The sequence below is a fragment of the Pelobates fuscus genome, chromosome 1, assembly GCF_036172605.1.
Source record: "Pelobates fuscus isolate aPelFus1 chromosome 1, aPelFus1.pri, whole genome shotgun sequence".
Taxonomy (NCBI): Eukaryota; Metazoa; Chordata; class Amphibia; order Anura; family Pelobatidae; genus Pelobates; species Pelobates fuscus.
Window position 1 is genome coordinate 408,289,856 of NC_086317.1, and position 72,089 is coordinate 408,361,944.

At 41.5% G+C, this 72,089-nt stretch overlaps 1 protein-coding gene across 1 annotated transcript; it reads right to left on the reverse strand.

Moving 5' to 3' along the window:
• Nucleotides 1–2,862: 2,862 nt before the first annotated feature.
• TMEM106C (transmembrane protein 106C) lies at nucleotides 2,863–27,500 on the reverse strand. Its single transcript, XM_063428218.1, has 8 exons — nucleotides 27,379–27,500; nucleotides 23,060–23,274; nucleotides 21,626–21,689; nucleotides 14,368–14,527; nucleotides 11,674–11,814; nucleotides 5,636–5,685; nucleotides 4,075–4,128; nucleotides 2,863–3,289 (listed from the first exon to the last, which is right to left on the reverse strand). Exons 2-8 carry the CDS (start codon nucleotides 23,256–23,258, stop codon nucleotides 3,175–3,177), a joined length of 783 nt encoding a protein of 260 aa, XP_063284288.1. The 5' UTR covers nucleotides 23,259–23,274; nucleotides 27,379–27,500; the 3' UTR covers nucleotides 2,863–3,174.
• Between the last annotated feature and the right edge of the window lie 44,589 nt (nucleotides 27,501–72,089).

The following is a 72,089-nucleotide window of genomic DNA, read 5'->3' on the forward strand; positions in this document are numbered from 1 at the left end:
ATATGCTAAGAACACTGAGTGGATAGATTTATCATTATACATGGTCATTTTCTGTATTTTACTAGATCACAGGTAAAATTCAGAGTTTATAGAATATGGTGAAACAAAGTAAAATAAATGAAAGCAAAAGGTAAACTCATGAATCAATACTTTAATTTTTCATAGAACATAATGTGTAATCAAACGAGAAGAAACAGTTGAAGTTTATTTTTTATTTTATTAATCTTACTAAATTAATGTACACAAGTCAAATCATGTCGTTTTAAAAATAAAATACCAGTATAATGACAAAAAGATTTAAACAGTCAAATTCAAATTTTTAGCATTCAACAGTCAATGAAGTCCATGTATGTTTTTTTTACAGAACTCAAATTATCTAGATGGCATTTGCTTGACGACCCATTTTCTTTTGTAATATAATATACATTACATAAAATTTTGCACACCACCTTCGTTAAACCATTGCTAGTGATAAAGGGTACTTTCACTGCATTATTAACAGCAGTGATGGTACAGGACACTTAGTCCAGGCAGTTGCTTTGAGTCTGATAAATATGAAACTATTTTGCAATTTAGTGAGAATAAAAAAAAAAAGAATGATGTCTCAAATGAGTCCTAAACTGGGGTTTAACCCCTTAAGGACCAAACTTCTGGAATAAAATGGAATCATGACATGTCACACATGTCATGTGTCCTTAAGGGGTTAAGAGCGACTATTTTATGCCCTTTATTCACTCTTCTCTAACCAAATTAAAAAGCTTAGCATCTGTGTATAATGTAAAACAAAACAACCAGTCCTTCAAAAAGTACATGTAAACAAAAAACTTTCCCAGCAATATTAACCTAGCTCTTGCCGACAAAATAAAATAATGCGTGTGAAGCATCCTGATCATTAACAGGATACCCAGATATTGGCAAATGTTTGAAGAACTAAGCAGATGGAGATTCATTTTCAAGTGCCACAGCAAAATTATTTCCCTTTCAGAAACTAGGATTTTACATAATTTCAAGCTTGATTGGGTTTATCAAACCTTGGAATATCCACACTTTACTGAATATGATCAAAAAAGACAAACACTGTCAGGGTCATTTCTAAAGTGAGAATTCAAAGTTAAATTCAAATTTAAGCCCAGAATAGTTGAACTGAAAGCATTGTTGGTTTAGAGAATGTTTCCAGTTCAGCTACAATGACCCTTAAATTTGAAATTTACTTTAAATTCACAATTTGTTTTTAATATTGTTACTTAAAAAAAACTTTTTGCCTGCTGTCGAGCCAATGCTTTCATGATTCCCAACTAGCTTAGAATACAACTAAGAGGATAATGGGATTCTCAGATCTTTAGCAGCAAGTCAAACAAGCTCTTGCTATAGTAGAGCAATGGACCAACTTCTTACTACGATACTGAAGAATGTGCAAATAAATGTCCTCAAATGTACTCTGTACTATATATTATAGCAGTTGGAGAAAGTAGTAAGCCCATGGCCACAATAAGGAATATAATTAAAGCATATATTTTTCTAAGCTATTCCAACTGCTGTGGTCTGAAACAGAAAAGGAGGCAATATATACATTACAGTGCAGTAATTTAAATACACTCAAAGTATACAATCAGAAATTATGTGAATGCACAGCTTATATATCCTTCCCAAGCTGAATTATGCCAGATTGTTATACTGACAAATGCTCTATAATTCTAAATAAATACCTTCTACACAGAATTCAAACTGTGATCTATGATTCTGAAACAAATGCGTAACTTATTCAAAGATAAAACCTAATAGAATTTTTACATTACATAATTTAGGAATAGATTGAACTAGCTTCAAAGGCAATATAGTACCCAAAGTTGTATTTTTTGTCCTTGTATATTGTATCCGAAAACGGGAACATTCCACTTATTTAGCTTTGGCAGATCTATACAGCCCTACAGAAAGCAACGAGGGTGTAATTTTATTATGGAATAGGATTATTAAAGAGCAGATTACTCCGATTCATATATGGTCATTGGTCTTTAAAGGGTTAAAATAGAGTTTAGCAAAATGCATTCAGCAATGTATGTTCCAGTAACATTAAATAGGTTTATCTATGTTTGCAAAATCAATCTGTCATGCTCTCACTGCAAAGCTATTGTTTATTTTTGCATTTCATTTTGTAATGAACAGTACAAAATGAAATTTGAAAATGTTGTCTGATTAAAATTAGGAAAAATACTTCTTGAGACACCTAAGTACAGAAACCAATATTTTAAGCAATTCTAGATTACAATTGACTAAAACCCGCTTGTTTTTTTGAATTTGTTAAAAGGATAAAAAAAAAAAAAAAAAAAATAGCTCTACAGCAGAAAAGTATATTTAAATGCCACCTTTTTACTTTTAGATGTGCAGTGATTTTATTGTTTAATAACTAAACATAAAAAAACATCTTGTGCTTCGTATGTGCTATTGTATTAATGATAAAAACACAACTAATTGAAAAATCCTTGCTTAGGCTGTGAACAATGTGGGTGCTTAATATTTAATACTTGTCCTTCTTGTTCACAAACCAGAAGTAAATACTGGCATTTTAAACAAAATTCATCATTGTTTAAGAAATTCCAATATGAAAGACCATTCCAGGACCCCACTGTACAGATCAAGCACGCAAGAGTATCTTGAATTCAATATTCCACAATGCCAAATATGTGTTTTACTTTCATTAATTAATTAATTAATTAAAAAAAAAAAAAAACTATTCACACAAGTTAATAAAAGTAATCTGGCAGCTTTTTTAACTTGCAAGAGCAGCTTCACAAATATTTTTCATGAAAGAAACTACTCAATTCCATATCTGCAGATGGCTGTACAGATCATACCAGAGAGCTGGTATGATAAACTCCTCCTGAGCGATCACAGCCAATTCCGTGTCCAGGCAGCAGACCCAGAAGATTTGTTCTGAAATTAAATGTCCCTTTAAACATGTTTAAATACTACTGCTTCACTTGTACTCTTGGACAAAACTGCTCAAGCAAGTATGAAGCCCCCCAAAATGATTATAGAGAAAATGTCATAATTAGGGAAATTATTTAGATTTTTGTATATTTTTATGTAAACATGACTCGAGATTCCAGTGGTAACAAGAATATAATGCTTTCCATAGAAGTCTCACAGTGGAAACATCAGGTATTAGGTCTATTGTTAATTTATTGAGTGATCTCTAGGTATTGTTGAATTTGCTCCACAATCAATATATTGATAGGTTTCCAAGGAACTTTGAGACAAGTGCCCAATATAGGAAAATTTCAAAGATGTTCTGGAAGAGAAGAATACATTATAGGTCAGTAAAAGGAAAGGTAAGTCTGCATTATTGTTAGAATGCGTTTTGCTCCAGCACTAAAAGAATAACCTGGATTCTATTGATCACCCATAAACAAAAGGTTATGGTAGCATACAAAAATCATACATCCAAAAATGGTGAGATTATGTTTTAAAGGGACACTATAGTCACCAGAACAACTACAGCTTATGGTATTCCCTTCAGGCTTTTTGCAGTAAACACTGCCTTTTCAGAGAAAATGCAGTGTTTACATTACAGCCTAGTGATAACTCTACCCACTCCTCAGATGGCTACTAGAGGTGCCTCCTGTGACAGTGCTTCACACTGTGCAGTACTGCCATTCAGTGTCTCCACCCTCTGCATGCAGACAATTAACTTTCCTCAGAGATTGATTGATTCAACGCATTTCTATGAGGAGATTCTGATTGGCCAGGGCTGTGTTTGACGTGTGCTGGCTCTGCCCCTGATCTGCCTCCTTGACAGTCTCAGCCAATCCTATGGGAAAGCATTGTGATTGGCTCAGAGAATCACTTATGATGATGTCAGCCAAGCAGGCAGGTCAAGGGCAGAAGCTGCAGACTTGAATACAAGTAAAATGTTACTATATTTAACACTACAGGGTCAGGAAAGGGGTCACTGTATGTGAAAATCAAGATTGTCTATAAATAACCATAATATACTAATTGTTTCTAGAATGTAATTTTGTGGATGATGGACATTACAGTCTAAAAAGATCAAGCATTAAAATAAATTGTACATACCGCATAAAAACGACAATGTTGTGAACTTTCACAGTGGTCAAGGTGCAAAAGTCACTAAAGTGGGGGAAAAATGAAAGAAAAGATGGAACTCAAAATACTGACAATCCAGCTTTCAGAGTAAAACTTTAGCAATCTTAATAGTTATTTTCAAACCGTTTTTAAACATTTTTCATTTGTGTTTTGTTTTGTTTTAAAATCGTCATCTAATTTCATTTTTGTATGATATTAACCTAGAAACATGTGCAATGCTTTCCCAATATAAAGGGAGGTCCTTGAAAGAGTACTGTGAAACGTTTAAACTGCACAGTACACCTCTTACTCATTATTATGGGTAAATGGCACACATGTAAAGTAAAAAAGCAAAACTCAGTAAAACATTTGTGATAAAACAAATGCAATGCCTTGGATAGGGGGTTGAACAATATTATGTAAACTTTTAAACACTTAAAGGGACACAACAAGCACCGGAACAAATACAGCTAAATGTAATGGTTCTGGTGTCTCTGGAGTAAAATAATGGTTTACACTGCTGCCTAACGCCACTCCTACTGGCTGACACAGTCACTACCGGGCTTCTTGGAGGAAATTACATTATTTGTCTCCACTCTCTGCATAGAGACACCAAACATTATCTATAGAGATGCAATGGTGCAGGGCAGTGATAACGACTCATGCGTACCAGTCCCCAATTAATGCTTCCCCATGGGCAATCATTGGATTGGCTGAGAACATCAGAACTGATGATTTCAGTCAGAGGAGGAGTGGCACTCGTGTGAAGAACGAACTAAAGGCTAGGGGACGGGAAGGGGGTGGCATGGAATGTTCTATTCACTTGGTATAGGTCATTAAAACCTAGGTCCTTATCTATGGAGTATGATTATTACCAGTAGATCATATCTGCCTCAGTGTTTAAAGGGACACTAAAGTCACCAGAACAACTGCAGCTTAATGTAGTTGTTCTAGTAAGTATAATTATTATATGAAGGCATTTTCATGCAAACACTGCCATTTCAGAGAAAAGGCAGTGGTTAAATTGCCCCTAGGGACACCTCCAAGTGGCTACTCCTCAGATGGCCACTGGAGGTGCTGCCTGGCTCAGTGCTGCACAGTAGGCAGCAGTGCCGTTCAGCGTCTCCACGCTCTGCATGGGGACGATGAATTTTCCTCATAGAGAGGAGGAATGAGGAGGTGCTGATTGGCCAAAATGACATTTGGGCCCGCCCCCTTGACGATGGGAAAGCATTGGATTGGCTAAATATTGGCAATTCTGATGATGTCACCAAGTGGGCGGAGCCAGCACAGGCAGACCCACGCGGCGCTGAAAATGAGTTTTATTATCTTTTAAGGTGGCTAAGGGGGGACAAGCCACCTAAATGGTGGGTTTTGCACTATAGGGTCATGAATACATGTTTGTGTTCCTGACCCTATGGTGTTCCTTTAAGTTACTCAGAAGGAAAAGGTGAAGATGAAAAAGGAATACAGTTTTCGCTTGATCCATGATACAGAAATTACAAAAATTGTGTAATATTAAACACGCAGGTCTATAAGAACAAATACTTACTAAAAATAGGAGAGAGTCCCACCCAATTCCAACTTGACCGTGACATTAACCTAGGAAACACAAGAACCAGTAATGTATATGCAGCCCTTGATACAAAAATCTACCTGCATTTGTCAACAGTGTATTTGTCTGAACAACTGAATTATTGAAAAATATAAAATAAATATTTATTCATGTATACTACTTTATGTTAAATTATATCTTATCCAAGTTACGAAACTAAACATTTACATGAACTTAAAGCGGCACTGTCATGCCGAACTTACCTTTCCTCAATCTCTTCCTCTTCTCCCCCTCTCTCAGGATCTGTTATTCTTTTCTTCCTGTCTTCTTTAGTTTTCTTTAAAACCATAAGACAAAGTAGGGACTCTTTGTCTTATGGGATTCCTCCGCTTGACCAGCTCTGACCAGCGGAGGAGCAAAGTGTGCTTCATTTCCGCTGGTCAGAGCAATTTTCCCATGATCCCTAGCTTTCCTCCCAGTTCCCACAATACTTCCTGTCAGTATTGCCGAAAGTCCTGTCACTTAGACAGAACGCCGGCAAAACTGCCGAATTGCATCCTAACAGAATGAGCACTGTTTCTCCATTGGTGTTAGGATGCAATTCGGTACTTTGTTCGTATCGGAATTTCATTCTAATGAATGAAACTCCGATCCTATTCATTGCTGTGGCTGCATCTTGCAGCCGCTTAGTAGATAACTCCCTAATTCCCACGGTATCAGGGAGCTATCTACTAAAAGGCTGAAAGACCTGAATTGGTCTTACAGCCAAATTTACTAACACCAAGTAAAAATGACTTGGTATTAGTAAATAATATGCCCCTACTCGCTATACCGCGAGTAGGGGCATGTCTAGTAAGCAGTGAGCAGCCTGTGGCTGCTCACTGTAGAAAAAAAAATAAATAAATATTGCCCCCCACCCCTAAATGACGGGTGGGGGCCGTAAAGTAAAATAAGGGAGGGAGACCTATTGTCGTCCCCCCCCGGCCCCCACCCCTGAGCGGTGGGTGGGGGCCATAAAGATAATGAGGGGGGGGGGACCTACTGTCCTCCCCCCCGGCCCCCACCCCTGGGCGGCGGGTGGGGGCCATAATAGTAGTAGGGGGGGGGGACCTACTGTCCTCCCCCCCGGCCCCCACCCCTGGCCGGCGGGTGGGGGCCATAATAGTAATAAAGGGGGGGGGAGACCTACTGTCCTCCCCCCCGGCCCCCACCCCTGGGCGGCGGGTGGGGGCCATAATAGTAATAAGGGGGGGGGGACCTACTGTCCTCCACCCCCCGGCCCCCACCCCTGGGCGGCGGGTGGGGGCCATAATAGTAATAGGGGGGGGGGGGACCTACTGTCCTCCCCCCCCCGGCCCCCACCCCTGGGCGGCGGGTGGGGGCCATAATAGTAATAAGGGGGGGGGACCTACTGTCCTCCAGCCCCCGGCCCCCACCCCTGGGCGGCGGGTGGGGGCCCTAATGGAAAAAAGGGGGGGGGACCTACTGTCCTCCCCCCGGCCCCCACCCCTGGGCGGCGGGTGGGGGCCATAATAGTAATAAGGGGGGGGGGATCTACTGTCCTCCCCCCCCCCCGGCCCCCACCCCTGGGCGGCGGGTGGGGGCCATAACGATAATGGGGGGGGGGACCTACTGTCCTCCCCCCGCCCCCACCCCTGGGCGGCGGGTGGGGGCACTAAGTAAATTCCCCCCCCCCCCATCAAGGTGACTAGGGGTGCCCAAGTCCCTAGTCACCCACCCCCCACCCAAATAAAAAATGCCCCTACCTACCCCCCTCACCCTAAAAAATAGTGAGGGGGGAATAAAATTGCTAACCTGTAAAGTAAAATTAAACTTACCATTCGACGTCTTCTTTTTTCTAAAATCTTCATTTTTCAGCCCCAAAAAAGGCCAAATAAAAAACCATCATAGCCGTCGAACTAAAAATAAAATAAAAAACCCGAGCGCAAAAAAAAAAAACCCGACGAAAAAGAAAAAACCCGAGCGCACAAAAAAATAATCCATCTTCACCCATGGAGGGCTCCGCGCAGACTGAGCTCCGCAGGGCGGGGCAAGGCTTATAAAGCCTTGCCCCGCCCTGCAATTAGCCTAAGAACACTCTGATTGGTGGGTTTAAGCCAATCAGAGTGCTCTGTGTCATTTTACAAGCGTGGGAAAATTCCAAAGAACTTTCCCACGCTTGTAAAATGACACAGAGCACTGTGATTGGATGGATTTCAAGCCATCCAATCACAGTGCTCTGTGTCATTTTACAAGCGTGGGAAAATTCCAAAGAACTTTCCCACGCTTGTAAAATGACACAGAGCACTCTGATTGGCTTAAACCCACCAATCAGAGTGTTCTTAGGCTAATTGCAGGGCGGGGCAAGGCTTTATAAGCCTTGCCCCGCCCTGCGGAGCTCAGTCTGCGCGGAGCCCTCCATGGGTGAAGATGGATTATTTTTTTGTGCGCTCGGGTTTTTTCTTTTTCGTCGGGGTTTTTTTTTTGCGCTCGGGTTTTTTATTTTATTTTTAGTTCGACGGCTATGGTGGTTTTTTATTTGGCCTTTTTTGGGGCTGAAAAATGAAGATTTTAGAAAAAAGAAGACGTCGAATGGTAAGTTTAATTTTACTTTACAGGTTAGCAATTTTATTCCCCCCTCACTATTTTTTAGGGTGAGGGGGGTAGGTAGGGGCATTTTTTATTTGGGTGGGGGGTGGGTGACTAGGGGCTTGGGCACCCCTAGTCACCTTGATGGGGGGGGGGGGGAATTTACTTAGTGCCCCCACCCGCCGCCCAGGGGTGGGGGCGGGGGGAGGACAGTAGGTCCCCCCCCATTATCGTTATGGCCCCCACCCGCCGCCCAGGGGTGGGGGCCGGGGGGGGGGAAGGACAGTAGATCCCCCCCCCCCTTATTACTATTAGGTAGTAGGTCCCCCCCCCTTTTTTCCATTAGGGCCCCCACCCGCCGCCCAGGGGTGGGGGCCGGGGGCTGGAGGACAGTAGGTCCCCCCCCCTTATTACTATTATGGCCCCCACCCGCCGCCCAGGGGTGGGGGCCGGGGGGGAGGACAGTAGGTCCCCCCCCCCCTTTTTTCCATTAGGGCCCCCACCCGCCGCCCAGGGGTGGGGGCCGGGGGCTGGAGGACAGTAGGTCCCCCCCCCCTTATTACTATTATGGCCCCCACCCGCCGCCCAGGGGTGGGGGCCGGGGGGGAGGACAGTAGGTCCCCCCCCCTTTTTTTCCATTAGGGCCCCCACCCGCCGCCCAGGGGTGGGGGCCGGGGGCTGGAGGACAGTAGGTCCCCCCCCCTTATTACTATTATGGCCCCCACCCGCCGCCCAGGGGTGGGGGCCGGGGGGGGGACGACAGTAGGTCCCCCCCCCCCTATTACTATTATGGCCCCCACCCGCCGCCCAGGGGTGGGGGCCGGGGGGTGGAGGACAGTAGGTCCCCCCCCCCCTTATTACTATTATGGCCCCCACCCGCCGCCCAGGGGTGGGGGCCTGAGGGGAGGACAGTAGGTCCCCCCTCATTCCCATTATGGCCCCCACCCGCCGTCCAGGGGTGGGGGCCGGCGGGGGAGGACAGTAGGCCCCCCGTCCCCCCCTTATTACCCTTTTTTTTTTTTTTTTTTTTTTTTTACAGTGAGCAGCCACAGGCTGCTCACTGTTTAGTGGACATGCCCCTACTCGCGATATAGCGAGTAGGGGCATTGGGGAGATTTTAATCTCCCTTGTGCTATTATGGGGGTCATATTGACCCCCATAGAGTGAGGGGGGGACCTGGGGGGCTTATGAAGTGGTGGGGAGCTCTGCTCCCTGACGCTTCTATAGTTACATATTACAAGGAGGGAGCTGCACGCCGGTAGCTCCCTCCTTGTAATAAACTGAACGAACAAACTAACACTGATACACAGTGTTAGTTTGTTCGTCTGATTTTTTCTATTCATTCGTCTGTCTGATGAATGAATGAATAGGTGAAATTCCCGTTCGCATGTCCAGGTGTTTCACTGGGCATGTGCGGGAATCTCAGGGCTATCTAGTGTGGGTAGATGACGTTTCCCACAGGGACTTCACCTACCCACACAAAGATGGCGGCGCCCTGAATAAAGATCGGGCAGAAAATAAAGAATAAAAAATAGGTAATGTGGGGGGCATAGGGGCATTTGGGGATGACTAGGGGGTCGATTGGATGTAGTTGAGGCGGGAGGGGGGTTAAAAAAAAAACGGAATTCGGCATGACAGTGCCGCTTTAAACACGTTAACCAAATGTAAATTCCACAATACTTGTGAAAGTATAATATAATAGTTTATCCATTATATAGTGCCAATATGTTCTGCAGCATTATGCAATTCTAAAATGAGGATTTTTAACAAGTAACTTACATACAAAATATAACAAGAGGAAAAGAATGTCCTACTCAAATGAGCTTACAATCTCAGAGGAAGGGGTAAAGACACATATGAGAAATATCAGCGTGTCAGAGTGGGTAGGGGCTGATAGATAAGATGCCGGTGTCAAAATAAGGTGGTAAAAGTGGAATGGGAACGAATTGAGCAGTAGTAAGAGAGAGAGTGAGCTGGGCTATAGAGTCAAGGGAACTGATGAGGGCAGTGAAATGATATAAGCGTCACCCAGGAAGATGATAAGCTTTCATAAAGAGGTCTGTTTTTACTGACTACTTTAAGGACCGGAGTATCAAATTTGAAAGGAATGGGGCAACTCTTGAAAAATCTTGCAGATGAGAGTTGGCAATGCGGTAACAAGCAGAAGTGGGCAGTAATGTCAGAGGAGATAAAGTAAGGACGCCATGCACATAGTTGGTTGAGTAAGGGTAGAGGAGAGCTAGGGGGGGCTGTAGATAACAGCCACATGGGCAAAGAGAGGACTAAAGAGATTCATGGAGTGGAGTTCAAAAGATGAAAAAGTAGAGAAACAAGGGGGCAAAGGTTGGAAGGAACAGTAAAGGGAGAGCAAACCCACTCTACACCACCATCCTTAGCATCACATGGCATGGGGGAGGGGGATAAGTGCAATCTACCATAAGTTTGGGAGACAGAGGTAGCAGGGTCAGAGGGAGAGAGAGACAGGTTTTAGTCAGTGCCAAGAAGTTTAAGGAGCAGGAGAAAGTGTGTTGTTCCCAGGCTTGTGTGCATAGACTGGGGCAGTAAAAGAGAGGGTGAAATAGGTGCAACTTGGGAAGGGGCAAACACTGGGAATGAATGGTTCACAAAGTTGCCAATGAACAGATACAGGTCTGCTGACACAGATACCAAGGCTGAAATATTCTACCTGTAAACATATAATTCTAATACAATAAATAAATAAAACAGAAGAAATAGCATTTGCCAAAGAACACAGCAGATATCGATGTGGTGAAGAGTGTAGCTTGCAGCTCTCTGAAATGCTTATTAGATGCCTCAGCCTTGATATATTTGTGTGTATGGAGTACTGTACATTACATTGAGACTTCAAATGACAAAAACAAAATTCCATATCTCCGACACTCATCATTCTTTTTGAAGCTGGGTGACACTTGCATTTCTACATGGCTTTTTTTTTTTTTTTTTAAATTAGACCTCATCCTGTATACATTTATGACTTTAAAAGTTCCATCTTGTAGAATGTCCTGGATGTACAAGACAATAGTGTGACATGTGTAACCCTTGACGGAGTACTTTACCAAAACAGGGGGAAAAAAAAAAAAAGAAAGAAAAACTGTAGATACCATCACATTTCAGAAAATAAATCATGCACTTTATTTTACCAATTTGAATAATAATACCTAAGCTTTCTCTAATTTAAAACATATACGGTACATGTCTGCATTTTTTTTTGCAGCCCGTTGCATGTTTACAACATGAAAACCAATCCCACTAACCCACCTATTCTTTCATCAGTATCACAAAAGTTATCTTTTGCTGTACACACATAACCTTGGGCTCCTACTTACTCAAATATTTACTATAATGACTTGCAAAACATAGTGCTTAAGGTGGGTCTGTAAAAGTACTTTAAGACAACACAATTTATTGCTCACAATACAACGTACCATTTTATCACTGAGTGGTGGTATGAGAGTAACATTGGTCAGCTGCTCCGTTCCAATCACAGTATTCATGTATTGCACTTGGCTGATTAGATTGGTGACAGATATTGCATAAAAGTTGGAATTCTTTATAGACATAGCACTCTGTATTGACAAATTCATAAAAGAAGAAACCATAAGATATAAATGCCATGAGAAATTATACAGTAATTTAGAAATATTATTATATGCAATTCACAAAAGAAGGCATAAATAATAAAACAAATAATTTGCTAGCATTTCTCCAAGAACAATGTATAAATTAAATTGGATGATGTGGTCTGTGTGCAGTGGTCGTTATAACCCGGCAATCTAAGTCATCGCAGTTTAGATAATACAGCAGTGTTATAATTACAGGGTTACAAATCCTTTAGCTGTGGTCAATAAGACAGCCACTAGAGGCGCTTTCCCTGTGAGATCATAGCCAGAATGTATTCTCCATCAAATGATGCCCATATAGAACATATGATGGGCACCGCTCAGTGAATTGCTGTGAATGTGCACTAGCCGTTCAGATGCTTCCCTCTGGGTTGTAAGACATGTTTGTATTTCTAATGCTATAGAGTTCATTGTGTGCACAGACACTTTAAATTCAATTAATAGAATCTGGTTTACAATAAAACTAATTTTTAGAACACAATTAATGAAGACAGCCTGGTTTTGTTAACCAAAATAATAAAATGCTTTTATGTGCTGGAATAATTACGCAACTGTACAATGCAGATAAGGACAGAACGATCTTAATATGTATGCAAAGTGTCCCTGAAAAACTAACATTCTTTAAAGGACCACTATAGTGTCAGGAAAACAAACTCATTTGTCCCTGCACCCACAGGGCCCCCGCCGGGCTGAAGGGGTTAAAACCCCTTCAGCCACTTACCTTTATCCCTCGGCGCTGATGACCTCTCCTCCCCCTCCGATGTCAGCTCTGAAGTGGAGCCGAATGCGCATGCGCTCCCAGAGATGCGCGCATTAAAAACGCCCATAGGAAAGCATTTCTCAATGCTTTCCTATGGATGTTCTGCGTGCTCAATGCGATTTTCACATGAAACTGCTATGTTTACATCTGAAGGGTTAAAACCTGGGGGACCTGGCATCCAGACCACTTCATTTAGCTGAAGTGGTCTGGGTGACTATAGTGGTCCTTTAAGAAACAGAATTATTTAAAACAGGGCTTGACAGATTCCACCAAGTCTAAAAGTCAGGGGCCAAACAGCGGTTTAATTCTTCATGAACTATAGCTAAACTTAAAGGAACACTACAGGGTCAGGAACACAAACCTGACCCTATAGTGTTAAACCCACCATTTAAATGGCTTGCCCCCCCCCCCCACCCTTCAGCCACCTTAAAAAGAATTAAAACTCACATTATTTCCAGCGCCGCATGGGTCCGCCGGCGCTGGTCCCGCCCCGATCCGCCTCCTTGATGCCATCATCATAATTGCCGATTTTTAGCCAATCCAATGCTTTCTCATAGGGAAAGCATTGGATTGGCTAGAATTGGCAAGGAGGCAGGGCCAAATGCCATTTTGGCCATTCAGCACGTCTTCATAGATATGCACTGAATCAATGCATCTCTTGGAGGAAAATTCAGCGTCCCCATGCAGAGCATGGAGACGCTAAACGGCAGTGCTGCCTACTGTGCAGCACTGCCCTAGGAAGCATCTTCAGTGACCATCTGAGGAGGTTTTGCATGAAAATGCGTAATAGTGTCCCTTTAAAGGAACACTTCAAACACCATAACCACTATCTCGCACTGTAGTGGATAATGTGCCAGGAGTTCCCTGGCAGCCCTCCTCCATTGTAAGTAGTCACACCCACTTACAGGGGATCTGCCATGCGCCACTTTCTGCTTCCACTACTTTTGACAGAAAGCTGGTATCTCTCAGTATGAACCAAGCTCAGCAATGAAAAGCTTAGCTCATTGGCTGTGAAATATCAGCTAACAATCAGATGATTTCAGCAAAACAGCAAGTCCTGCAATGCAAGGTTTAGCTCACGGGAGCCAACAAAAGTTTCTAAGCAGATACTTCTGGCTCTCTGTTGGAAGTTGTAGAGGTGGAGAGAAGAAACCAACATATCCTAGTTTGACTACATATAATGGGAGAGGGCTACAGCACACTGTAGTAGTTATGGTGCTTTTATGGGTTATTTAAAACTAATGTTAACAACAATAAAAATATAAATTATATTCATTTTTTTTTTTACAATTCTAACATAATAGTAATTTTCCTGTAAATATTTCAACAACACACTTTAGCATGTGATGTATTTGTATGTCAGAATATATTTGTGGTATGTACTTGCCAGTATATGTCAATATATGGATGTATTGTGTGCAGTAAGTATGTGTGAATGCAGTGGTGTATATGTGCACTAGAGTTTTGTGTGGAGGGTTACAGTTTGTGTAATTTTCTGCCTGCAGCTCCCACTGCCACATTCCCTGCCGATGTTCCCATGCCTCTTTGCTTTTCAATTAATTTTGATATTTCTGTTTATTAACTTTATGAGTACTCTTAAATCAATGAAAGTGGTTTAGACAAACATGCACACACTAAGCTATTGACGTCATTAAAGTGATTAAATATTTAAATAATGAAACAGTACAGTCAGTGAAATTCACAGCTCAGTTATTTTTCAAGTTGGGATATAAGCTTACCGTCATAGCGATAGTTACAACTTTATTTTCTTTGTCAAACCAAACGGTTACCATTTTGATTCCACCATCTTGCACCATTATTGATCGGGGAAACAAGAAAAACAGAACCAGGCCACATATCAAAAGGCAAAGAAGCACGGACAGGACAACGTACAATTTTCTGTTGCAAAACACAAACAAGATTTTGGCTTAATCTTAACAATTTGAAGATCACCATCATATCGTTGATTGATAACGCAAAATACATCTTCGTTAATATTTCATACACACCAATGTTAAACAAGGCATAATTACTCTTTACTATCGTAGGTCTGGCACAGGAACAAAGTGAACAATTATTATTGTTATTATTAGCATTTATACAGTTCTAACATATTCCGCAGCACTTTACAATTATAGAATGGGGATATCAAACAACAAATATGTGGAATAATTCCTGAAACACTGTAAAAGCTTATCACGGTCAGCCTTCATGTTTATTTCAATATTTTCCAAAAAAACTGAGACACATATTATGGTAACTTCAGTAGTATCTGGGTAACAATGATGGTTACAAGTGACAGTTGGATGGAGACAGTAGGAACTGTTAGAATTGATGACACATGTGCATGTCCTGATCCATGTAGGACTCCGCACATCTGCCAAAGAACACTTCCATGTCTATGTGGATTCATTAACGTCCATGATACCACAAACTGGCATAGAGAATATTAACAGACAAAAGGTGAAAAGGGCCTGCTCAAACGATCTTACAATCTACGAGGAAGGGGCAAAGAAACACAACATCAACAACAGAATGCCAGAAGGAATGAGGGATGGATAAGATGCCGTTTTCAAAATAATATACGGCGAATCAAAAGAATAAGTTACCCAAGAGTTTACTTTTTGGGATCTATACACCAGTGTAGACACACCAGTAGTGTCCAAAGGACTTAATCCTAATAATAATAACAGGAAAGATTCAGATAATCCACAATAAAGTAGACGAGGTAAAAGCTGGAAAAATTTAATCAGTATCCTGAGGTAAATGGGATCACAGTCCACTCTGCATGCACCAATACATACACAAATTACATTTATATCCAGTGCAAGTGAAATATACTAGCCGTGCAAGGCTACTCCTCTACCTAGTATAGATAATGGATAACCATTGGATTATCCAGACAGGTGCTTAAAATATTGATATACAAGCCTTATGAATTAGGCTTATTTGTAACACCTTTGATAACCGTTTGTAGGTAAGTAGTGCACTTGAAAATAAAGTAGTGTACTGTCCGAATAAAGCAGCAAGTTAAGAGTAGCTTCATTAGTCCTTGGTAGGTAAATAGTACACTGGAAAAGTATACCAGTGTACCCAGGTAGACAAGGGGTTAAACCATGGTCTCGGTGTTAAGTAACAGAAATTGACTATCTAAGGTTAGACCATAGTACTATCCAAGTGAAGCATGGATGAACATAGATTGGATAATAAGAGTACTGTAGTATATTCAGCTGCAACCTAAAATATCCACACACACACACACAAAAACAATAAAAATACAATGTACAGGAAAGTGGTATAGGAAATAGGTTGAGCATAAAACAGTAAAGTGTAGCAAAGCCTCTCTCCCTGTTAAACTGACTGGATAGGTAGAGGAGTAAAAGAATAAAGGAATGAAAAATAAAAAAAAAATAGTGAGAGTGAGGCATGTCTATAAATCAGATAGACAGTGCATAGTGATTAGTGCCCTAAACACACTCCAAACAAAACGCCTGACGCGTGTTTCGGTGCAGTACAACATGCACCTTTGTCAGGGGCAAAAGTGATTGTGTGTGGCCCCTCTTACGAACCCTAGAGCCCATGTGGGAAGTTAATTGAGTAATCATTCAGCATGAGTGTGGTCATGGAAGGGGCGTGGTTACTGAGAAGTGTGGTAATTACTTGCAGCCCACCTACATACTCTACTCTGTGGTGATTAAAATTAACCCCTTCCATGATGGAGGGGGTGATTGATACAGAACGAGAAGATCGAATTAAGTTACCAATATGATCGCAACTAAATAAAGTCACTCATAATGGTAAGTTAGGTTTCAAATATGGGTGATAGAATTTGCAAAGGCAGCCCAAAGCTGGATGATACTAGAGTAAAATAGTAGCCATATGTGTCCAGCTGCAGGCAAATGTGTCTAGGCTTAGAAACCAATTACGCTGAGCTATTTTATTCAGCATAAAACATTGTTGTGAAATATCATCTTCAGATCAGAACAGTAGACTTGGCTCTGTCACGCTGAACATTAATATGCCGATATGAAGTGAATATTTGATATATCTTATAGTTCAAAAAGCGAGTTGTTGTGTATTAATACTATAGTTCTTATTTTTAACCATCATATATGTCTGCTGCTGGCTAGAGTAACGGCTCAGCAGCACTGAAGGGGTGAATAATCTTCAAGTTGATATCTCTCCAGAGGATATGCAGCAGACTGAGCTAAGTGGGTCTAACCAATGCTGTATCTATATGTGTTGTATCGTCCTCATGGGTCACTATGAAACTCCATCTGCGACAATGGGAAGGAATACAGTAGAGAGGTGACTAATTAAATATAGACCAGTCAGTGGGATTTAGACTGCTTAAGGATTAGAGTTGCGCCGAGTACTCATCATTTATAACTATTGCCTACAAGGGCAGATCGCCTAAATTGACTCCCCAAGATGGTGGAAGTTACAAAATTAATATATAGTTAATATGTAGACTCGGTATCACAATGGATAGTTAGTAGTGTAGTGTCTACAGCTAACCAAAAGTCAGTCTGATTAAATACCTCGGTATTTCAGCACTATATGTACATGCCCCTAGGTAATCTGAGCCATCTATATTGTGACTATATTCTCATAGTTATTTTAATCATACTTGAAGACCTCATACATAACTTTGAGTGTAAAATATATTCAAAGAGTACCATGGGAAAATAAATAAATAAAACCATTACTGTACTGATAGATGTCTAGCACCTAATGTTTTATCACCATCAAGGAATAATAAATATATATATACATACACACACACACACACACGCGGGTCTGCGCAAAATAGTATGGAAATAAACATTTAGACCCATATAGATTGTAAAATTCTAAAGTTCTAATTGGGACTGGAATAACCCAACAATGGAAGGACTCTAGACAGTAGATCCAACAGTGAGCGATAGCAATAAGGAAAACAGGGCCACCACTGTGCTACAGGTGCGTCGAATAATCAATAAAAAATAGAAAAGTACTTACAAATTTCTATAATAAATCTAGTTCATATAACATAAGGATACAGATATATATATATATATATATATATATATATATATATATATATATATATATATATATATATATATATAGTGCTGACGATAAAGTAGGCTTATTCAGGGATAAATGAAGCGTATGAAAAACCTTCAGGCCACGTAGAACAAGTGCCTTAAGTTTAAAGATCCCAAAACTCTTGCGTTGTAAGAGTATCTTATCAAGGTCACCCTTTCTTGGACCAAGGTTGACTTTCTCTATTCTGTTAAATCGAATCTGGTTAGCCGATCCACCGTGGAATAATTTCAAATTCTTTAAAATAGGTGTATCAACAGGACGTAACAGTTTAACGGAATTAACATGTTCCAAGATTCTGTGTTTGAATTGAATTGAATGCAGTGGTAATATTGAGATTGGGAGCAGGTTGTGATAGATTTGGCTCTGAGAAAAATGACATCTGCATCCACATACCATGAATTAATGTTGGTTTTGTCTGAAAGAAAGCCTGACATAATGATATTAGCACTGACCTGGTGCAGGGGTATTGAAACCCCAAAAGACTATACAGCTAATCAAAAGAATAAGATATCCAAGAGTTTTTACCTCGTGCACTTTATTGATTAGGCGAATCTTTCCTCTGTTTCTAAATAAGATTGTAAAACTGATGTGTGGAAGAAATGAACTATGGAAGGAGGGATGAAGGGAATGAAAGCTGGGCTATGAAAGTAAGGAAACCGATGACAGCAATTGAAATGAGAGGAGCATCACCCATGAAGATGATGGTATTTACTAAAGATGTGTGTTTTCAGGTCGAAAATTAACTCCAATGCAGCAAACTTGAGTGGATGGGGAAACAAGTGTCCCATTGACACGTAGAAAAGAGAAAAAAAAACAGTGTGTCTCATTATGGTGTCTGCAACACCTTCCTGTGTGTGTGCATATTTCTCTTTGGGAGCATGTATGGGATAGGGTGTTGGGTCACAGAGCCCTTTCAGCAGACACATGCTATTTGATACACATTCATAGAGCCTTTGCTCTAAAACACTTAGCTCTAGGAATGTGAGAGAGGGATTACTGTGGTTTACACCCACTAGATGTGCAGAACACATGCTTCCCAATTTGACCACCAAGAATGTAATCTCTGCTGGACCACCAAGAATCCAGGACACACCCTGATGGTCCTGAAAAGGATTAAGGACTTCTGATGGACCATGCTGAACCACCAGACGTTATATCCCCCTCTCCCTGCAGAAAGCTAAGCAGGAGGAAGGCAAAAACACAGAGGATACACAAACACATTATTAATAGCAAACACATGCACACACTACACACATTATGGGAGACTGAGGATGACAAATTCAGGGTTAATATGTCCAGAGCTCAAGGCAGGGGCCCCAATCTGAAAATATTTTGTGTGTCAGGACAAGTAGAATGCGACAATGGACAAGTAGATTGGACTACCACTTTAGTCTCTGGACACGTAGATTTTCTAATATTTCCACACCCATGAATAATACATAATTTAAATATTGGCATGCAAGCTGTTTTTTGGTATATGAATATGACACAAAAAGGATATAAAAACACACACAGGTTAGAAGAAAGAGGAAAAAAAAAATCAGTATATCATACCATATCCTCCTTTAACATCCTTATCAGTGCAATTAGTCTTATGGACAACTTTTCACCCACTTTCTTATATTTCTGTTGTCACAGAAACAATGCTTTAATGCATATGACTGCCTGCTCCTCCCTCCCCCAATACCACAAAGACGGAAACAAAGATTGAAAAAAAGATTGCTCAGTTTGATGAAGGTTGAAATGTGTGTACAGACATAATGGGGCTATGTTTTGGTAAATTCAGACAATGAGTATCAATGTAATGGAGAAGAAATTAATATCACAATACGCAGAGTGGTAGTATTTCCATTTACGGACTCTTTTTTAATTTATTTTTTTATTTTTTTGGTGGGGGGGATTTCTGTTGCTAGGTATAAATAAAATTATGCAAATATCTGGGTAAAAAAGAAGCTTCTCTACTATTGAGTTTGGCATAAACAAACCATCTAGATATGTCATGCATGACAGCAGCGACAAGCCTCACAAACTAATAACAGCACACAACTACAACAAAGTCAAAATTTACTTGAACAAGAGTTTAATGACGAAGTTGAACCATGCATTTATCTAAAATTCAAAGCAATCATTATAAAGAGCAAGCTAATCAAATTAGTCCAATTTATGTCGGAGATGCCATTTAAACATTATTGCATGTTCAGATTTATTATTATTATTTATATAGCGCCATCAGATTCCGTAGCGCTGTACAATGGGATTTACAACATCTGTTTATGGAATAACAAAAATTAAAGGTTGCTCAAAAATAAAACTTTGCTGAACTTCTATTAACCTCCTAAGGACCAAGATTCTTCTGAGTATCCATGCTTTTGGACTTTTGCTACTCATTTGTTTTACTATTTTATTTTTATTATTACTAGCATTTATAAAGCGCCAACATATTCCGCAGAGTTTCGTAGTCTCTACTTTGCCTCAGTATATATTTTGAATGGGTTCCAACACTGCCAGTATGAAAATGTCCTAAACATGTTATCATTATGTAGTACTAATTATGCAGGGGGAGTGGTGACAGCATTGCATTAACTCATGAATGGCACAGAATTGACAAGGAGACTAGAGGGGCATGATCTATAAACTAAAACTGCTTTATTAAGCTTAAAGGGACACTGTAGGCACCCAGACCACTTCAGCTTATTTAAGTGGTCTGGGTGCTGTGTCCCTATTGCACTTAGCGTTGCAATGTAAAACATTGCAGTTCCAGAAAACTGCAATGTTTACATTGCAGTTCTAAGTCTCCCCTCAGTGGCTATCTACCAAACAGCCACTGGGGGCGCTTCCGGAATCGAAACAGACCTTTGGTCCATGGACCTCCAACATCAGATTTTACCCATAGGAAAGCATTAAATAATGCTTTCCTACGGGAAAATCCTAATGCGAGCGCGGCCATTGCCACGCACGCCCATTAGGTCTCCTCTGCCAACTGACATCGGCAGGGGAAGAGAGTGGACGGAACCTGACCCAGTGCCGAGGGACATAAGAGCGGAATTCAGGTAGGTGGCTGAAAGGGTTTTAACGAGGGAAAGGAGTTCCTTAGAAACATATAGTGCCAGGAAAATGGCTCTGTTTTCCTGGCACTATAGGATCCCTTTAAGTTGTTTTGGTGCTTACAGTAACCCTTAAACGATGCACTGTTTAGTAAATTGGTCCCAGGAATGAGTCACTGCTGTGAGAGACAATCACAGTGCTCACACTAACTTAGCTTTCAAGTAATGCATGGAATTACGGTCACTGGCTCCCACACAGGCTGGAATCCAATCTGTTACTATTGTTGGCTTCTTCCCTGGTGAAGCAGCTAGCAATAGCCAAGTACAGGCTTGAGACATCCAGAAATATTGCTGCAATCAGTATGTACCTGTTGTCCCGTCAGCTAGATGGTAGAGGGCATCTGATTTCTTGGGCACTCTGCTAAAGTGATCGGATGCTTTGGGCAGTCCTAGGGGGCTATCCTGTACTTCATCACTTGTGAGGTGTCCAGTAATACTCAGGTGTCGCTAATAGTAGGGAGACGCACTATTTAGAGGCACTTTAAACCTATGACATGCAAAATACGTCGTTGGCCACTGTGAACAAGTGACCAAGATGTATACTGTATGTCTTTGGTTATAAATTAGTTAACAGGAGAATAGATAAATAAATAAATTGTAGTGCATTGGACATGGCAATCACATGTATTAAGCACCCCCTTGGTAAATGCAGGCTACAATGACACTGTGCAATAACCAATTTGTTTGAACACCATAAATACAGAGAATTATAGAGAGAAATATATTTCACTTAAGCAATTCCCCACTTCAAACTCCTAAAAACAGAACTCTATAGAAATATATGCAGTGTAAACACACTTACGTTCTCTGTGGCCGTAGCCTCTGGTCACTATATGGGATTAATGCAACCAACTCATTGACTTGCTCTAAAAGTGAGAACAAAACATGATTAAATGATAAAGTATTTGCTGAATAGAAGTATAGGTGTGTGTTGCAAATATGACAAAGCTGAACTGTAGAACACCCACACTCCCCAATATAAGTAGTCAAACCATTTGCTTAAGGTTTGACTTCTTACCTGAGATTTACCAAGAAGAAGGTCTCTACAGAATAAATGAATATTGGAGAAAAGAGTAGATGGGCTGTGGATGCCAGTGAAAACACTTGCTTTTGTAAAAGCACAAAAACAGTTTGACAAAAAAAAAAAAAGAAGCATTGTTACCTCGGGAAAATATAAACTTTACTATAAGATGTAAAATGTGATTATGTGGTGTGGAGTATTTTAATGTGGTATCATACCATACACTCTAGGAAAAGGGTGCGCAAAAGGTAGATCCCCAGGTGTTTTTAAAATTCTAAAAGAATGCAAAACGTCATGGGAGTTGTATGTCTACAACATTTGGGGAGCTACCTTTAGGGCACCTCTGCTCTAGGATTCTGAGAGGCAAAGAAGGTGTGAACATAGGACAGCCACAAAAATGTATATCTTAACTCTTTTGTGTGTTTATTCAGTAAACCCCAGGCAATTGCAAACTGAAATCTGAATGGCAAAATCTATTCTAAAATAGGAGATCTGAAAAAAAAAATATCTCTAACTCAGCAACAGCTTTGCTGTTTTAGTCTGAATTTTCTCATTTCAATTTATTACAGTTTGAAGTTTTGAAAATAAAGTTTAAAGAATCAAATATTAATAACATTTGATCCATATTAATTTAGCTAGTACAAAGTGTGGCATACATTTTATTGACTTTGAAATGACAGGTAACCATTAAAGAGACACGAAAGTCACCAGAACAACTACAGTTTAATGTAGTTGTTTATGTTTATATAGAAGGTCCCTGCAGGCACTTTCATGTAAACACTGCCTTTTCATGCACACTCTGCATGGAGACGCTGAACTTTCCTCATAGAGATGCACTGATTAAATACATCTCTATTAGAGGGGCTGATTGGCCAAGCCAGCATTTGACCCCAACCTTATCCCGGCTCCTTGCTGATTTCAGCCAATCCAATGTTTTCCCATAGGAAAAGCATTGGATTGGCTGAAATCGTAAATTCTGATGATGTCACCAAGGAGGCGAATCGGGGCGGGGCCAGTGCTGCACCGCTCCAGAAGGTATATTTTCTTACCTTTAGAGGGGGCTAAGGAGGAGGGGGGCAAGTCACCTAGATGATATTTTTAACACTATAGGGTTGTTTGTATTCCTGGCCCTATAGGGTTCCTTTAATGATTATTAAAAATGAGAAAAAAAAACTAAACAATAATAATACATTACAGCAGCGTAATTTATCATACCTGTGGGAATACATCCAGTCCCCTGGCAAGACGGGCACGTAATGCTATCCCTTCCGGTAAACTCAACATATGGAAACTGAGCAATGTCTTGCTCTCTGTCCACTTCATTCAACAAATCATCTTCTTCAGCAACATCTGTTTTATTAGCCTGCTTCATGGCTTTTGAGTGACCATTGTGAGAAGATGTTGCAGATCCCATAGTGTGTGTTCAGCATCTAGCAAGAGTAGAAATTTAGAAACCACTTAGAAGATAGGGACCAACACAAAATTACACCAAACAGCTATGTTTTGCATTAAAGTAAAAAAAATGGCTTAATCTTGAACATGATCCTTCATGATCTTTCAAAGGAACACTCCATGCACCATAACTACTACAAGCAATAAATGGATTAGTGCTGAGTGACCTATCAGAAAATAGATAAATGCAGGCAGCAAAACCTAAAAATTAGGCTCCCTCACAAAACCCAAATACAGGAATGTACACAATACAACAGAAATAGGTTGCGCCACAGTTTAGTAATGTTAAGGGAGCACTATAGGGTCAAAAACAAAAAACATATTTCTGAACCTATAGTGTTAAAACCACCATCTTGCCCCCCTGGCCCCCAGTTTGCCCATTTTACCTATTGAGCCATATACCTTTTAGATTTCTCATTTTTATTTATATTTTAACATGGTCACCTAGAACTTCAAAGAACATCTCACTAAAGAATCCTAATTGGGGATTATACCACCTATGCCCTAAATATTGAGCAGTGGTTCCTGCTCAATCAAATGTGAGTACAAGACCTTTTATCTGTTATTTTATATCTAGTTTATACAGAGAGCACTATTTTGCCTTTGGTTTTATTTTTATTTTGGGACACTTTAACTCTGAAAATACCCGTTGGAAGCACCGTCACCTACATCCGATCAGTTGGGGTTCAACACCACTGAAGGCAAATTACACTAGAGCTTGTATTAGCTCCACAAATTGTGAGTAGGACCACTACATACTGTATACTACCCACCTTTTGTCTGTGACATATTACATTATTTTAGTTTCTTCTTCTTCTTTTTATGGGAAATATGGATTAAAGATGCAGTACCTTGAGAAAATCAACAAATTTAAGGTCCTGACTATATTATCTACTATACCTCATACTTTTGACTTTATTGTCTTTTTACTTTTTTTTTTAATATTGGACTTTTATTGTTTCTGATAAATACTGTTTTTTACTTGTTTTTAATTTTGATAATTGTATCATCTTTTCTTTTCAATATTACTAATCTGTGGCGCAACCTATTTCTGTTTTATTGTGACCATAACCACTGCAGATCTCTGTAGTGGAAAAGGCGCCAGGAATGCCTAGGAACAAGTCTTAACTATAGGCAGTCAAACTGTTTTAGAACTTATGCTGGAAACCAGGCGCTTTTGACACTGCAGCCCTGATTTGCCTCCTTTGAAGTCATCATTACTGCTGACTTTTGTCTAATCAGATGCTTCTCCAGAAGCAAAGAGACACACAGTGCATGATCAGCAATTGCCATCAACAATGCTCCTGTATGAAAAGTACTCACTTTTGCTTTAAAACCTTCCTATCTGTCTGCGGGACAGAGACATTCAGTGCTTTAGGAGACTGGAGTGTCCTTTTAATTCATCCATTTTTTCTTTAGGGATAAGCTGGGACAATGGAAATCTGTCTCCCCAGCCCCTGTATTGGTATATAGTTAATATGGGAAGGGCTTGATTAACGGGGACAGTTGAAAAGGAACTGGTGCTGTTGGATAGGCTGGGTATGCACTTACACATAGGATATTTGTGCAATATGTATCTCCTGCTGCTGTCCTGAGATTATGTACGATGCAGTATGTCAGTCAAACTGGTCATACATGATAAGAAGAGGATTTGAAATAACAAGCAGACAGTGTGAAAACAAAAAGTAATATTTCTATAGATAGACAGATGTATTTGTGCACTGATGACAAGTAATTTGAGCCCAATTGCAAAATCTTCATTAGAAATCAATTAACAGAAGTAAAAGTGCCTACATCAATTTTCATTCTCCCTCTCCTCTACTTGGCCCTCTCTTCCCCTTTCACTGGCCACTTCCTCGTGAAAAGGTCAACAATGGCTCCAACACTGTTTAATGCATTATACAAATAATGCGTAAAAATGCTAAATACACTCATTAGCAGCAAGCAGAACCTCCCATACCAGCTAAACACAAAAAAAATTAAATCTAAGAATGTCCATGACGGTTTGGATTAACAAGGAACTCAAAGTTCCCACTTCACCACAACCTCTCCAGCAACTACGAACATCCTGAGCAAAGTACTAATTAATAGTTTTGTTATTCTCTATATATGTTTAGTCTCAGATGGGATCTCTGAAAACACAGTCATAGCTAAGATTGCTAAAGGCCTTCTTCTTTTGAAACATGTAGACTAATTAAATATACTAAATTAAATTAAATATTAAAATAAATAGTGAAAGAGAACAAGTTCTAATACTTCATAAGCTGTGGTATAAGAAGTACACAATGCCTCATTTGGGTGCCTGAGAGGAAAGGAAATTAGTAGCTTTGTTAGAAAGAATTATGCATCTAATTTATGAATCATCTAGAAGACAAATTCCACTTAACCTGTGTGATGAACCGCCTAGCACCTGGACCGGGTACCCCTGTCAATCGCTGTTTCCTAGTACTTGCGAGCACAATAAGCACTGCACTCGAACACCATAACCACCATGAACCCCACAAACCGCCGCAGTTAGTTGGGGTCTCTCTGTCCTCCACCCACCCTGAACCCAAGACCAGGATCCAGCTTCCAGTGGGTAGACCTCTCCTAGCCCAGAGAGCAAAGCAAACTCTGAATATTACGTAATCAAAACGGAGTAGCAAAACTGAGGCTAAAAATAACTAATCTAAAATAATTCTCTAATTCATATGTAGACACAGCTTGGCTGCTTCCGTCTTTGTTTTGAAAAACAGATTTATTTCTAAAAAAATGTGGAGTTTAGTCCTAGTGCAGTGGTTATGGTGCTCTGAGTATCCTTACATTTTTAGCAATATCTGTGAAGAAGGATTGGAATATAAGCACATGTAAACTATTTAACTCTATTTTTTTAATTTTTTTTTAAATGTTTTTATTCACTAAATTTTTGGCTGGATGAGTATTATCTGAGTTGTAATTGCAGTTGAACCAGATACAACAATAAAGATTGCCCACTCCAAATCTAAAGTAACACTCCAAGCACCATACACTCCACTTTATCACACTTTAGTGGTTATGGTACCGGGAGTGCCTTGTTGCATAATCAGTGTAATTTGTCAAACATTTTAGAACGGTTTGAAAGCTTAGATGCAGTAAAGGCTGGAGTTATCCGTAGATCTAAAGCACGGCTGATTCAGTACCATGCTCACTGGCTGAGAGACACGTTCTGCACGGTATACATTGGACAATCCTGGAAGCAAGGGTTACATCAGCCGTTTTTTCTTGGGGAACTTTTATTGCGCCAAGGCAACCCTGATAATGAAACCACTACTGCAGGCTATGGCGCTTGTCGTGTTCCTTTAAATATATGTAGTAAGAAAGAAAACAAGCTTTGACACTAAATTACAAACAAAAAATAGCTAAATTTATGTTTTATTCTAACTGGCCTTTTTTGAAACTTATCAGTTGGTCATTGCATTTTCATGTATAAAGCAGTACAATTTTATGGCCAGCTGATGACAAAGTCACACAAACATGGAGTTTCCACCTACATTCTGAACGAAACAATATTTTCAACTTTATGTCTAGGTCTAAAATATGATATAACGAAGGGCAATTTAACAACAAGTATATCAATCACTAAAGAGGAGAGTGCACATGATTACCATTTATCATGGTTTTATTTAATACAGTTAAATCAGAACAGTCACAATAATAAAGTTATTATAGCACACCTGACATGTTAAATAGGGCAATAGTTCATAAAAATAAAGAACTTAAAGTCTAAATGTTTAAAGTAATTGAGGAAACACTAATACTGTAAGTATATGAGTTATAATTGTGCTGAAAGTGTTTGCTGTCACCCTGAGTAGGAAGTGAATAGCAATGGACACATGTCCCCTTATTGCTTGGAGCAGGAGAGGGCAAACAGTAGACCACCAGCTATTGGAGAACTAGAACTCCCATGATGCCTTCCCAGCCAAAACGCTGTCAAAGCATGCTGGGAGTTGTAGTTTTACAGCAGCTAGTGAACTACAAGTTGGTCACCCCTGCAATATGAACTGGTACAGCCGAACTCCCCCCATACCCCGAACCCAGAGTGTAACCTGCCGCTTTTTACCCACCTGCCGGCCAATGAGCGCGCACCCCGGCTGCACCCACAGAAATCAGCTATCAGCGAAAACCAGGACACCTTCCTGGACATCAACAATGCACCCAGTCCCCGCCCACCGGCCCTGGATGTGACTTCCTGACCGGAAGCGGAAGTGCCGGCCGGCTGCGCGTGCGAGGTGATGTTTTTGTTTACATTCACTGTGTGCCAGTCAGGCGGGGTGAACACGCGCTGCTTGGTGGATGGCAGCTCCGTCCTACTGCGCGTCGGGGGGGGGGGTTGGGGCATTGCCAAGAGTGGGGGGAGGACGCAAAGTAAACAGTGGTGGTTTAGAGGATACCGAAAACAAAAAAATTAAGCTTGGAGAATTATTTAATTTAAGAAGTAGAACAATGCTAAAGAAATGTAAACATCAGATCCATTATCCCCTTCAGGACGGAGTCAATAGTGCACGTTCTGATCAAAATGTAAACAAAAACTGGAATTTGCGCTATATGTCTGTTCAACTGGAACTCACCTCTTTCATATTATTTGCACCCACACTTATTATATATCATTTTGTTCAGGAGAAAGAGGGCTTTCATTTCTCATGAACTATTCATATATGGAACATAACTTATTTTGAATAAAAAAAAAAAAAAATTAAGATTTAACCCCTTAAGGACCGCTGACGGTTCAGGACCGTCAGCGGTAAAACGTGCGTTTGGACCGCTGACGGTCCTGAACCGTCATAACGGTTTTGGGCAACTTACCTGATCGCCGTCGGTCCCACGGCGGCGATCAGCTCTCCTCCCGGTCCAGGGGGACTGCCTGTCTGCCCGGGCAGTCCCCCCTCGGCAGATCAGGACCCCACGGCCATGTGATCACTCGATCACATGACCGCAATAGGGGTCTGTGTATCTGCCTGCAGGGGGACTGTCTGTGCTGACAGGCAGTCTCCCTGCAAGTAAAAAATCATAAAAAAAAGTGTAAAAAAAAAGAAATCAGTGTAAAAAAAATAATAATATGTGTATATATATATGATATATATACATGTATTATATCTATATATACCTATATATAATATATGTATATATATAATATATATAATGTCACACTAAGTGTATTTTTATATTTATATATACGTATATTAATATAAAAATACACTTATATTTAAATTACACACGAATATATACAATATATATAATAACTATATATGGTATATATATATTATTATAAAATACAAATAATATGTTAATAAAAATAAATAACAAAAAATAAAAATAATTTTTAATAATTAAAAAAAAATTATATATATATATTCAATTTTATTCTAACAGTATTTTGATATATATATATATTTATATCAAAATACACTTAGAATGTAATGATATATATCTATGTATAAATAAATAAATAAAAATAATACAAAATATACATATGTCCACATACATAATTACATAAATAATTTCATAAATATACACGTAGACGTCAAATACATAAATATGTATATATATTAAAATTCTACGTGCATATTTATGTAATATTTTTACCTAATTAAGTAATTTTAATGATTGCAATTTGAGGGACCTGCCTGCCAACCCAGGCCAAAAGTCCAGATAATTTAATTTGCTAGCACTGTGTTTAACCCTGTAACTTTCTATGACACCCTAAATCCTGTACATGGGGGTACTGTTTTACTCGGGAGACTTCGCTGAACACAAATATTAGTGTTTCAAAACAGTAAAACATATCACAGCGATGATATTGTCAGTGAAAGTGAAGTTTTTTGCATTTTTCACACACAAACAGCTCTTTCACTGAGGATATTATTGCTGTGATATATTTTACTTTTCTGATACACTAATATTTGTGTTCAGCGAAGTCTCCTGAGTATAACAGTACCCCACATGTAGAGGTTTTATAGTGTTTGTGAAAGTTACAGGGTCAAATATAAGGCTTGATTTTACGTTTTTTTTTTTATTGAAATTTGTCAGATTGGTTAGGTTGCCTTTGAGAGCGTATGGTAGCCAAGGAATGAGAATTAGCCCCATGATGGCATACCATTTGCAAAAGAAGACAACCCTAGGTATTGCAAATGGGGTATGTTCAGCCTTTTTTAGTAGCCACTTAGTCACAAACACCGGCCAAAGTTAGCGTTTTTTGCATTTTTAACACACAAACAAATATAAATGCTAACTTTGGCCAGTGTTTGTGACTAGGTGGCTACTAAAAAAGACTGGACATACCCCATTTTGAATACCCTGGGTTGTCTACTTTAAAAAATATGTACATGTTAGGTGTGTTTCGGGGATTTATGACAGATAACGGTGTAACAATGTCACTATTGATACATTTAAAATATATATATATATTGAAACAGCAATTTCCTACTTGTATTTATAGGCCTATAACTTGCAAAAAAAAAGCAATAAAGCATGTAAACACTGGGTGTTTTTAAACTCGGGACAAAATTTTGAATCTATTTAGCAGTTTTTTTCATTAGCTTTTGTAGATAAGTAAAAGATTTTTCAAGTAAAAGTCCAAAAACATGTTTTTTTTTTTATTTTTCACCATATTTTTTTTTTTTTTTTTAAATACAATATATGACATAATATAAATACTGGTATGTAAAGAAAGCCCTTCTTGTCGTGAAAAAAACAATATATAACTTGTATGGGAACCGTAAATGAGAGAGCGGAAAATTACAGCTAAACACAAACACCACAAAAGTGTTAAAACTGCTCTGGTCCTTAACGTACAAACATCGCAAAAACAGGCCGGTCCTTAAGGGGTTAAGGTTTAAAAACACCCAATGGCCGGTGTTTGTGACTAAGTGGCTACTAAAAAAGGCTGAACATACCCCATTTGCAATACATTGGGTTGTCTTCTTTTGCAAATGGTATGCCATCATGGGGCTAATTCTCATTCCTTGGCTACCATACGCTCTCAAAGGCAACCTAACCAATCTGATAAATTTCAATAAAAAAAAATATAAAATCAAGCCTTATATTTTACCCTGTAACTTTCACAAACACTATAAAACCTCTACATGTGGGGTACTGTTATACTCAGGAGACTTCGCTGAACACAAATATTAGTGTATCAGAACAGTAAAATATATCACAGCAATAATATGCTCAGTGAAAGAGCTGTTTGTGTGTGAAAAATGCAAAAAACTTCACTTTCACTGACAATATCATCGCTGTGATATGTTTTACTGTTTTGAAACACTAATATTTGTGTTCAGCGAAGTCTCCCGAGTAAAATAGTACCCCCATGTACAGGATTTAGGGTGTCATAGAAAGTTACAGGGTTAAACACAGTGCTAGCAAATTCAATTATCTGGACTTTTGGCCTGGGTTGGCAGGCAGGTCCCTCAAATTGCAATCATTAAAATTACTTAATTAGGTAAAAATATTACATAAATATGCACGTAGAATTTTAATATATATACATATTTATATATTTGACGTCTACGTGTATATTTATGAAATTATTTATGTAATTAATTATGTATGTGGACATATGTATATTTCGTATTATTTTTATTTATTTATTTATACATAGATATATATATCATTACATTCTAAGTGTATTTTGATATAAATATATATATATCAATATCAAAATACTGTTAGAATAAAATTGCATATATATAATTTTTTTTTAATTATTAAAAATTATTTTTATTTTTTGTTATTTATTTTTATTAACATATTTTTTGTATTTTATAATAATATATATATACCATATATATAGTTATTGTATATATTCGTGTGTAATTTAAATATAAGTGTATTTTTATATTAATATAAGTATATATAAATATAAAAATACACTTAGTATGACATTATATATATGATATATGTACATATATTATATATAGGTATATATAGATATAATACATGTGTATATATATATATATATATATATATATATATATATATCGTATATATATATATATATATATATATATATATACACACACACACATATTATTTATTTTCTTTTACACTTTATTTTTGATTTTACACTTGCAGGGAGACTGCCTGTCAGCACAGACAGTCCCCCTGCAGGCAGACACATGGACACCCAGGGGTCAAGTCCTGGGGAAAAAAGTGTGGGAACTCCCCCCCCCAAAAAAAAAAAACCCCAAACACTTGTATGCATATATAAACGCGTGCACACACATACACTCACAGACGCACACATACACAGACACTCACACAGTGGTGTATTTTAATTTTGTGCTGCCCTAGGCATGACTATACCTGAGCACCCCCCTAACCTAAATTTACCACCCCTTCCTGGCAAGGGCGCACCGCTTCCTGATTAAGAACCCACCCCTTCCTCTTAAGACTCCACCTTTTCCTACTCCTTTTAAAGAAATACTATAGTGCCAGGAAAACAAAGGTGTTTTCCTGGCACTATAATTCCCTATAGTGCCCCCATCCCCCACTCAACACTGAAGGGGTTAAAATCCTATGGGTAATTAGCAGATGCTGGATGTCCTCATGCACAGGGTGGGGACGTCCAGCATCAGTTAGGCGACTTTTGGTCACCTAACCACCCGAAAGTCCCTCTAGTGGCTGTCTGGTAGACAGCCAGTAGAGGTGGAGTTACCCCTCAAGGTAATTATTGCAGTTTCTGAGAAACCGCAATAATTACACTTGCAGGTTTAAGGGGACTGGGGCACTGCACCCAGACCACTTTAATGAGCTAATGTTGTCTGGGTGCCTATAGTGTCCCTTTAAGCACACTCTCTGACAGACACCCACACTGGTAGATACACACTGACAGTAACAGACACACTCAATGACAAACACACAGACGTCACTGATTTGACACGCACACATTCACTGACACACACTCATTCATTGACAGAGAGACACACACAAACACACTGACAGACACACACTAATAGTCACACACACACTAAATGACAGACTCTCACTGATTTGACAGACACTTACAAACATACACTAAGAGAAGCACATACACGCAAACATACACTAACAGAAGCACACACACGTGCATACACTAACAGAAGCACATACACTCATACGCACACACACGTGCATACACTAACAGAAGCACATACACGCAAACATGAAAAAGAGAAAGAGACTGGATAGGGATAGAAGAAAACTCCTCCCCCTTCAAGTCCCTATACCCCAAGGAGACACTAGTTCATAGTAGAATGGCAGAAGTGTGCCTGTATAGAACTAACAAGAAATATATGAAAAAATAACAAATTTTTATTAATCCCACTTAGGGAAAACAAATAAAAAATCAATACTCAGTAGTGTATCACACAGTGATAAACTAAGATAGATATAGGTGTATCAAAACGGTGATAAAGAAATAAAATAAAATGAATATTAACAGTAGTTGTCTAGAGTTTGCTGTGCAGACTCTGCACTAATTATACTGGTGTTAACCAGTGGCTGGGAGTAGGTTTCTAGGGTAATTGGAGCATATATTGGTGGAGATAGTCCAAAAATTGCTGTACACACTCAGCACTAAGGTACTGGTAATAGTAAGCCACTGAAATTAGGTTTGTAGGGTAGACAGTGTATCGAAGTTTCAAATGTAGTTAGCAACAAAGTCTAAATAAACCACAGTGGCTCTATTAATGTACCAATTGTAGCGAAATATAACGGCTAAAACGGCTACTGTATTCCCCTCGTAAGTGGCCAGAGTACGTAAAGGGAATAGTTCCGTATAAAGTCGCTAGTTACACCCCTACCCGGTAAAGTATAACAAAAAAACCCAGTCAAATATGCTCGTAGCAGTTAACCCAATTATAATGGGACAGAGGGTATGGGTATGGGGAGCTCGGTAGTCTCACCGAAAAAACTCATAAGGTGAGACTATTGGTATACGAAAAATGCGTTACTCCCTAGTAGATTCCTAGTCAGATTACAGCTAAGGTACTAGGTACACTAAGGTAGCCAAGAGAATAATAATTGGAAGCCAGTGCCCTGGATCCCAAGTTCCCCAAACAGAGTGTGTTGTCTCACCGGCAAAAACTCATAAGGTGAGACAAAAGTATGCAGACAAAGGCATTGCTCCCTAGTGGGTTAACTTTCTCAGATAGCTGCTTGAGTCCTACAATACACCGCTTACGTGCTAGGTGTTGTAGGGTAACGAGGAGATATTAACCAAATATAAAAACCAATTCCCTGAGTCCCAATTTCCCCAGTCAGAGTAGAGGCAATCCCTCCTTGCTCGATATTAACGTAAAACAGAGTAACTGAATTGCCTGAAAACGAAGTATAGACCATGTGGTCGCAGCAAACGCTCAGTTCCCCAATCAGAGTGGAAGCAAACCTTCCTTGCTAAATATAAACGTGAAACAGAGTAGCTAGACTGCCTAAACTGAAGTGTAGACCATGTGGTCGCGGCAGAAAAGTCCCGTTCCCCAGTTAGAGTAAAGGCAATCCTTCCTTGCTAGATATTATAAATGCAAACAGAGTAACTAGACTAACTGAACTGAAGTATAGACCATGTGGTCGTGGTAAAAGCTCAACGCGCGTTTCGGCGCTACTAATGCGCCTTTCTCAAGAGCTTACCGGCCTTGTATCGCGCCACAATTTAAACCCCCTTAGGCTCCGCCTTCCGGTATCTGACGTCACCACAATATGTGATTAACGTCAGTATAGTGGGCGGGGAAAAGGTAGGTGAGTGGCAGGGACATCCTCACTGCTGGGAGATGGGTGTAAATTAACCCTTCGAGTCCCTGTTTGTGCAGGAGGATGTAGTTACAAAAAATCCTAGAATGCAGGATATCTTAATAAAAAGTAATGAACGATAATATGTAGTCTTGTATATTTCAAATCGAGCTGGTTGTATTAAGTGCATACAACAAAGTGCATGGAATACAAAATTCCAATAATGTAAAAAGGTGCAATGAAATGCAGAAGATGTGAAAGTAGAGAATATACATAAATAGAAATAAATAGATGAATCAATGGATAGATAAGTGGATATATCGATAAATCGATAGATCGATAAACAGACAACGTTTAAGTGTTGTTGAACATATTGGAAGGGTATGCACTCATACGTCCATCTTAACAGTAGAGACCCCAGGTTATTCCTGCATTGGTGTACTGTATAGGTGGGAGCCTGATTTAAGTGGTGTGGCAGCCACAGAGGGTACCAATACTGTCTCGAAACATATAAAGTAGATATGGATTATTGATATATTAGTATGTTAGGTTGGTAGTATATATATAATCCGTAGAACACAGGTGATGATGGTGCACCTGGGGGAGACATTCCTCAATGAATTAAAGTTAGAGGCTCATAGTAGATAGAGTATGGTGAGGCGCTGATATTTTAGATAAATGGGGCAAATGAAAAGCCTTCATTCAGGCCTTTCGGTTGCAGGGTCTTAAGTCTATAGATCCAAAAGCTTTCACGCTGCCTTAAGAATCTGTCGTAGTCCCCCCTCCTCTTATTTCGTTTCACCAATTCAAGTCCACAGAAACGTAAGCCCTGAGGATTACTTGAGTGGTGTTCCTTAAGATGGCGAGCAATGGGTGTTTCGGTAGTGAGTTTCAGTGGCTTACTATTACCAGTACCTTAGTGCTGAGTGTGTACAGCAATTTTTGGACTATCTCCACCAATATATGCTCCAATTACCCTAGAAACCTACTCCCAGCCACTGGTTAACACCAGTATAATTAGTGCAGAGTCTGCACAGCAAACTCTAGACAACTACTGTTAATATTCATTTTATTTTATTTCTTTATCACCGTTTTGATACACCTATATCTATCTTAGTTTATCACTGTGTGATACACTACTGAGTATTGATTTTTTATTTGTTTTCCCTAAGTGGGATTAATAAAAATGTGTTATTTTTTCATATATTTCTTGTTAGTTCTATACAGGCACACTTCTGCCATTCTACTATGAACTAGTGTCTCCTTGGGGTATAGGGACTTGAAGGGGGAGGAGTTTTCTTCTATCCCTATCCAGTCTCTTTCTCTTTTTCATATCTATTCTATAGGGTTATGCCCTGATACCCTGCAACCGAACCAACTCTAGTGGAAGGTCTTCTGACCCTACACTGGTTGTTGAGTCTCTGTTGACATACACGCAAACATACACATGCATACACTAACAGAAGCACATACACTCATACACACGCTAACAGACGTAAGTACACTCACACACACACACACTGACACAAACATACACTAACAGACATAAACTAACCGAAATACACACACATACATAGACTAACAGACATACACACACACATAGACTAACAGACATACACACACATATACACTAACAGACACACATACATACTAACAGACATACACACACATACACTAACAGACACACATACACTAACAGACACACACATACACTAACAGACATACACACACATACACTAACAGACATAAACACACATACACTAACAGACATAAACACATACACTAACAGACACACACAGACATACACACACATACACTAACAGACATAAACACATACACTAACAGACACACACAGACATAAACACATACACTAACAGACACACACAGACATAAACACACACACACATACACTAACATACACACACAGACATACACTAACAGACATACACACACATACACTAACAGACGCACACTAACAGACACACACAGACATACACACACTAACAGACACACACAGACATACACACACATACACTAACAGACACACACAGACATACACACACATACACTAACAGACACACACAGACATACACTAACAGACACACACAGACATACACTAACAGACACTAACAGACATACATATATACAAATAATTAATATTATTAATATTGCCCACCCTCCCTACCTTTTAGGAAACCTGTCAAGGGGGCCACCTGATTGCCCCTCTCTCCCCCCCGGCGGGCGGCTCTCTCCCGGTCACACACGGCGAGGGAGCTGTGTCCTCTCTGCTCCCTCTAGCCGCGTGGGTTGTCTGCTGATGCAGGGAGCCGGAATATGACGTCATATTCCGGCTCCCTGCATCAGAAAACGGCACGCGGCGAGAGGGAGCAGAGAGAACACAGCTCCCTCGCCGTGTGTGACCGGGAGAGAGCCGCCCGCCGGTGGGGGGTGGAGGGGGCAATCAGGTGGCCCCCCCATGACAGGGGGAACACAGGGCATTGGGGGGGCGGCATTTTTTGCCGCCCCCTGAGTGCCTGCAGGGGGAACGGCGTTCCTGCTGTGAAAAAAGTGCAGGAACGCCGTTCCCACGCATTCCTGCAGGACTCGAGCCCTGTGGACACCTATTGCGGTCATGTGATCGAGTGATCACATGGCCGTGGGGTCCTGATCTGCCGAGGGGGGACTGCCCGGGCAGACAGGCAGTCCCCCTGGACCGGGAGGAGCACTGATCGCCGCCGTGGGACCGACGGCGATCAGGTAAGTAGCCCCTGACCGTTATGACGGTTCAGGACCGTCAGCGGTCCAAACGCACATTTTACCGCTGACGGTCCTGAACCGTCAGCGGTCCATAAGGGGTTAAAAAAAATAATTGTAGTTCCGCCTGACATTTTAGCTGTTAATGTCATAATACTGTTGTTAGCTTTTACTGCAAAAAAAAAAAAAAAGCACATATTTTGATTCAGCAAAGTCTCACGAGTACAACAGTACCCCCCCATAACAGTACCCAGATTTTACTGTGTTTTGGAAATTTACAGGGTCAAATATAGCACATTCCATTTTAAATTTTTTTCACATTGAAATTTACCAGATTAGTAATGTTACCTTTGAGACCGTGTGGTAGCCCAAGAATGAGAATTACTCCCATGATTGCATACCATTTGCAAAAGTAGACAACCCAAGGTATTGCAAGTGGGGTATGGGGGGAGGGGAGGGTACTGTTATACTTGGGCGACTTCACTGAACACAAACAAAAGTGTTTCAAAACAGTAAAACATATTACAACAATATCGTCAGTAAAAGTGCTGTTCATGTATGAAAAATGCAAAAAAACTACTCTTTTACTAAAAATATCTTAGTAATATAAGTTACCATATTGAAACACTAATATTTGTGTTCAGCAAAGTCTCCTGAGTAAAACATTACCCCCCATGTACAGGTTTTATGGTGTCTTGGAAAGTTACAGGGTTAAATATAGTGCTTGCGAATTAAATTCTATGCACTTTCTGTCTGGGTTGTCAGGCACGTCAATCAAATTTTAATTAAATCACATATATATGTATTTAAATTCTACGTGTATACTTATGTAGTTATTTATGTAATTATATATATTTATCTATATATAAATTTTTGTGGTTATTTGTATTTTATATATAGATAAATATATATATAGAATGCAATCTAAGTGTATTTTGTTACATATATATATATATATATATTAATAACAAAATACAGTTAGAATGAAATTACATATGTATATATAATTTATTTTAATTTTTGTAAAAAGTTTATTTTCTTATTTCGTTTATTTATTATTGTATAAATATATATAGCTAGATATATTTGCATTGACACTTTGTAATATTATATGCAACACTTTTTCACATGGAAAAAATATTAGTGGTAAAAATGTATTTCTTGTTTTCATTCCCTTCTTCAGCACCCACATTATTGCATAAATTGGACTTGCTCTTGCACCCATACTGCTAAGACAGGACTTGCACACTGCACCATTTTTATTTCTGAATAGGGAAATTGCATTTTAAACACAATTTAAAAATACACTGTTTATAACCTGGACACACAAGAAGGACATAGGGCTTTTATATTTGCTCCTCATGCATAACCTGCCTGCTGTTTGGGGACAGAGAAGGCACTGGCAAGCTGTTTGGGACATAGATAGCACTGGCAAACTAAGGACAGAAATGACACAGGACTCAAAGATTCTCAGTCCCGTTTGCATCCCCCCCCATCATTTAGGGTAGTGTGGTCTGCGTGGAGGGAACACAGTAATCTGACTAAATGTCTTGAAGTGTTTAAAAATGGATGATGATGGGCATTTTCAAAACATAAATCTCATCTCCCCTGGTTAGTTTGTTTTTTTAATAATGCTCATTATCCATTTTTTAACTCTCTAAGTCATTCAGTCACACTAGCATTATTCACCCCAATCCGTTCAGTCCACACTTCAACAACTGATGTGGGTGGGGGATAATGTTAATGTGGCTGAATGACTTGGAGATTTAAAAATGTTTGGTCATTATTATAAAAATATGTAATTGAACCGGTCGGTTTTAACCTGTCATTATTCAATAACCCAGATATTTCTGATTTGGAACTGTTAAACCCAATAAAGAAAATAGCTACTATCCCTACTATCCCATTATCCTACCAAAGCAATAGACTGCCATGCCAATGTAAAATTAATTAAATGCAGTCTGCCATGACAATATAAGACCCATCTCTTCATGGATGAATTAATAACATTAAAAATATAAAGAGATGTGTTTTATATTGTCCTAGCAGACTGCATGTTATGAATTTTTAAATGTCATGTCTTGGCATTCTATTGCAACATTGCAACATACATTGTGCTCAGTAGCCATTTTCTTTATTGGTTTGAACAGTTCCAAATCAGAAATATCTGGGTTATTGAAGAAATAATAATAAAAGGACCTGGTCTTTTTGCCTCCAAGCAACGCCTCACTAAGAGCTAAACATCTTTAAAGTAAACAACACAGTAAAAATGAAACTTATTTTTTCTCACGTATAGTGGCAGTACTCACAAGTGGGATGTTCCTTCTAGGCTGGACAAGAAGCTCCCCCTTCTTTGTAAGATAATTGTGTGCTCCGCCTGCTGCCCCTATATAACCTGTAACTTAGAGGAGAACTCCAGTTCTTCTTGTCCCGGCAACGGGACAGACAAGCTCCTCCAGGTCCAGGTGGAGAATGGTGCGGTCAGCACAGGCTGCTGATCGGGTAGGTAATAAGTCTATTTGTGGCATCACTGGGAGGTCCCCGGCGGATCTCCCACTAAGTATTTTATACGCATGCGCACAGCAGTGGAACGCACGCCCGGGTGGTTTTGCGTTCCACTGAACACCGAATCGCGCTACTGCGCATGCGCAAAACGGTGTCAGTAATTTTGGCGCCAAATTCCAAATTTGTTTGGCTATAAAGCTCTGCAGAGCCTGTCTGACCCCAAGGGTGGGTGTACAGTCCTGGTTCTCCGTGTCACCAGCCCTCCTACACAGTTGTGAGGTGTTTAAGGTAAGATTTTACTCTTAAAACTCCCTTTGACACCTGTCACTATTGCATGCTTCTAAAAAAGATATATATATTTTCTTTTCCCTAGCTATGTCCAGTCCTATTTCTCCAGATAAGGCTGATAAAGAAAAAATATAATCTTTCCCTAAAAAGGCCACAAGTAAATTTAAGCACTTATGTTGTCTGGAATGTGCAGTTCCTCTACCTGACGGATGTCGTAAAAAGACATGCAATCAATGTTCCACGGAATTGCTAGAAAAAAAAACAAGCAATCTGATATGTCATCCTTCCTGTGCTGGTTCCAGGAAAATTTGTCCCAGACCTTTAAATCTTTCAAAGATGCTGTAAAGAAAGAACCAGCTATTTAGGAGAAGCAGACAAAGAAACGTAGGAGAGAGAGATCTCCTTCCCTGTCTGATCTCTCATCAGGGGAATGTTCATCTTCCTCGCCTTCGGATATCTCCAGTAGGGCTTCAAGCATCGAGGAAGATTTTCCACCAGAAGAGCTTAAAAAGATGCTTCCCAAACTAATGGATCTCCTTCAAAGAGAATGGAAGAATCCTGAAAGACGTGCGTTTATTTCGAAGCATTTCAAATTTATTTTCAAACTAGAGTCTGAAGAGAAATGGGAGGATCTTCCCAAGGTTGACATTCAGATAGCCCAACTATCTAAGAAGACCACCATACCCATTGGGGAGGTCTCTGGGTTGAAGGACCCCATGGACAAGCGAGCCGAAACTTTGTGTAGAAGGATCTTCCAGGCCGCAGGCTACCAATGCTGAGCCGAAATAGCAGGCTCAGCAGTTCTTAGAGCACAGAGCGTTTGGCTCCAAGCCCTAGAAGAGTTTCTTATGGGAAAGTCTGAGAACAACCCTGCACAGCTTATGTTCCTCCTGAAACTATTTAACGAGTTTCTTTTGGATGCCTCTGATGAGATCCTTCGTTTATCCGCCAGAATCATGGGCCTATCCTCAGTGGCCAGAAGAGCCCTATGGCTAAGAACATGGACAGCTAATTAAGCCTCTAACGCAGCCTTGTGTGAACTACCTTTTGAGAGGAACAAACTTTTAGGTACTCCTTTGGAAGACATTATTAGACAAATGTCTGAAACAAAGAAGGCTCTACCTCAGAATTCGAGACCTCAAAAATATAAAAGATATCAGTTCAGGGGTCAGCATTCCTTTCATTACCAAGGATGATTTCGTAGATATCAGGACAAGGTGAATCCGGCAGTCAATGGTCTAGACAGGATCTCAACAAGCAGGAGGGGGTAGGAGGACGTCTTTGTTTCTTCGCTCATGAATGGAAAAAGATAACGTCAAACTGTTGGATTCTAATAACAATTGCAGAAGGTTACAAAATCAAGTTTTCTGCAATACCACAACCATCTATCCTGCTGTCAAGTTATCCGTCGATAAAGAAATTGGAGGCACTCCTGGCAGAATCTCTTTTACGCAAGGATGTGGTAGAGCAGGTACCCAAACAATGGGAATTTCAGGGAGTTTACTCTCGCCTGTTCTTGGTGCAAAAACCAGATGGATCCTTCCAGCCTATCCTAGACCTCAAGAAGGTCAACACTTGTATACCGTATCAAAAATTTAGTATGGAAAATATTCTGTCACTCACATCCTTCAAAAGGGGGAATTCGTGGCAAAATTAGATCTGAAAGATGCCTACCTCCATGTACCGGTATCAGATTCCTCCCTGAAGTTCCTAAGATTTACAGTCTTATCGGGAAGACGAAGAATTCTCAATTTTCAGTTCAAGGTGCTACCCTTTGGCCTGGCATCAGCTCCTCGCTTATTTACAAAAATCCTGGCTCCCATAGCAGCAGCCTTACACCTGAGAGGTATCTCTATAGTTCCGTACCTGGACGATTGGTTCTTGAAAGCCCAATAAGAACAGCTACTAAGATCACACCTCGATATCGCTATAAAAGTTTTAAAAGAACATGGTTGGCTCCTAAACCTAAAAAAGTCCAAGTTGATTCCTTCATTAAGTCTGGAATTCCTGAGACTTCGGGTAGACTCAAGGTCCCTGTCTCTTTTCCTTCCAAGGTCGAAACAAAGACGGATTTACAAAGCCGTGTCAAGTCTGCAGAAAAACTCAAGCTCCATCAGGGAAGCAATGCGTGTGCTGGGTCTTCTCACTTCTGCAATCCCAGCAGTGGCTTGGGCAAAAGCGGAATTAAGACCATTACAATGGGACATTCTTTCTCAACGGTTAAGACAACAGGAGGATCTAGACTCTGCCTTTCACCTATCCAAAGGGGTGAAGAAACAACTGAATTGGTGGAAAGAAAAAAACAAAATTTCAAAAAGCCTCTCTTTCGCACAAAAAGATTGGATTATGATAACCATAGATGCTTCCCAGGTTGGTGTGCCCATCTAGGTTCTCAGTTCTGTCAAGGTATGTGGAACAGGGAAGAGGCAATCGCTTCCTCCAACATCAGAGAGTTGAAAGCAGTATGGAAGGCACTAGAGTCTTTCGATCCAGTTATCGCCAATCGGGCAGTGAGGATCCAGTCAGACAACGCCACAACAGTTGCTTACGTAAATCACCAAGGAGGCACAAGGGTGAAAGCTCTGCAGGACCTATGCTTTCACATCATGTCTTGGGCCCAATCAAGACTGATCGCAATCTCGGCTACTCATATCAGAGGGTCTCTGAACATAATCACAGACGACCTCAGCAGGCGTCATTGGTCTCAGGCAGACTAGTTGGTTACCCGCTTCGGCCTTCTGGATATCCACCTTATGGCCACAAGGAGAAACAGGAAAGTTCAGACTTTTGCTTCTCTCCAAGCACGAGATTGCCCAGACTTCTTAGATGGCCTATCTATCACTTGGAACTACAACATGGGTTACGTTTTCCCTCCGATAGCGCTAATTCCAAGGACTGTTCAGAAGATAAGATGGGAGAAAGCAAGGATTCTAGCCATCCTACCCTTCTGGATGAACAGAAGTTGGTTTTCAGAAGTGGAACACATGACAATCTCACGTTGGTCTCTCCCTATCTCTACCAACGTCATAGATCATTTGACTCTTCCCATAGAAACCCTGGAAATGTTCCACCTGACTGCATGGCTGCTGCAAGGTTGATCCTCCAAGAACAAGGTCTTTCAGACCGTTTGTGTGACGTTCTTCTGTCTTCAGTCCGCTTGTCAACTGCAAGAATTTATTTTAGGGTTTGGATGAAGTTCAGGACCTGGTGTTCCATTCAGGGTTTGGATCCTGCCAGAGCATCAATCCTGGATATTCTATATTTTTTACAGGATGGTTTTGTAGCTGGCCTAGGGGTCTCTACACTCAAGGGCCAGATTTCAACCTTAAGTCACTTCCTGGTTCGTGACATTGCCTCAGATTTGCTTATCCGCAGTTTTTTTTTTAAATCCATACGTCTGAATCGTCCTCCCAAGATCTCTCCTTTTCCTACCTGGGATTTGTCCTTGGTTCTTCAAGCCCTTTGTGAACCACCGTTTGAACCGTTACTAGAGGTTCCCCTAAAACTGCTTACTTTCAAGACGGCGTTCCTGGTGGCAATCACCTCCGCTAGAAGGATAGGTGAAATTCTGGCTCTATCTTCTGCTCCTGAATGTACTGTTTTTCATCAAGACAAAGTAGTCCTGCACCCCAGGCCTTCATTTTTGCCCAAGGTGGTTTCTAGTACATATGTGAACCAACCTATTGTTCTGCCTTCCTTCTGCCAATCTCCTTCATCGGATCTTGAAAAAAGAAAGTGGCATCTCCTTGATGTTAGAAGAGCATTGAAAATTTACCTTCAGAGAACACAAGGCTTTAGGACCGCGGATCATCTTTTTGTCTCCTTACAGGGCACTAACAAGGGTTGTACTGCCTCCAAGCCTTCTTTATCCAGATGGCTTACTGATACCATTAAGTTGGCTTATCAATCCAAAGGAGTTTCGTTTGGATTACCATTGAAGGGCCATTCCAATAGGGCTATAGCAACTTCCTGGGCAGAAAAGGCAGAGGCCTCATCTGAAGACATCTGTAAAGCGGCTACTTGGTCTTCATTGCATACGTTTATTAAACATTATAGGCTGGACATATTCTCATCCTCTGAAGAAGCTTTTGGGCATAAGGTGCTACAGGCTGTAGCCTTCTAAGTTCCCACCCTCTACTAGTTTTGCAGGGATCTTGCTATATCCCACGTGTGAGAACTGCCACTATATGTCAGAAAACACAGTAATTTTACTTACCGTAAATTCCTTTTTTTTTATTATAGTGGCAGTACTGTCTTTCCCTCCACTTTTATATGGATTAAATAACTTTTGCAGTATTCAGTCTCCGTTTGGTTATTTTGTATTACTGGAGTTCTCCTCTAAGTTACAGGTTATATAGGGGCAGCAGGCGGAGAACACAATTATCTTTCAAAGAATGGGGGGCTTTTTGTCCAGCCTAGAAGGAACATCCCATTTGTGATTACTGCCACTATACAAAGAAAAAAGGAATTTACGGTAAGTAAAATTACTGTTATTCATTGAGGCTATGTGAGTCACGGTTAGGGGAGATGTGCCAAGAGCTGCAAAAACAAAGTGATTTAACTCCTAAACTGCAGGTAATTGAGCAGTGAGACTGCAGGGGCATGATTTACACACCAAAACGGCTTCATTCAACTAAAATGTATGCCCTGTCCTGCCTATGACCTGTATAAAAGTTGGTGAATCCTTTACCAACACAAACTAAAACTAAAATTACTTGTTTCATATCATTTACACAAAAGCTTCAATTAAAGTTCACGTTACTTACAGTAGTAATGCCACTGTCTGGAGTGTCCCTCTGCAAATTGCGCTCTCAGGTAGGTAAGATTTCACATATAAAAACAAAATATACACCTTTTACACAAAAACCAGTGGATAAAACTTGAGTGGGTATATATAAACAAATGAATAAAAATAAATACCCAAAAATATGTGGGAGTATGAAGATTCCTCTGTATCTTCAGGATGAACACAAAATATAATAGAAAAATCTCCCCATATATATACGTTGGATGTAGACAGGAGGATCAGTGTGGTCTTCTTTATCCCAGCAGAGTGTATCACACCAGCCGGATGCCCCTGACGAAGTCGTAGGACGAAACGCGTAGGGCGGCAAAGAACACTTTATTTACGGACTTTTGACTTTATTTGAATTCTTATTTATTTTGTTCGTGTTTTCTTCAATTTGGTTTCCTGCATTTCCGACTGGGAGATCTACCAAGAAGTTCACAACATTATCTGATGGGCTTTTAACCTTCTTGCATGTTGTAAGTGCAGACAATAAAGTGTTTTACTATATTTTAAAGTGGTACACTATGTTCTTCTATCTTCTTTCCCTTAAAGTCAATATGCTGGGATAAAGAAGACCACACTGATCCTCCTGTCTACATCCAACGTATATATAAGGTAAGATTTCACACCTTACATCTGTCCGCACTGCAAACTGTCTCCAATCTCAGGTAGGTAAGGTGTCAATCTAACACCTTAGGTGTGGACACGATGCAAGCTGTCTACAGTCTCCTGTAAGTAAAGCTCCTCTCTGCCTGCTTACTCTGTTTCTCTCTACTTGCTCGGCTCTCTGTTCCCCTCTACTTCCTCTGCTCCCCTTTACTTCTTCTGCTCCCCCTTACTTGCTCTGCTCTCTGCTTCCCTTTGCTTGCTCTGCTACCCTTTACTTGCTCTGCTCTCTGCTCCCCCGTACTTGCTCTGCACTTCCTTACTTGCTCTGCTCTCTGCCCCCTTGGCTTGCTCTGCTCTTCTTTACTGCTCCCCTTTGCTTGCTCTTCTCCCCCCTACTTGCTCTGCTCCCCTTTATTTGCTATGCTCCCCCTTACTTGCTTGGCTCTCTGCTCCCCTTTTCTTTCTGTGCTCTCCCTACTTGCTCTGCTCCCCTTACCTGCTTTGCTCTCAGCTCCCCCATACTTGTTCTGCTCTCTGCTCCCCTTTGCTTGCTCTGCTTCCCTTTATTTGCTCTGCTCCCCCTCACTTGCTCTGCTCCCCCTCACTTGCTCTGATCCCCTTTACTTGCTATGCCCCACTTTATTTGCTCTGCTCCCCCTCACTTGTTCTGCTCCCCCTTACCTGTTCTGCTCCCCCTTACCTGTTCTGCTCCCCCTTACCTGTTCTGCTCCCCCTTACCTGTTCTGCTCCCCCTTACCTGTTCTGCTCCCCCTTACCTGTTCTGCTCCCCCTTACCTGTTCTGCTCCCCCTTACCTGTTCTGCTCCCCCTTACCTGTTCTGCTCCCCCTTACCTGCTCTGCTCCCCCTTACCTGTTCTGCTCCCCCTTACCTGCTCTGCTCCCCCTTACCTGCTCTGCTCCCCCTTACCTGCTCTGCTCCCCCTTACTTGCTCTGCTCCCCCTTACTTGCTCTGCTCCCCCCTTACTTGCTATGCTCCACTTTATTTGCTCTGCTCCCCGTCACTTGTTCTGCTCCCCCTTACTTGCTCTTCTTCCCATTGTTTGCTCATAAGAGAACATATATACATAATTGGTAAACTCCCTAATATGACTAATACACCAGCACAGCATGGTCCATTAGTTCCAGGACAGTGGGTTGTAGGCAGGGGGCAGCCATGTTCTCTCGGTAGCTGCATAAGTTTGCATGTGCAAAAAAAAAGGATTAATGCAAGATATTGTCAAGAGAAAAGTGATAAGACAAAGCGATGTAAGACTTGCTATTATATTAGTAATAGATTTCAAAGTCTAATTCCAAGAATGCAAAGAAAATTGCATTTTGGCTTAATGAAAACATTCATGCTCCAGAAGCAACAGACAGGAGTTTTACTTATTGCATTACTGCCTTCTGGATTGTAATATCCACTATATATGAAAAGTTTTATAAAACAGTGATAATTTCTATACTGTCAGTTACACTAGCTGTTGATTAAAAATATTATAACAGGGTGGCGTGGCCTGGAGCTCAACCGAGGCAGTCACATGTCAGGGCAGCTCCTGCTGCATAGGCCTGAAACCACAGCGAAACATACACCCCACATAGCTTCAAGCACCCACAGCGATGTCCCAGCAAAAGGGCAGACGACAGACGGACAAGGGCGACAAATCCAGCTTTTTCGCCGTCCGTGCGACCCAAAAGAAGACCGCGGAAGCCCTGGAGGAGGCCCAAGATGGCGCCCGCGAAGACCACGGTGAAACGCAGAAAGTGACCGCGGAAGACGCCCCAGTAACCCAAGGCATATTACAACGCATGCTGGATGTGATGCACACCAAGTTACAAAATACTCTCCAGACCTCACTGAAAGTCATCAGGTCAGATATCAGGGAGCTGGGAGAGCGCAATTCCACATTGGAAGACAATATGGCCGACCAAGCCGAAGCACATAACGACATGAGGGCCATTGTGGAAGACATGCAGAACAATATGATGACCCTGGAAGCCAAAATAGCAGATATGGAAGACCGTTCCCGTCGCAATAATCTCAGGCTGAGAGGGATAGCGGAATCAGTGGGGATGGCAGATCTGCACACATACCTACAGGGCCTCTTCAAAGTCCTCGCCCCAGACATGCATCAGGACATGCTGCTGCTGGACCGCTACCATCGTGTTCCAAAACCGTAATTCCTAACGACAGAAGCGCCGCGAGATTTATTGGTGCGGCTTTACTATTTTCACATTAAGGAAATCATATTGAGAGCAAGCAGACTACGTCCAACCCTACCACCTCCCTTCCAGGGGACCACGATCTATGCGGACATATCTGCAGCAACGCTGAAGAAAAGAAAAACCTTTGCCGGCGTCACGGAGCAACTAAGACTGCACAAGAAGCCATACAGATGTGGCTTTCCAGTCAAGCTTTTGGTTACACACGAAGGTAAAACCACCACCATCATGACCCCGGAAGCTGGAGAAAAAGCCCTTAGAGACTGGGGCCTACCACCACCACAGAACCCAACCAGCGCAACAGGCCATGACAAGCTCCAACCTTCGTGGAAGAGAGCGCATAGAACCTGACCGAGAGAGCGTTTGTGAGCTGCAGGAGGTGGCAAGTACAATTCGAAAGACTTTGGGACTGACAAACCATTGGGGGGTGTTGAGCACACAGGGCCAGGGGCCATTGAGAGCACACCTACCCGAACTCCAACATACCTATAGATAGGCCACACGATTTGACCCAGGCAGCACACAAAAAACAAAAGAGCTCAGACAAAACCATCACCGATACTGACCAGGGGTGAATAACAGCTTTCTAAGCAACTAGTATGGTTTCAGGCCTACGGACCGCACCGTCCAGGCTTGGAGGCATATTGCTTCCTACCTCGCAGCGCCTTTACTTGGTGGACGGCCATTCACATGGCACCAAGTTCAATTTCTTATGTTTCAGTTCACATGTTTAACTTGTATATTTACTTTAATTTTTGTGTTTCACATTGTATGATTACCAAGCCACAGTTACGTCAATGCTATGCCACACAAGGGGATAGAAGGGAATGCAGGGGCCCTCACCCACAGTTTACCCAACTCAGGGAGATGTCACCCGGTTCGAACAAGCTGGGTAGGGGGGCACTCCCACACAATAGAACGCTAGCGCTACAACTAACCGAAACCCCAAGGTACAACCCCCCATGAAAATATACACCCATAATACCAAAGGCCTTAACCACCCATCTAAAAGAAACCACCTCCGCAGAGACCTTACCCGACAGAAACCGGAGGTGGTTTGCCTCCAAGAAACCCACTTTAAAACGAACGCCCACGCACCACTACTCATACGGGACTACCCCCACCAATACCATGCCACCCACACGAGCAAATCCAAGGGGGCCTCAATATTAATTAGCAAGGATGTAGCGTTTTCCCTTACGCACCTGGAGATAGATGACGGAGGGAGATATGTTATAGTGGTGGGTTCATTCAATGATGTCGAGTATACTATAACGAGCATATATGCCCTAAACCAGGAACAGAGGAATTTCCTCCACAAAATGTTTAAAAAACTGGAAAAAATACAAAAGGGAATAGGAGTTGTCTGCGGAGACATCAACCATGTCCTAGACCCCACTGTAGATACCACGATAGCACCCACGGTCCCTAGAATGAAGCCCCTCAAGAGGCAGAGCAAGGCAATACTTAAACTGTTACACGAATATCATTATTACGACACCTGGAGGACAACTCACGTGGGGGAAAGACAATACACCTTTTTCTCGACGGTACACAATACTTACTCTAGGATAGACACCTGTGTAATGATATTGATGTTAGAAAGTTTTGGAGTCCAGTAGCCAGATCAGCAATGTTTTCTGCCAGAGGTAGCCACTCGTTACCCAGGTGGTTGAGCCCCTGAGCCTTGAGTGGCCGTCTGGTCTTAAGCAGAGATGGTAAACTGGAACAAAGAGATGATAATCGTCGTGAGGCAAGCCGAGGTCAGTGGGAAGGAGAAGCAGCAAAGTCAAAACGGTCCAAATTCAGCAATAGGTAGGAGAAACAGGAACAAGCTTGATTATAGAGTACAGGAACCACAATAATCTGGCAAAGGTACAGAGACAGGAAGTGGCTTTTATAGGCCAAGAACCAGACACATGACCAGACACAGCTGAAGAGACTTGTCACTGATACCAATGCTTGTAGAGTCAAGGTTACCAGATCTCAGGTACATTTGCTAAAAGGCAGGCTGGTGTACTAGTAAGGAAGAGGTTTAGCAGCATGTAAACCAGGGTTCGAAACCCAGCAGAGTCAGTTCCTCACAACCTGGGACAGATCAATGACTGCTCCATAGAGCAGATTACATGGTCAGACCATGCCCCAGTTGTAGCGACCCTGGCGATTTATACGAATCCACACACAGAAGCCCATGGAGACTCAACAGCTCCCTTCTCACAGACCCAGGATTCGCCAAGCTGATAGAAAAGGAATTAACACATTACTTTATAGAAAACACTACGGAACAAATCCCGCACAACACTATATGGCAGGCCCACAAATCGGTGATACGGGGTATGTTGATACAGCGGGCGGCCTTTCTAAATCGACAGGCACAGACACAAATGCAGGAATGGCAAAAAGAACTCAAAAACCTCACTACTCAAAACCAAAGTGCCCCAACACAATAGCTAAAGACCCAAATCATGACACTCACACAGGAAATACACAAACAAGCCCTAGACCAAACCGGCCATTATTTATGCAAACTTAAAGCGACTAACTACTCCCAGGGTAACAAAGCAGGCAAACTAGTAGCCCAACGCCTTAAAACCAAACAAATACAACAGAAGATAGCATACCTCACCACAGAAGCGGGACATAAAGTAACAGCACCCAGGGACATAAGCAACTCCTTTGCTAAGTATTACACCTCCCTATACAATCTAGCGGACGACCCTAACACATACCAACCACAACCGCAAGCCATAAAAACGTATCTGAACACGATACAACTGCCCACATTTACACCTCAGCAACAACATGAACTTAGTGCAGAAATAACACACGAAGAGGTCACCGCGGCCATCCAATCCCTACCAGCAGGCAAAACTCCAGGTCCAGACGGATTCGCCAACTGTTATTACAAAAAGTTTCACGCCTTCTTAACGCCACATTTAACCAATGCCTTCAATGAAGCTACCCGTCTACAAAAACTGCCAGCTGAGACATTAATAGCGCACATTGTCACACTCCCAAAGCCTGGCAAACCTCCCACCTGCCCTCAAAATTTTCGGCCCATATCCCTGCTGAACACGAACGACAAATTGTATGCAAAAATTTACGCGCGGCGCCTGGGGGCTTTGCTCCCATGCGTCATACACACCAACCAAGTGGGGTTCATAAAAAACAGGCAGTGGGGAGATAATACCAGGAAAGTACTCAACATCATACCCAACGCATGCTCTCAGCGGTCAGGGCACTATATAATGCACCAACTGCGAGGGTCTTATGAAAAGCATGGCCACTACACTGGAATCTTGGAAGGGAAAATTCCTCTCCTGGGTGGGACGACTGGCAGCGATCAAAATGATGCTGCTGCCGAAGTTCCAATATCTGCTACGCACCCTACCTATAGCACTGCCAAAAACATACACAGCCTCCTTACAGAGACTGATAACCCAATTTGTGTGGGCTAACAAGAGACCGAGGGTGGCAGCGGAGATTCTATACCAACCGGTCACGGAAGGGGGACTGGGCCTCCCATGCATACAGACATACTACAGAGCAGCTCAATTGACTACAGTTAAAACGGCCACAGCTGAGGGGGAACCATTACAGTGGGCCCAGATAGAGGCACACTGGGCCAACAAACAAGACTCTTCTGGCTCCCGGGACCCCTACGCCCCAAAATCTTCCAACCCTTTCCCACTACTGCGCTAACCTTGAAATGTTGGGATAAACAGAGGCGAGAGGAGTGGGAACATAGGGCAATAAAAGGGCAAGCCCCAATCTCATGCCTATCGGTGGGCATTCCATCCCTTGACATTAAAACATGGGGGGACGTGGGTTGCACTACAATTAACCACTTCTACCAAAACAACCGCTTAATCCCCTTTCCAGAACTCCAAACAAAGTACAACCTACCTAGTAGAGCGCTGTTCTCCTACTTACAAATTAAGTCTCTACTCACGGGAACTACATTGCAAGGCCATGAGCCACAAACCACACACAAAGCTGAAACCCTTTGTCTGTCGGGCAGACCTCCGAAGAAAATACTCTCACACCTCTACACCGCTTTACTAGCGGAACGCTCAGGGGAAGACATGACATTCCAAAAAGCATGGCACACAGAACTGGGAAAAACACTGGGGACAGACGCCTGGAAGCGGGCCTTCACAATACACAAAGGAAATACACTATGCACTACACATCTAGAGACCATACGAAAACTGCAATATAGATGGTACATGGTTCCAGAGAAGTTAGCAGCGATCTATCCCAACTCGCCCAACATATGCTAGAGATGTGGAGCCACGGAAGGCTCAATGAGCCACATATGGTGGTCATGCACTAATATTAAGCGATATTGAGAGAGGTGGAAAACATAGCGGGAAACATACTAGGTAGAAACTGGCCTCTCGACATAGAACAAAGCATTCTTTTCATGATACCAACCACCTTAAGTAAAACAGAAGAAGGGCTATTATTTCACTTGCTCATAGCAGCTGTAACACTCATAGCCAGGGCATGGAAGTCACAGATAGCACCCACGAAAGAAGCCCTAATAGACCAAGTTTCCCTTAAATGGAAATATGAGCTGATGGCAAACAAATACCTAGGTCCGAGGAAACATATTGGCAAAGCGATTGAGAAATGGAAGGCATACATAGGAAAGCACCACACCCATCAAGACATAGGGGGCAGAGGGAGTAGCAATACGGAGGGTGGAACAGAAAGAGGGCTAGGAGCAGGGGCGTATTAGCCGCGAGGCAAACAAGGCATTTGCCTTGGGCGGCATTTTCCAGGGGGCGGCAAAAAACGCCGCCCCCAAATGCCCAAGGCAAATGTCTTGTTAGCCTTGCGGCTAACAGACATGCTGGGCTGGTTGCTGGTTGCTGGGCGGCCGGCGAGGGAGCTCTTCCCCTGAGCTCTCTGCTCAGCTCCCTCGCGCGCCGCCCGCAGAGTTAGACTGGGAGGCGGAATATGACGTCATATTCCGGCTCCGCCTCCCAGCCTCACTCTGCGGGTGGCGCGCGAGGGAGCTGAGCAGAGAGCTCAGGGGAAGAGCTCCCTCGCCGGCCGCCCAGTCTGCCCGCCAGTGCCGTCCTGCAGCCACTGGACCACCAGGGAATGGGAGAACCCCCCCACCCCCAGCATTCCCAAAGGTAGGGAGGCGGGGGGGGGGGAGTAAATAAAATTAAAAAAATGTGTTAATGTGAGTGTGTGTGTCTCTGACTGTGTGTGTCTGATAGTGTGTGTGTGTCTGATAGTGTGTGTGTTTGATAGTGTGTGTGTGTCTGTTAGTGTGTGTGTCTGTTAGTGTGTGTGTGTGTGTGTTAGTGTGTATGTGTAAGGGAGAAATTACCCAGCCCGGGTGTCTTGCAATAAGACAACCAGATGGGTAGAAGCCCAGTCCAATCTTAAGCTAAACGTAGCAAAAAAACCCCCCTAATATTCATACTAGTTTTAACAAACTAACCAAACTCTTTAAACAGCAGATCAGGATAAGTTGGGAAGTCTCTACCCTTGAAAAATATACTGCTAAAAATATCATACCTAGAGGGTTAAGGGTTCAGACTTTCCCATCTAGACAAGCTGAGACAGAAGAGTTTTATAAGGAATGGGAGGAGGCAGCATCTAGATGCTCAAATACTTTCATGAATATCATCTGTAAATATGAGTCCATGAAACTAACCAATGTCCAACTTGAATTGGACAAAGAAATTGAGTTGGTCCAGGGATTCAAAACAGAACCACAATTTGAGTCACTGGAAATTAAACTTAAATCCAATCTGGACAAATTCTCACATATAGTAAAAGTAAGGAAACACCAGAAATATATGAGAGACATAAAGGATTTTGAACAAGGTAGAATCTACCGCTCCTTTAAAAAGAGATCCAAAGTGGATTCTGATCAATTCAGTACATCCGAGTATGACTCAACAGACACGGAAACAGAAAAATCCCAAGGTTCTACCCCTAGAAATCCACCCAAAAGTATTCTCAAGAAAGGGGTGGATTTTTTAGGGTTAAGACAAGCGGACCTAACTCAGGGTCCGCACACCAGGTACCGAGGCAGAGGTCAGAGACGACGCAGGGAATAAAAGAGTCTTCTCTGCGTATCATTAACCTCTCCAATACCACCCTTAGCACAACCGAACTTAGCATACTGGAAAAGGGACTATCATTTGTTCCCGTTCCAACATTCAGCAAGTTCACCTGGACTAAGGATGTTAATTTGTTCGTGAGGAAGTTGGCTTTATTCAAATATCATGCAGTACGAAAAGAAATCAAGGCACAAAGTCTGGGCCTCTTACCTAAAGACCTAGAGTGCCTCGATACTCTCGTTGAATTGCTTAATTCTGGGGAGGGCTCCATACATCATGACATCCCATATACGAACTTGAAACCCAAGAGTAAGTTCACCCCACACTTTCAAGACTATAAAAACCTTGAGGTATTTCTTGAAATGGTAACCAGGGAAATTGAAAATATAAATGTGGAAGATTTTGACTTATCTCCCAGTGGTAATCTTAGCTCACAGGAAGCATTAGCTCTTAAAAAACTACAGAGCTATACGAATCTGATCTTTAAACCCTCGGATAAGGGGGGGAATGTGGTGGTACTCAATAAAGACCACTACATTCAAATAGCAGAAAGATTACTATCTGATGAAAGCACTTATCGTGTACTTGCTAAAGACCCTACACAACAATACCAAATTGAGTTAAAAAACCTACTTACAAAAGCAGTCAACCAACAACTCATCAACTTAGACGAGTTTGGGTTCATGTGCACTAAACAGCCAGTTTTATCTACCTTCTACTGTCTGCCTAAAGTGCACAAATCATTAACAGACCCAACCGGTAGACCTATTGTCTCCGGCTGTGACAATTTGACACAGAATGCTAGCATTTATGTTGATAAAATTCTATCTCCAGTAGTGCAGAAACTACCCTCTTTTCTTAGAGATACGAAACAAATGCTAAATTTACTAACCAATCTCGTCCTACCACCAAACGCTACTCTATGCAGCCTAGACGTGGAGGCCCTATATACCGTATTTTTCGCTCCATAAGACGCACCTCACCATAAGACGCACCTAGTTTTTAGAGGAAGAAACCCAGAAAAAAAATATTCTGAACAAACTGTCCCATAGTGTTTCTTACTATGGGACAGTTTGTACAGAATATTTTTTTCTCCCCTGTCCCATAGTGTCCCCCCCTCCCATAGTCTTCTCCTCTCTCCCATAGTCTTCACCCACCCCCTCCCCATAGTCTTCACCCACCCCCTCCCCATAGTCTTCACCCACCCCCTCCCCATAGTCTTCACCCACCCCCTCCCCATAGACTTCACCCACCCCCTCCCCATAGACTTCACCCACCCCCTCCCCATAGTCTTCATCCACCCTCTCCCCATAGTCTTCATCCACCCTCTCCCCATAGTCTTCATCCACCCTCTCCCCATAGTCTTCATCCACCCCCTCCCCATAGACTTCATCCACCCCCTCCCCATAGACTTCATCCACCCCCTCCCCATAGACTTCATCCACCCCCTCCCCATAGACTTCATCCCCCCCCTCCCCATAGACTTCATCCCCTCCCCCTCCCCCTCCCCCCATAGACTTCACCCCCCCCTCCCCATAGACGTCATCCCCCCCTCCCCATAGACGTCATCCCCCCCTTCCCATAGACTTCATCCCCCCCCTCCCCATAGACTTCATCCCCCCCCCAATAGACTTATCTCCCATACTGTCCCCTTCCCCTTGTCCCATAATTACTTACCTGTCTTGCAGCGTTGGCCGGCAGCACAGGGCGCACCGTGGTAGTGGAACTTGAATTTCATGTCTTATGGAGCGAAAAATACGGTAGTTCAATTCCCCACAACCTTGGTATTAAACATACCCGTGAAATGTTGAAACTTGAAACTGACCTACCCGAGCACTATGTGAATTTTGTAACTGAACTACTTGAATTTATTTTAACCCGTAATGTCTTCTTGTTTAATGGCAAAATCTTCCACCAGACCACTGGTACAGCTATGGGGACGTCTTGTGCGCCCTCATATGCCAATCTCCATCTCGGCTGGTGGGAGAGATGCATTAAGCTAGACCCAGTTTTGAAACCTTACATCGATCAGATTTTTTACTGGAAAAGATACATCGATGATGTGTTTCTGATATGGTTAGACACATCAGATAAATTCAAGGAATTCGTACATTTGCTGAATAATAACGAGTTCAATCTACGTTTCACTAGTGAAGTGGGAGGTCAAAAGCTTTGTTTTCTGGACCTAACGCTACAGGTGTCTGGGGGCAAAATTGATACAACCTTATTTAGGAAAAAGACGGCTTCCAATAACCTCCTATGTTGGACCAGTCATCACCCCACACCGCTCAAGTCTGGAATCCCCATAGGTCAATACCTGAGACTTCGCCAGAATTGCTCAACAATGGAAGAATTTAAATTAAAGGCGAATGAATTACGACATATGTTTAAGACCAAGGGTTACCCAAATAGGGTTCTAAAAAGAGCTTACCTCAGAGCTATCCAGACTGAACGTGAAACACTGATCACAGATGTGAGTCGAAAGACTGAGCAAAACACAATACGCTGCATTGGTACGTTTGATGCAGGATGGGATACCATGTCAAATCTTTTCAAAAAATTCTGGCCTATCCTCAAGTCTGATAAGCATCTTAAAGAAATCCTGCCACCCTTCCCTTCGATTACAGCAAGAAGAGGCAGGAACTTGAGAGATATTTTAGCACCTAGTCATCTCTCGACAACTTCCCCCTCTGGCTACTTTCAAAAATACTTACCTATGGGTACATTTCAATGCGGTCACTGCAGTGCATGCCCATTCATTAGTAGACAATCCAAGACAGTCCCTGACATTGGTGACTCAAAGATGTTCAAACCTCGTTCCTTCTTTAATTGTCACACAACAGGAGTAATTTATTTGCTGATTTGCTCCTGTGGTCTAAAATATGTGGGAAAGACCTTTCGCCATTTCAGACTTAGGATACGCGAACACGTCAACTCAGTTAGGCGACATCTGGAGACGCCTGTCTCAAGACACCTACACCAACACCATAACCACTCCTCAGCGGGTATTCGATTTATGGGTCTTGAGCATATACCACAACCCCCTAGGAAAGGGAACTGGGATTTGAGACTTAGACAGAGAGAAGCTTTCTGGATCTATCATTTAAAAACACGTTCACCTATGGGGCTGAATGAGGGCTTCTCTTACTCTCCATTCATTTAAAATACTGCCGTATTCTGATAAACAATGTTATCTTAATAACAAGCTTGTATATATGTATATATTTCTTTATCATTTCTATTTTTTGCACCTCCAGGCTACCCCTAATTTATACTCTCACTATGCCCTGCATGCCTGTGGTTTACCTTGCTCCCTTTCACTGAGTGCTCTAGTATACCCCCTGCCATGACCTTAAATTTAAGACCATTCACTTACATAAATATATAAATTTGGAGGAAATCTATAGATACACTTTTTAGTGACAATACAGTATCTGTTTTTATGTTGCCAGGTTGTTACAAAATCGGCTATAACGGATACGTGTAAATTATACTATGAACTAGCTCTTGGCTCCTGTTTATACAATTTATATCCAAGTGATTTAAAAGGTACTTAGTTTACATTGTCAGTGGAAACGAACTAGGCACTCTAAGGGTTAAAATCCTCCCGGTCTAAGTGCACTCGTCTTTTTTTGGTCGGCGAACACGTGAGGGGCTGGACTGACGGCATATTCATGCCACGCCCCCCTTTTGTCCCACTCGTCAGCCGGCTAATGCTCCGAGCACACGGATTGGTAGATACCCAGGTGGACTTAATTGAGATACCGGTATAAAATAAACCGCGGGGACAGCCTCCCCTCAGATACCCCTGATGACGGCGTACGGTTACGCCGAAACGCGCGTCGGGTTCAGTCTGTCTTCACTTACTTGAGCACTTCAGCACTTTTTGCACTTATGTTCGTTTAGTGATTTAACTGGGGCTATATATGTATGGACTTAGTCTAGTCTTAGAATAGAACACCCACGAAGGTGTTATTTAGGAGAATAAGGGCTAGCACAGGGATTAAGGGGATCTGTGTGTGAGATTATTTACTTTATTTTTTCTCTCCCCCCTCCTGTCCCTACTGCTGTTTTGTTTCCCGGATTGTTGCATGGTTTAGCATACTGCCTCGACCAATAAGCAAGGGGCCTGTCTAGTTGTATCAGCTTATTGAAAGCCGGTTATCCATGCAATTATCGTTTTCCTTATAGGACTCAGTCTATTACTATCCTGACCCAGTCTTTTAATAGACTTTAATAAAGTTTTTTGTTTTTTTTGCTACGTTTAGCTTAAGATTGGACTGGGCTTCTACCCATCTGGTTGTCTTATTGCAAGACACCCGGGCTGGGTAATTTCTCCCTTTCATGTTATGTAATTTCAGGGTTAAGTCTAGGTGACCGTCTCTCTTGGGGCACGGAAGTTGGGTTCGGAATTTTCTTCCCAGTCTTCTGGTCCCTAGAGGCTTTTCATTTTTTCTCTAGTGTGTATGTGTGTGTCTGTTAGTGTGTGTGTGTGTCTGTTAGTGTGTGTGTGTGTCTGTTAGTGTGTGTGTCTGACTGTGTGTCCGACAGTGTGTGTCTGTTAGTGTGTGTGTCTGTTAGTGTGTGTGTGTCCGACTGTGTGTGTTTGTTAGTGTGTGTGTGTGTGTGTCTGTTAGTGTGTGTGTGTGTGTCCGACTGTTTGTGTTTGTTAGTGTGTGTGTCCGACTGTGTGTGTTTGTTAGTGTGTGTGTCTGTTAGTGTGTGTGTGTCCGACTGTGTGTGTTTGTTAGTGTGTGTGTCTGACTGTGTGTGTTTGTTAGTGTGTGTGTCTGTTAGTGTGTGTGTGTCTGACTGTGTGTGTTTGTTAGTGTGTGTGTGTCCGACTGTGTGTGTTTGTTAGTGTGTGTGTCTCACTGTGTGTGTCTGTTAGTGTGTGTCCGACTGTGTGTGTTTGTTAGTGTGTGTGTCCGACTGTGTGTGTTTGTTAGTGTGTGTGTGTGTCCGACTGTGTGTGTCTGACTGTGTGTGTGTTAGCTAGTGTATGCGTATCTCTCAGTGAATGTGTGTGTGTATTTAGAAGGCGGGGCAGGGGGGAAGGGTTGGGTGGGGGTGGCGCGCGCGCGGGCGGGGGGAGGGGGGGTGTCTGAGTTTTGTCCTGCCTAGGGCAGCACAAAACCAAGATACACCACTGGCTAGGAGCCACAGGGGAAAACAAATAACGACCAGCGCAAAAGCTAACAAGGAGCGGAATCGCACCATGGGATAACCAAGCCAAATTGGACCAGACGTGTCCTAAGGACCAGACGTGTCCTAAGTGTATACCATAAGATAAGGGGAAAAGAGATATGGAGTAAAGGAGGGTATGACAAGGTGGTAAACTGGGTAAATAAACTGTATATAAACTATGTATATTCCCTATGTTGTAACGAAATCTGCCTGCATTACCCCTCCTTTTCATTCTGTACCTTGGCGGGCAGGCGCCGAAAATTAAACAATGTGAAATACCAATTAAATCTACTTTACAAATTGAAAAATAAAAAATATATTATAACAGAATAACTATTTTTGGAGTCTGAAGTTTCCAGCCAAGGTTGCAGAGATACAGAGACATATAAACATTGCTTCCATTCCAAGGATTTTTATATTCCAAATCATGAACAACTTTATTACATACAGCCATAAAGAGAAAGACATGGCTTTTAAAAAAACATTCAATGCAGTACACTGCAGCATATATTTTATATAATATATGCTGACTAGTTTATATTTTTACAAAAACAGAGTTGAAATTATACTCCTCCCCCCCCCTCCCCCTCCACTAGAAAATCTGTTATTATAAAAAACATACAGAAGGGTAATAGGTTGTTATACATCCTTTGTTTCACTAAATGCTCTGCAAAAATAAATATTTATAAAATAATTAAAAATAATAGATATGTAAGATAAATCATGGCAAAATAAAATTATAAATATACAGGATCTCTGATAACTTTTAAACTGAAATTGTTGAAATGCTTATTTAAATAAAATGTTAAATACATTTACAGCTTTAAATGTGACCAAAAGATACTAAATGATGTGTTAAAGGGAAACTCCAGTGTCAGGAAAACGATCCGTTTTCCTGGCACTGAAGGGTCCCTCTCCCTCCCACCCACCAATCCCCAGTTACTGAAGGGGTGAAAACCCCTTCAGTCACTTACCTGAGGCAGCGGCGATGTCCCTCGTCGCTGTCTCCTCCTCTGCGCCGCTCCTCCCTGTGCTTCCGTCGGCCGGTGGGCGAGACTGATCCCGCTAGAGGTGGAGTAGTGGGAGTTGGCACCCAGACCACTCCAATGAGCAGAAGTGGTCTGGGTGCATGGAGTGTCCCTTTAAGCTGCCAGCCCAATTCACTAGAATAGCATAAGTATTCTACTATTTAAAGTGTACAATTCCTTCACATAATGACTGCTTACTCAGGTCTTAAACAGACTTTAGTCTATTGCAATGGCAGGAGGATTAAAGTCCACCAATACTTACTTAAATAAGTGGTACTATCCCACTGTACCTCTATTGCTAGCAGTAAGGACATTAGAACAATGATATTGTACTACTGACTGTAATCAGATCAGACACATGCAATCTCAGTAAATTTCATAAACTAGGTTTTCATAAAATAACATAAAATAAGATTACATATCAATGTTGTTTATATATAAATATATCAATGTTGTTTAGAAATAAATATATATAGACTAGGCAATAAGAGTTTTTACATGCTGTCTCAGCCAGGAACTGATTTATATCTAGATCTAATAATACATATTTTTTAAGAAACAAAAAAAATGCAGTGTCAATTAAAGTGATAATGCTCTGATATATAAAATTACATTGCATATCACATATCTGCTCTATGAAAACTATAATTAAAGTGACATTATTGTCCAAAGCCCCCTCACATTTATTTTATAAAATCTATACTTTTTTGTGGTCACCTCCAAAGGGGCCTCTGAAACTGGGGGGGCTGAGAGGGATGCTCATTTGAAAAGGAATCTGATTCCAGACTTTAAAAAAAAAAAAAAAAAAAAAAAAAAGAAGAAGAAGAAGAATGGGAACACCCGGGACATGCATTTTTGTTTATAATCTTAATTTGCAGATAATTTATGCCTTAAAGCCATATAAAGGATATTTAATAAAAAAGAAATGCAGGTATCTTTAAAGGTAAATCAATGTTAAAAAATAATTTTTTTATTTTTATTTTTTTTAACATTTTTTTACCACAATATAAACAGCTTTGTTAACCCCTTAAGGACTGAGCCAAATGTACACGTTGTGAACAAAACAAAACGTAAACAAAACCTGGCATTTGCGCTATATGTCTGTCCAACCGTAATTCACCTCTTTCATATTAAATGCACCCCCCCTTATTATATATCATTTTATTCAGGGGAAACAGGGCTTTCATTTAATATCAAATATTTAGCTATGAAACATAATTTAATATGAAAAAAATGGGAGAAAATAAGACATTTTGTTATTTCTTTAGTTCTACATGACAATTTAACTGTCAATGTCATAATACTGTTTGCTTTTACTGCAATAAAATACACATATTTGTATTCAACAAAGTCTCACGTGTAAAACAGTACCCCCTATGTACAGGTTTTATGGTGTTTTGGGAAGTTACAGGGTCAAATATAGCACGATACATTTGAAATGGAAATTCGCCAGATTGGTTACGTTGCCTTTGAGACTGTATAGTAGCCCAGGAATTAAATTTACACCCATAATGGCATACCATTTGCAATAGTAGACAACCCAAGGTATTGCAAATGGGGTATGTCCAGTCTTTTTTAATAGCCATTTGGTCACAAACACTGGCCAAAGTTAGCGTTAGTATTTGTTTCTGTGTGAAAAATGCAAAAAACGCCAATTTTAGCCAGTGTTTGTGACTAAGTGGCTACTAAAAAAGACTGGACATACCCCATTTGCAATACCTTGGGTTGTCTACTATTGCAAATGGTATGCCATCATAGGGGTAATTTTCATTCTTGGGCTACCATAGGGTCACAAAGGCAACGTAAGCAATCTGGCGAATTTTAATGTGAAAAAAATGAAACACAAGCCTTATATTTGACGCTGTAACTTTTAAAAACGCCATACAACCTGTATTGCAGCAATAATATCGTCCGTGTTGGTGCTGTTTGTGCGTGAAAAATGCAAAAAAGTCACCATTACTGGCGATATCATCGTTGTAATACATTTTACTGTTTTGAAACACCAATATTTGTGTTCATCGAAGTCTCCCGAGTAAAACAGTACCCCCCATGTACAGGTTTTATGGTGTCTTGGAAAGTTATAGGGTTAAATATAGTGCTAACAAACTAAATTCCCTATACTTTCGGCATGGGTTGTCAGGCAGGACCCGCTAATTGTATTTAATTAGGATACCTAATTATGTAAAAATATTACATAAATATATGTGTAGAATTAATATATATATATATATATATATATATATGTGTGTATATATACGTATATATATATTTTTTAATATTTTTATTTATATATATGTATATATATATAGTGATATATACGTATATATTTATGTATATAGATATGTTATTTCGTTCTATGTGTATTTTTTAAATTCTTTATTTTTATCGTGCCTAGTTAAAACAGGGTACATTTATGCCGGCCAGTGCCACAACAGCATTCTGCCAGGGTTTACACGTACATATAAAGACTGAATGCGGCATGAATAGATAGTGCACATTTTGTTTTTTTAAGACTAATCAAGCTTGGAAAACAGGCATATAAAATAGACTTATATTACTGGCTAACAGTACAGGCCAGGGCCGGACTGGGAAAAAAATTAGGCCCGGGCATTTTTCAATCAGAGCGGCCCCCTAAGAAGGGGGCAGGGCCAGAGAGGGTGTGTTTTGTCATCACTAATGACAAGCACGCCCCCTCTCAAAGTGAGCATGTTAGTTCAATGCGCAGAGCCCGCTGAAGAGCTCTGGCATTAGAAAAAGGCCCTGAATTTGTTCTGCGCAGCGCAAGCAAATTTAATTTAAAACATGCTTGCGCTGTGTTTGCTTTTAAATTGTCTCTGGTTTCTCCACAAGTGGGATACCAGAGGACAAAAGGGCCAATAAAGTGCATGGTGCATATGTTTGGAGCCTGCTTGAGGGATTGCGTGTGTGTAGAGTGTGGTGTGGTATTGTGTAAATAGGTCAATTTCATTTGTGTTTGTGGTGTAGTATGTGTGGCTAGGGGGCATAGTGTTATAGGGGATGTAGTGAGTGTGTGCATACAGGCTGTAGTGTGTGTGTATAGGTGACGTAGTGTGTGTAGGGGTTGTAGAGAGGGTGTGTTTAGAGAATGTTGTATGTGTTTGCTGACAAGGAATGTAGTGTGTGTATAGGAGATTGTGTGTGTGTGTGTGTGTAGAGGATTAAGAGTGCATATAGGGTAAGGGATCTAGCGTTTATCTGGAGCGTAATGTATGTAGTGGTGCAGTGTGAGGGGTGCTGTAGTGTGTGTGTGTGTGTGTGTGTATATATATATGTGTATATATTTATATTTGGACGTATTGTATGTGTGAGGGGCGCAGTGTGTGTGTGTATGTATGTAAGAGAGGAGCAGTGTGTGAGGGTGTTTTTTTCTGCCGTCACATTCTAGGTTTCTAATTTTCTTCGTTAACTCACTGAGGGTTATTTTATATATTATATAAATATATATATATATATATATATATTATATATATAAAAATATATATATATATATATATGTGTGTGTGTGCTGTATATGTGTGGGAGTGTGCTGCGAGGATGCTGTCTGTCTGAGGGTGCTGTGTGTGAGTGAGGGTGCTGTGTGTGTCTGAAGGTGCTGTTTGCTGTGTGTCTGAGTGCTGTGTGTGTCTGGGGGTGCGCTGTGTGTGTCTGGGAGTGCTGTGTGTGTCTGGGGGTGCTGTGTGTGTCTGGGGGTGCTGTGTGTGTCTGGGAGTGCTGTGTGTGTCTGGGAGTGCTGTGTGTGTCTGGGAGTGCTGTGTGTGTCTGGGAGTGCTGTGTGTTTCTGGGTGCTGTGTGTGTCTGGGGGTGCGGTGTGTGTCTGGGAGTGCTGTGTGTGTCTGGGTGCTGTGTGTTTATGGGTGCTGTGTGTGTCTGGGGGTGCGGTGTGTGTCTGGGGGTGCGGTGTGTGTCTGGGAGTGCTGTGTGTGTCTGGGTGCTGTGTGTTTCTGGGTGCTGTGTATTTCTGGGTGCTGTGTGTGTCTGGGGGTGCGGTGTGTGTGTCTGGGGGTGCTGTGTGTGTCTGGGGGTGCTGTGTGTGTCTGGGGGTGCTGTGTGTGTGTCTGGGAGTGCTGTGTGTGTGTCTGGGAGTGCTGTGTGTGTGTCTGGGGGGGGGGCTGTGTGTGTCTGGGGGGGCTGTTAGTGTGAGTGTATTTTGTATTTAAATTTTTATATTTTTTTTATTAATAATAAAAAAAAAAGTTATATTAATTACCCTCTCCCCCCCCCCCCTCCTTCTTACCTTTAGGGGGTGGGAAGTATAGTAATCTGACAGAACACCGGGTTTCCATGGGGGGGTGCCTGATCCCTGGTGGTCCTAGTGGAGGTGGGGCAGATTGCTTAATATCCCCCCTCCCTTCTTACAACAGGCTTGGGAGGGGGGATCCTTACTGCAGCTTCTTTCCCTGGTGGTCCTAGTGGTGAGAGTGAACTCTAGCCTGGAGGCTAGAGTTCACTCTCGCGAGATCTGAGCGTTGCCGCGGTAACCGCGGCAACGCTCAGACCTCGCGAGAGGACCCGGCGGAGCTGCTGGCTAGAGCTCCGCCGGTGTTCTCTCCTGCCTCCATCCCTCCCTCTCCTGCTGGCGGCCGCATCTCAGTGTCTCTGGGCCGGTGAGGGAGATCTTTGATCTCCCTACCGGCCCATGGAGAGACACAGCGGGGCCGGCGCTCGGGTAGCGCTGGCCCTGCAGGGGCTGGCAGGGGAGATCCTGTGATCTCCCCTGCCGGCCTCGGCCCCACGGCCATCGCGGCCCACCGGGCATTTGCCCGGTATGCCCGATGGCCAGTCCGGGCCTGGTACAGGCTTAGAAACAGGCTGATATAGCAGGCTTGTAAAACAGGCTGATAAAACAGGCTTAGATGGTTTATCTGATTTATCTAGGGCAGTGCAAGTTATTAAAGTTATGCATATAAACTGGATGAGTCCATCATTTCGCTTGTTGGGAGTGTGAGTGTGTCGGTTTCCTTGCTGCTGCCCATTCCTTAACGGGAGCTAGTTGGAGCGCAGGAGTGTTTGTCCGGGCGGCTGAGTCGGCAGTATCGCGTGTTGGGGGGGTCGGGATGCAGGCTCCGGCTGTCGCCGCGGAGTCCGGGATTCCAGCACGCTTGAGTGTCGGTAAGTGTAGGTGCGGTTGTGTTAGGGAGCCCCTTTGCCTCACCTCCGTCCGTCCGATAGTTTCAGGCAGCTGAGCCTACTTAGTTTCATACTATGCCGCCATTTCAGTTTTGCCCGCCATTGTCGCCATTTTGGAGATGGAGGGTCTTCCTCGTTGCAGGCGCCTGGGGTTGCGGGAACAGTCTACTGGGACCGGGATGACCCCCACCGGTCAAAAGGGGGGGGGATACGGGGCCCCTACCACGTGGCAGCAGAGATCCGAGAGGAAACCGCAGGGCAGGATAGCGAGGTGGCGGCCGTCCACCCCACCCACCGCCCGAGTAGGCCCCAGATATGGCGGTGCCGACGTGCCTTTTCCGAGGGCAAATCGCTTGTAGGCAGGTTGGCATCAGCACCAGCCCCTCCTTGCCCGCAGGACCGTTGCTTCCAGACTGCAGATAAGTGGTTTTACAATAATATATATATATGATCTAAGTATATATATATATATATATATTTTTTTTTTACACTTATTTAATTTATTTTAATTTGATTTCCAGCCAGCAGGGGGACTAACTGTCATTACAGTTAGTCCCCCTGCTAGCATTGCTGCAGCCAGCTATCCCGGCCATGTGATTGTGAGGTCCTCGCAAAGACCTCACTCTCACATGGCCCGGGGGGGCTGAAGAGGGCGGACGTGCCGCGGGGGCTCCCTGGGAGTCCCCCCAACCACGATCGCCGGCGTGGGATCGCCGGCGACCGGGTAAGTAAAAAAAAAACGGAGGGCGTACAATTACGCCCGGCGGCGTTTAGAGCCGCTTAAAAAAGTACGTAATTGTACGCCCTCCGGTCTTAAGGGGTTAAACAAAGAAATATACAGAATCCGTTTACAACAGGCAGGTTTAGTATAAATGCAAAGTTTTGGGGTTTTTTTTTGGGGGGGGGGAGGGGGATTTGTTATTGCCCAAGAAATCTCTGAACATACTCAGAACTTTATTTATCTAACAAGTAAAAAAAAAAGCAGATTGCAATGGACACCATTACAATATTGCTTTGCCAATTTGAGGTCAGAGATTTAAATAATAAATAAATAAATATTCTATTGCTCGCTAGACCATTGGCTTATAATGAACAGTTGGCACAACACTTATAAAATAATTTGTTATACTACACATTATAGCTGTGACAAAATAATATACAGGGGACGGGGCCAGGTCGCCAAGCTGAACAGCAGCAGAACATCATGTCTCCTGGCCTGAGCCCTGGAAAATGGCAATAAACCAGCACACAGACTACCTTAAAGCTGGATTACTCTACATATAATTAAAGAGAAGCACCTAAGCTGTATGAAGATACCAAACTGAGATCAGTAATAAGCCGGGAACACTGAGGCTAATAAAGCGGCACCTGAAGGCACACAGACAATTGCCCAAAAGACCAGTAAGGACAGTTTACCGGCTATAATGCCTTCACAGAGGACAACATAGACATGAGGGGCGGCCCGGCCCCGCTTTCCCCCCCCCCCCAGCCGGCGGGGGTAATCCCGGCCTCATGGAGACGGCACACTCCAAGGCGGAAGCTACCGCGTAGGGACCATGCTGATCACCTGAACAGGCAAAGGTCACCGGAATGAGGCCTGTCTGAAGACATACTCCGGAAGGAAAAGATACGCAGAGGATTTATTAAGGGAGACTGACTTGGGCAGCTCATGCGGACCCTGGCGATGCCGAGCGCCGGACAGACCCTCCGCGCTAGGTCCCCGACCGCTAGAGAAGTGAGTACCTGAGCCTCTGGGTTTGAGGGGTCCCCAGAGAGCCTTGTCCCTGATGCCGTAAACCCTGCGGGGCGGGACCTGTGCTGTCCTACCGACGGAGTGGTGGTCGTGGAGGATAGGCACCAGCTCCAAACATGTGGCTGGCACCGGGAGAGACATAAGAGTGCACACTTTAAGAGGACTTACGTGGAGGTGGGGAGGTGCAGGGACCAGACGACCTGCGGACTTTGAGGTGGGGTCCAGTGGACAGTTTGTGTTTCTGAGTGCCCACAGTGCAGCGGGAGACCAGGCTGGCGGGCGGGGGTCGGCTAGGGGAAGACGGAAGGAGGCCTGGCGACCGTATTAAAGCAGTGCAGTGAGAGACTCCCCTCAGACGGCCATGCAGGCCGACATAGCTACCCTATAGTTATAATTTTTCATTTATTTTTCTGCATTTAATGTATAGATCGATAACCTATGTACCAGATTTAAGCATGCGGTACTAGTAAACGTACATTCAGCAAGTGGTTTCCACTTAAACCTCAGACTTCATGACCCTTAAAGAATTTATGGCGTAATTAGGTCATTGTGCTCAGTTTGCACATTGCAGTTAGCAGCCCTATTGCGATCAAACCGCATATAAGAAATAATGCATATTGCCCTTTCCACATTTAGTAGTTTAATTTTTTAACGTAACCTTCTCATTATTATACAAGATATTACGGCTTGATTATTAAGTCAGAACTTAATTGTTCTGGTACAGACATATTCTGTCTGTCTGTGCATGCACCCATTTAATGTTAACTTTAACTGCCCAACTATTTTTATTTGAGGGGGGCAATCATCATCAATAACTAAATGCCTCTCTAGGGTTTGAGGGTAAGACCTCACCTACTAGCCACTACCCGACTATATTAATAGTGCGCTAAATTGAGGGCCAGGGTTACGCTGCATATTCGTGAAATTTACATCCACGCCCCCACATATATAACTCCGCAGCCACCCTGCCATTTAGACCATGGTAGGATATTTATGCATGAACGCGGCTCATTTGTCTTAGGTGATAACACAGCAAGAATACACCTTGCCCCCAAGCATTACCTTCTGCATCGGGACTTTGATCCTTGATATGTTAAGGGAGTTTGGCCGAAAGAGACAGGAGCTTTATGTCCTTAAAATGATTAGCTCCTTTTTCGACATGAGATGCACTCACCTAATAATACATTATTCCCAAAAAGCCACATTATTAGTTTAAATTAATTTGCTATATGATAAAGCATAAGGATCAGCTGCACTTAGGATGACTCGCTCTTTATGCCTTTAATACCCTACCCCGCTGTAGTCAGACGCCAATACGTTATACATGTTCATGATTTAAAGATCTGCATCTGTAACTTGGACCGAGCAATTAACTAAATACATGCCACGTTTTTCCTCTAATATTGTTGTAATAATTACAAACTGCATAAGGCTTAACTTTCACGTAGACCTGCTGCGACTACTACCTGAGCTACATAGGTGTAAAAGTGTTGTTTTACTACATGCATTGAAATTATTCTTATGACTTTAGATATGGTTTTAGTACACCGCACCATTTACAGCTTTGTATAAAGCATAACTGTGCATTACAACTATTAATCATAAACCTGTATACTACGCTTTTTAATGCTTTAGATATATATAATCTCGCAAAGTATATGCATATTTACTTTCTACTATTGTACACTCACTTTGATTTACAAGCCTCTGCGCAGGCAACCATATGCCTTTATATTGCACTGTAATATGTCTGACGTTATTATATCATCAAAATAAAAAAAAATTTAACACAAAATATTATACAGGGTAAAAATGCTATTTCATAGACTTTCCCAGTATTTAAGGACAACATGTTTCTTGCAAAGTAATCGGGACTTTGAGGGAGGTTCTAACTACGTTTATTTAGTTAATTTACTAAAGAAAAAAAGTTTTGTTGTTTTTTTTCCTGCAAGTGAATTTTCAGTACAAGGTCATTTTGTATAGACATTCTGTTCAGTTTTAAAAAGCTGTTCTATTTGTCTCACGTTATGAACGGCCTTGTGATTAATATGCACTCTGAAAAAAATTGGCCTTTAAATGATCAGAGTTGTGGCAACTGACATTTTATGTGGATAAGTGCAAGATAATGCATTTTGGATGTAAAAACCCAAGGGCAGAGTAAAGAATATTTGATAGAGTCCTAACCTCAACATCTGAGGAAAGTGATTTAGGGGTGATTATTTCTGATGACTTAAAGGTAGGCAGACAATGTAATAGAGCAGCAGGAAATGCTAGCAGAATGCTTAGTTGTATAGGGAGAGGTATTAGCAGTAGAAAGAGGGAAATGCTCATGCCATTGTACAGAACACTGGTGAGACCTCACTTGGAGTATTGTACGCAGTACTGGAGACCGTATCTCCAGAAGGATATAGAGAGAGTATAAATATGTTTATATTTAGAGAGAGTATAAATATGTTTTTGTATGTGTTGATGCATGTATCAGGTTTACTTGGATATATCCTGTGCAAAGTGCAACCTCTGATACCACGTTTGCTAGTCTCACTTCCTTAGTATGAATTTGGTAATCCCAGGACCACCCCGTAAGTAGTGGGGTTGTGGTCCAGGAAAAATGCTGAGGTTAAATGACTATTAACCAAGTTACTAGTTGCTTGCCCCCACACAGTGGTATCTACTTATTCCTATGGTACAGATGAGCATTAACAACATACCTGATGATACAAATGGCGAGACACCAAATGAAATGTTACACATTTTTCACTGTATAAAAATATATATATATTAAAATACATGTGATCAAATATTTTATTTATCTGTTTTTCAAATACCAAGAAAATGTTATTTGGTTTGTGATGATTTAAGGTTACATATACCTTGTAGTAATGATCCTGCCACATCTATTGATTGTTTAATCAATACACTATACATATGATTTATTAATTCATATTCTGATTGTAACATACCCCCACTTCAACCAGTTATAGTTACAACAGATTCTGATGTATATTATTATTTAAAAAAAAAAGGTTTTAAAACCACTTATACAAACGTAGAGTTAAAATATAAATACCTTCAAAATTGTATCTGAGTGCTTTCTTAACTTTTAAGAAATAATAAAAAAATTAAAATTCAAAAGCTCTACCCAACAGCTGCTGGAAAATATACTTAAACAAATAAGATTCATATTGTTAAGCATCCTATCTCACGAACGTGACTTTCCATAATGGCTGTCAGATCTTGGTAAACATAATGTTTTAAGACAATGTTTATGTGTTTCTGGTATTTTAAGCCACTAATAACTGTAGTTTTTATATTTACTAGTTGAATACTTTGTCTTCTCCCTAATAGGTCAAAGAAAGATGAATTATGTCATGTTTCCAATTATCAACTTTTTTTAAATAGATTGATACATTTTGAATAAAGGAGTATTTTTAACATCTAAAGATAATGTAATTTTACATACCATTGTGAACAAAGACAGTGAATACTTTGCTGCTTCAAATGATCCTTATATATCTAAATCACATACAAGGGTGTTTATCTCTAAAACAAAACACTAGAAAAATTAACTATGTTCCTATTTCATCTATCATTATTATACAAAGTATAACAAATGTAAATTTTTCCACAGATTTTACCTATTAACATTTACAATAACAATAATGCATAAACAAGCTTCAAGGCTATGCTATGACTCTTTCAGTACATAATATACTGCGGTAACCCTAGAATAGATAGATAAAGATGTTCAGACTTTAAGATGCCATCTTGACCTAAGTCAGGGAATTTTCCATGACATGTTATGGCTTTGTATTTTTGCCAAGTTAAGGGAGGTCCTAAAATGGATATAGTAAAATAAGTGTTACTTTTTCATATATAAACTACGTTAACCTTAAAATGAAGACAACTAAGGTATAAATAGGTGTACTTTTAAATGTTATGGCACAGAGAGAGGAGAGATTTGGAGACAGACGCTGCTCCATCTTAAAATGACAGAGAGGCTGACATGATGACATGTTCAGGAGGGTATGTTAATCTATTAATGATACTTGCACGCATTTAGTTTAATCTTAAAAACTCTGCTATAAAGTATTGTAATGGATTTTATATGTCTATATTTATTTTTTTATATAATAAATATCTAAAAGACAAAACGTTATTGTTTCCAAGAAAATCCTTATTTCATATTGTATTCTCAATTATTTATATATGTTAAATAGAGGATCTCTTACTAACCATATAACATTATGGCTAAGATATCTGTATGGTTAGCCCTGCTAAGTTTAATGCTTTAAGACGTTAAAGCGGTACATAAGGGAACCAGCCGCCGTTACAATGCTTGTTCAAAGCCAGAATTGAAAAATTTAGACATTATTAACCCCTTAAGGACGAGTGACGGACGAGGTCCATCACTCAGGGGAATGCGTTAATGAAGGACGAGTGACGGATGAGGTCCATCACTCAGGGGAATGCGTTAATGACGAGTGACGGACCTCGTCCATCACGCGTTAAAATTAACGCCGCGATCGCGCAGTGCCGGCGATCGCGGGGTTAATGCTGTTGCTGGGTCCCTCCGAGTCAGGGGCAGACCAGCAGCAGCAAATCCGGATATCCCAGTCCATGTGATCGCTGTGACAGACAGTCACAGGGGTCACAATGCTGCTGGGATATCTGATCCGCCTCCCTCCACCTCTTGTGGGTTTGTGAAGTGGAGAGAGACGGATCGGTGCAACATTGTGTCCCAGAAGAAAAGTTAAAGGTTTAAGAAAAGTTCCCAATCCCTTTCCCCTGTATATAAAAAAAAAATAACCCTTTCCCTGCTGTTTGATCACTAGCAGTGATCAATATACAGGTCACAGTACTTTACTGTGATATATATATTTTTTTACTTTCAAGGGTTAAGTTTTTTGTTTTTTTTTTAACCCTAAGGGGTTACATTTTATTATTTGATTTTATTAGTGTATGATTTAGTTACTTGGGTGGGTGTAATTTAGTGGAAATTAGGGAATAAAAAAAAAAAATAAAAAAAATTGTTATTTAGTTAAAGTTTTGTTAGCTTTGTTAACTGTATTTAACAATGTTCAGGAAGTATAGTGCAGAGGAGGCTTATGCCCTGTTAGCGGCCGACTCAGAGGCGACAGACACTGCCTCAGAGAGTGACGCAGGGGACCCAGGGAACTATGTGCCAGATACTGCAGGATCATCAGGGGAAATCGCCGATTCCCCTAATGCTGAACATGGCGCAGATGACTGGGTACCCCCTAATAATTTTTCCCCAGACATCCCAGTGTTTACAGCCAATCCTGGCATACAGCCAATCCTGTCTATAGTGCGCTGGATGTTATGCAGCTGTTCTTGGGGGATGAGATTTTTCGGAGATAGTCACCCAGACTAATCTCTATGCGGAGCAATATCTGGCACGCAATCCAGACTCTCTTATCTCCAGGAAAGAGAGATGGAACCCAACCAGTGTGCCAGAATTTAAACAATTCTGGGCACTGACCATGTTAATGGGGCTAATTAAAAAGCCCGCAATTAGGATGTATTGGTCCAAACATCCTATTTGCAATACCCCCATTTTTGCCGAGACAATGCCGAGGGAAAAATATGAAGACATACTGCGGTTTATGCACTTTAGTGATAATAGCAAGTGCCCCCCAAAAGGTGATCCGCAGTATGATCTTCTATATAAAATCCGCC

Coding starts and splice junctions, on each gene's coding strand:
- TMEM106C (XM_063428218.1), bottom strand. CDS start 23,258: ATGGGATCTGCAACATCTTCTCACAATGGTCACTCAAAAGCCATGAAG. Junction 5,686..11,673: donor CACCACTCAGTGATAAAATG/GTACGTTGTATT, acceptor TGTGTTTCCTAG/GTTAATGTCACGGTCAAGTT. Junction 3,290..4,074: donor AACATTGTCGTTTTTATGCG/GTATGTACAATT, acceptor CTTCTCTTCCAG/AACATCTTTGAAATTTTCCT.